We start from the raw sequence: 72,089 nt of genomic DNA on the forward strand, positions 1-72,089 counted from the left end.
CCAGTGATATGTCAGAATCTTTCCTGTGGGCAAGCTGCAGGCAGAAAGGAGAATCACATCATCTGGTGTTGGAAGCAGAAATATGCTACAAGGCTTACTGTGGACAGCGTTCGGGCAGCAGCCTCTAATCTCCTAGGTGTTAAGTTCAGTGATATGTTACAATGCTCCCTGTGTGCAGAGTTCGGGCAGGAGCCCCCAATCTCCTAGGGGTTAAGTTCAGTGATATGTTACAATGCTCCCTGTAGGCAGAGTTCAGGCAGGAGCCCCCAATCTCCTAGGGGTTAAGTTCAGTGATATGTTACAATGCTCCCTGTGGGCAGAGTTCAGGCAGGAGCCCCAAATCTCCTAGGTGTTAAGTTCAGTGATATGTTACAATGCTCCCTGTGGGCAGCACCAAGGCAAGAGAATAGAGTCACATCACCTACGTTCTAGGTCCAATGATATGTCCCAATTTTATCTGTGAGCTGGGCTTAAACAGAAGAGTCTAATCACTCAGGTGCTGGACAAATGTGTATGTTTGTCACAAAGACACCTGCAGGAAGGTCCAGATATGGGATTAATCCTGCACATATTCTGGTTTTAGGCATGCGAGTGAACACGTTCTGTATGTTTGATCTAAGTACACAAGTCACTATCTCAATAATGGGCTAAATTTGTGCATGGCAGCCCCATTTTCTGTTGCAGACTTTGTCTCCTAATTGAAATCACAACTTCCCAGGTGTGCTGACTCATGATCTGAGAGTCATCAACACACCTGTGACTCTCACCTATGAAAGTCAATTTTTCAACTTGTGAAACTGCCTTTGGGTGTGGGATTCAGAGCCTCAAAAGTGAAACATGATCATGTGAAAGAACGACAATCTTTAATGTTGGCTGGGTGTGCATCCCAATGTCATTACATTACTGTGTGCTGAGCCCTATTAGGACTTTCTGTGATGCACCTGAGGGTTTTATATGGTATGCATGACAGTCTCAATTCTTTGAGATTTTCATGCTGGTGTGGACCCATGATCAAACCTGTGGCCTTAAGACTACATATGAGTCAACATCTTTACAATTGGCGGGGTCCAGATAAGAGAATCATCAACTTTCTATGCTCTGGGTTAATAACGAAGTTCCCATTCCAACTCTGGACAGATGATTACATATGAGAGTCGCAATTCCAACTATAAACTGCATTCATGTGTGAAATTCAGGACCTCAGCAGTGGGTTCTGTTTATATGTGAGAGTGAAAATCATAATGGTCAGGAGGGTGCAGGGTGCGCATATGAGAAACAAATTTCACCTGTGTGCTGGGCCCTGTGATGAGACTCTGTACCACCTGAGGGCTTTCTGTAATATGTGAGAGAGTGGACGATCTTAGCGAGGAGACCCAGGGTTTTTTTTCATTTCCCTAAGTGTAGCTAGGAGAAGCAGTGTCTCTCCTATTGGCTGGTTTGACATATGAAAGTCATCATTGCACCTGTGTGTTGTGTTCCAAGATATATGTCACAATTACACCTGCATATAGGAAGAGAGCAGGAGAGTAAAATCAGTTGGTCGCTGGGCCAGGGATATGTCGCTTCCCTGAGAACAGGGACCAGGCAACAGTCACATTACCTAAATGCTCAGGTATGGGTATGTTGCAATCCACTCCTCAAATTAGGACCCAAGCAGCAGAGTCACATCACCTGCGTGCTGGATCTAGTAATATGTCACAATCCTCTCTGTGGGCAGGATGCAGGCAGAAGAGTCACATCTTCTTGGCGATGAATGCAGAAATATGTCACAAGTTTCACTGTGTGTAAGGTAGAGGAATAAACCTTTTATTCCCTAAGTGTTGGGCCCAGTGATATGTCACAATACCCAAAATATGCAAACCCAGGCAAAAGAGAACAGTCACATCACCTCGGTGGTAGGGTCAGTGATATGTCACAATCCCCTCTTTTGGAAGGGCCCAGATAAGAGTAGAGAGTCACATCACCTAGGCAATTAATAGAAAGGTATGTCATAATACCCCTGTTGGCAAGACCTACACATAAGAGTCACATCACCTATGTGTTCAACCCAGATATATGTTACCCTACACAATGTATGCAGGGCCCCGGCAAGAGAAAAGGCCACATCACCTCGGTTTTGGGCCCAGCAATATATCACAATTTCCCCTAAGAGGTGGTAACAGACAAGGAGAGTCACATCACCTAGGTCAGAGGAGCAGAGCTATATGGTAATGCCCTGGGTGTGTGGGCCCAAAAATAGTGGAGAGTTACGTCGCCTGAAGACTATACCCAGCTATAACTCACAATGACCACTGTGGGCAGCACCCAAGCATGAAAAGAGAGTACCATCATGTAGGTCCTGTGTCAGGCTGTATTTCACAATCTCCACTATGGATAGGTTTCAGGGAGAAGAGGAGCATTACATCATCTAGTTGATGAGTCTAGAGATATGTCAAAATGACCCCTCTGGAGAGACCAAGATGCAGAATCACATGATCTGTGCGCTGGGCCGAGCAATAAGTCACTCTCCCTTCTGTAAACATGGCCAAGGCAGAAGACGAGGGTCACATCTTTAAGGTGATGAACGCAGAAATATTTCACAAGGCTCCCTGTAGGCAAGACCCAGGCAAGAGATTCCCTTCCCTTGGTTGCTGAGACCAGGAATATATCATAATGTGGGGCTCAAGCAAAAAACAAAAGAAACATCACCTATTTTCTGGGCTCAGAATTATGTCACACTCTCTACTGTGGGCAAAGGCTTTGTTAAACAAGAAGAGTCTCGTCATACACTTGATGGTCTCAGAGATATGTCCCAATGCCATATGTTACAAATTGCTGTAGGCAGGGTTCAGGCAGGAGACTCACTTTGGTGTTGGGCCCAATAATGTGTCACAGTGCTTTCTGCTTGCAGGGCAAAGTCAACAGAGTAAAGTCATCTAGGAGTTGGACCCAACACTGTATCACAATCTCCTTCCAAACAAAACCTAAAACACAAAAGAAGAGTAACATGAGCTAGGTGCTGGGCACAGTGATATGTCACAATCCCTTCTTTAAGCAGGGACTAGGCAGGAGAAGAAAATCACACGACATGGGTGATGGGCACATAGATATTTCACAATGTCCCCTTAGGCAAAGCTCAGGAAGGAGAGGTAGATCATCTAGGTTTCGGAGGCAACAATATGTCAAAATGGCCATTGTGGACAGGGCACCGGCAGAAGAGTCACATAACCTGGATGTGGGACCCAGCAATACATCACAACACCCCGGTGAGTAGCACTAATGCAGGACAGAAAACTTACATTACCTAAGTGTAAGGCCAAGTGATATGTCCCAATGTCCCCTGTGGGCAACACCAAGGCAGGAGAGAAGAGTCACAACACCTAAATGCTGGCTTCAGCAGAATCCCATCTGTGAGCTGGACACAGGAAACAGAGCTAAAACACTCGAGAGCTGGGCAGAGATGTATGTCACAATCCCCCCTGCAGAAAGCGACAGGGATGAGATGAACAACTCCACCCATGTCCAGATTCCAGGTATGAGAATTTGTATGTTGGGCCTAAGTACACCAGTCCCAATCTCAACAGTGAACTGGATTCATAAATGAGTCTTCTCTGGCTGAGAAGAACTTCTCCCCTTAGGAGAGTTACAGTCTCACAGATGTAATGAATTTTGTTTTGAGAGTCGCCCACCTACCTGTGGACAAGATGCATATATGAGAGTCGATTTTCTCTTTCTTTCTCTCTTTCTTTCTTTTTTCTTTCTTTTTCTTTCTTCTTTCTTTCTCTTTCCTTTCCTTCCTTCTCTTTCTTTCTTTCTTTCTTTCTTTCTTTCTTTCTTTTCTTTCTTTCCCTTTCTTTCTTCTTTCTTTCTCTTTCATTTCCTTTCTTTCTCTTTCTTTCTTTCTTTCTTTCTTCCTTTCTTTCTTTCTTTCTTTCTGTCTTTCTTTCTTTCTTTCTTTCTTCCTTTCATTTCTTTTGGTCCCTTGAGATGGAGTCTCACTCTATCGCCAGGCTGGAGTCCAGTGGGGCGATCTCGGCTCTCGGCAACCTCTGCCTTCTGAGCTCAAGCGACTCTCCTGCCTCAGCTTCCCGAGTAGCTGTGATTACAGGTACATGCCACCACGCTCAGCTAATTTTTGTATTTTTGGTAGAGATGGGGTGGCCAGGCGTAGTGTCCCATGGCTGTAATCCCAGCACTTTGGGGGGTCGAGGTGGGTGGATCACCTGAGGTCAGGAGTTTGAGACCAGCCTAATCAATATGGTGAAACGCCGTCTCCACTAAAAATACAAAAATGAGCTGGGCATGGTGGCATGAGCCTGTAGTCCCTGCTACTCGGGAAGCTGAGACAAGAGAATTGTTTGAACCTGGGAGCAGGAGGTTGCAGTAAGCCTAGATGGTGCCACTGCACTCCAGTCTGGGTGACAGAGGAAGACTCTGTCTCAAAATAATAATAATAATAATCATCATCATCATCATAAATAGTAGAGAGATGCAGTTTCACCATGTTGGCCAGGATCGTCTTGATCTTGTGATCTCGTGATCTGCCCCCCTCGGCCTCCCAAAGTGCTGCGATTACAAGTGTGAGCCACTGCGCCCCGCCATTGCGCTCATTTTTGAGGATGGTAACTTTTATTGTCACCAGAGTGTGCATGAGTGTTAGAATCTCACCTGTTTGCTGGGCCCTGTTAGGACACTATGTACCTCCTTTGGGTCTTGTACTGTATGCTTTAAGCATAATCCACTCTGAGGTCTTCGTGCTGATAGAAACTATGATGATATCTGTGGTCATAAGCCCAGGTATGAGAGTCAACATCTCTCCAGCTGGCTGGATCCAGATAAAAGGATCTTTACTTGGCTGTAAACTGAGTTCAGAAATAAGTCACTATCCCAACTGTGACTGGATGTTCACATATGATAGTTACAATTCCAAATGTGGACTGCATTCAGGTATGAGATTTAGGATCCCCGCAATCACCTCTATTCCTGTGTAAGAATGACAATTCTGATGATTGGTGGGTGTGCACACAGAGAACACAATCTCACCCGTGTTCTGGGCCCTGTGATGACACTGGACCATCTGAATGCTTTACATGATATGCAAGAGTGCTTATTTTCTCTGACCTTCATAGTAAGAGAAGACCCATAATTTTGCAAGTTTTGTTAAGCCTGGCTATGAGAGAAAGTTTCTCTCCTACTGGTTGGTTTAAGGTATGAATGTCATCATCACCCTATGTGCTAGGCCAAAATATATGTGACAACTTCACATTTGGGTAGTCAGCAAGCAGGAGAGTCTCATCACCTGGGTCTGTGTCAGGGATATGTCACAGTCTCCCTTGAGGACAGGGACAAGGTAAGAGAGTCACATCCCTAGGTGTTCTACCAGGGATATATTCTTGCTCCCTCCTGAAAGCATGACACATGCAGCAGAGTCACCTCACCTGGCCTCTGGGCCCAGTGATATGTCACAATTTTCCCTGTGAACTAAGCATAGGCAGGAGGAACACATCACCTCTTTGCTGGGCCCAGAAATATGCTACAATTTTTCTTGTGAGCAGGCCTCAGGCAGAAATGTAGGGGATCACATTTTCTAGGTGATAAATGCAGAGCTATGTCACAAGGCCCCCAGTAGTCAGGGCCTTGGCGGAAGCTTCCTATTTTCTAGGCCATTGGCCCAGTGATACATCACAATAGTTAAATTATGCGGGGCCCAAGGCAAAGAGGAGAGTTGCATCACCTAACTGATGAACAAAAAGACACGTTATAATATCCATGTGGAAATGGCCCATGCAGGTGCGTCACATTACGTAGGCGTTGGACTCAGTAATATGTCACAATACACAATATATGCAGGGCGCAGCCAAGAGGGAAGAGTCAAATCGCTCAGGTGCTGGGCCCGGTGATACATTGTAATCTCTCTTTGGTCAGAGCCCTAGCAGTAGAAGAAACTCACATCACCTCGGTGCTAAGGTCAGCCATATGTCATAATACCCCTGAGAAATGAGCCCAGGCAAACAGTCACTACATATAGGTGAGAGGCCCATAGATATTTTGCAATGTCTCCTGTGGGTAGCGCTCAGTAAAATGACAGTCACATTACCTAGAGTCTGTCCCCAGCGATTTGTAAGAATCCCAGCTGTGAACAGGCAGCAGTCAGGAGAAGGGAGTCCCATCACCTGGGTGACCAGTGCAGAGATATGTCACAATGCCCCCTGTAGGCAAAGCCTAGACAAGAGTTACATCACCTGGGTGTTGGACCCAGCAATGTGTCACAATGGCTCATGTGGGCAAAGCACAGGACAGAGTCACATAACAAAGTGCCAGGACCAGTGAAAGATAAAGATACCCACTATGGGCAGTGCCAAGACAGGAGAATAGAAGCATATTAATTAGCTGCTGGATTCAGGGATAGATCACAATCTCATCTGTGGGCTACACCCAGACAAAAATGTGAAATCACTCAGGTGCTGCCTAGAGGTGTGCGTCAGAATCACACCTGCAAGAAGGTCCATGGATGAGATTAACAATCCCACATAAGTGCTGGTTCTGTGTATGAGAGTGAACGCCTCCTGTATGTTGCGTCTATGTGCATAAGTCACTATCTCAATGGAGGAATGGATTTTTTCCATGACAGCCTTAATCCCTTTTGAAAACTGAGTTATCTTAGTGGAGTCACAACCTCACAAGTGTTTTGGATCTTGGTCAGTGAGTCACAAACCCACTTGTGGACAATATCCACTTATGAGAGCTAATTTTCCAACTTTTGACTCCCTCTGGGTGTGAGTTTCAGAACCTCAATTACGGTCCATGTTCGTGTGGGAGAATGACAATTTTGACTGATGGCTGGGCTCAGGCAGGAGCCTTTCATCCTGCAGGTGTTGAGACAAAGGATATGCCACAACTCCTAAAATATGCTAGGTGCAGGCGAAAGAGGAGACTCATATTAGCTGGTTGCTAGGTCCCGTTATATGTTACCACCTCCCTTTTTGGCAGGCCTAAGGAAAAAGAGGAGAGTCAGAGCTAAAGAAATGTCATAATGTCCCTGTTAGTAGGACCTATGCATGAGAGTTGCATAACCTAGTCATTGAACCCAGCCATATATTATAATACACAATGTATACAAGGCCTAGGAAAGAAAGGAGGGTAATATCACATAGGTACTGGGTCCAGCAATATCTCATAATACCTCCTGATGGGAGGCTCAAGGCAACAGGGTAACATTACCTAAGTAAAGTGCCCAGAGAGATGTTTCAATGCCCCTGGTGGGTAGGATTTTGAAAAAGGAGAAGTTACAGAACCTAGGGGCTAGGCCTAGCTATGTGTCACATTCATCTCCAAGACGGAGCCCAGACATGAGAGAAAAGTCACATGATGTAGGGCATGTAATATGTCACAATCCTTACTGTGAGCAGGCCCTGGGAAGAAATAGAGAGTCACATAGTCTAGATGATGGGACCAGAGGCATTTGACAATGACTCCTGTATGTAGGGACCAGACAGAAGAATCACTTAACCATGTGCTGTGCCCAGTTATAAGTCACTCTTTCTTCTGTGGGCATGACCCAGGCAGGGAGAAGTCACATCATCCCAGTTCTAGACCCAGAGATATGTCACAATGTCTCTTATGGGCTACACTCAGGTAACAGAGGAGAGTCATATGAAATAGGTGATGGACCCAGAGGTATTTCACAATGCCTTCTGTGAACTCGATCCAGGCAGAAGATTCACATCAACATCAACTTGGTGCTAAGCCCAGCAATATGTCACAATCTCTCCTGTGTAAAGGGACCAGGCAGGAGAAGAGAATCACATTACCTGGCTGATGAGCACAGAGATATATCACAATGCCCCTGTAAGTCAGGGCCCAGGCAGGGGAGTTACATCGCCTGAGTAGTGGACCCAGCAATATAACACAGTGTCCCATATGGGCAGTGCACAAGCCAGAGAGTCACATAACCTGGGAGTGAGGCCTAGCTATATATAACCACGCTTCCTGTGGGCAGCGCCAAGGCAGAAGAGGAGACTCACATCACCTGGGTGCAAGGTCTAGCGATATGTCAAAATGCTCACTGTGGGCAGTGCCAAGGAAGGAGAACAGAGTTACATCCTCAATGTGCTGGATCCAGCAATATGTTAATATCCCATCTGTGAGCTGCGTCCATGCGAGACTTTCAAGTCTCTCAGGTGCTAAGCACTGGCAAATTTCACAATGAAAGTTGCAGAATGGTCCAGGAATTAGATTAACAATCCCACAACTGTCTCAGTTGCAGGCATGACATTCAACACCTCCTGTATGTTGGGTCTAAGCCCACGAATAACTATCTCGACACCAGACTGGATTTGTGCATGAGAGCCTCAATTCCTTTGCAGACTGACATGTGTTCCTGTGAGAGGATGACAATAGTTACTGTTGGCTGGGTGTGCATATGAGTGTCACAATCTCACCTGTGTGCTCGGCCCAGTTAGCACACTCTGTGTACTACCCAATGGCCCTATACAGTATGAATGAGAGTTGTAATCAACTTTGAGACCTTCCTAATGGTAGGGACCCATGATCGTACCTATAACATTAAGCTCAGGTATGAGAGTCAACATCATTACAATTAACTATGTCAGGATAGGAGAGTCCTCCCTTGCCTTTGAGCTGAGTTTAGAAATGAGCCACCATTTCAACTTTGGTTGAATGTTTATATATGAACACAGGCCTAGCACCAAGGTGATGCGAGTCTTTGGCCTAGACACTTTAAGCAGGAGGCAATGTGACATATCTCTGGGCCTATCAACTATTTGATGTGACCTTCCTTTTTTACCTGAGCTTTTCCCCATAAAAGAGATGTGACATATGTCTAGACCCAGCACCTGGGTGATGTGAGTCTCCTTTATTGACTTAGCCCTGTGTATTTTGGGTATTCTGACCTACCCCTGGACCTAACATCTAGAAGATAAGAAGATCCAGCATGGGCCCTTCCTAAAGAGTTTCTTGTGACAAATTTCTACATGAATCACCCTGGAGATTTGACTCTTCTCTCCTACCTGAGCTTTGCCTGTAAGAGAGATCGTTAAGTACCTCTGCAGCAAGCACCTAAATGCTATGACTCTTCTTTCTTGCCTGGGTCATGCCCACAGATGAAAGGGTGGCTTATCGCTCTGTCCAGCACACCGGTTATGTGATTATGCTGCCTGATCTTTTCTCACAGGAGCAATTGTGACATATCCCTGGGCCCAGAAACTATTTAATACGACTCTCCTCAATGACCTTAACTTTGTGCATGGGATAAATTGTGATATATCTCTGGATCCAGCACCTAGGTGACTCTCCTTTTCTGCATGGGCTATGCTTACTAGAAGGAGGCTGACTTATTGCTGTGTTGCCAGCTGATGTGATACCTCTGTTCTTGTTTTCTTAGTTTTTAAGAATTTAAACAAGAGACACAAATAAAAAAAGTACAGCAAAATTTATTGGAAAAGAAAATATTTGAAAGTTAAATGCAGAATACAGTACACCCTGAGAGAGATATTCCAGGACGGGCTGCTCTTAAGAGTGAGACAGCGTGGATTGTCACTGGAGAAACCCTCTTATGGGAGTTTTACATTATTAATAAGGAGAAGGGAAGACGAGCTGCTAGAAAACATGTTCTGAGTGGTATTCTCGGTGCACATGCCCAGTAACTGTACATGCTTTTTCATATGTTTCATGTCTCATTAGCATCTTAGATCTCCACCCAGGAATGTATTTCTGTTTGTTTGTTTGTTTGAGACAGAGTCTCGCCGTGTTGCCCAAGCTGGGGTACAATGGTGTGATCTCTGCTCAAAGGAACCTCCACCTCCTGAGTTCAAGCCATACTCGTGCCTTGGCCTCCTGAGTTTCTGGGATTACAGGCATGCACCACCATACCTTGCTAATTTTTGTATTTTTAGTTGAGACAGCGTTTCACTATGTTGGCCAGTCTAGTCTCGAGCTTCTGGTTTCAAGTGATCCATCTTCCTCAGCCTCCCAAAGTACTGAGAGTAGAGGTATGAGACACTGTGCCTGGCTAGGGGGTGTATTTTTTGCCATTAAAATAAGCAAAAGTTGTTTGAGGACAGGTAAAATCAAAATGCCCATGCTCTCTAGAACAGAAAGTCCTTAATGAAGATAGCTTTGCTCGAATAAGCTCAGTTCCAATGTGAATGCTAAGGCTTATTGTGTTGGCTGTACAGTCACCAAGGTTTCTGTATCCCGAGATCATGGTCATTTTCTGGACTATCTATTCTGCCTGAATTTCCCCCTGAGAGATTTTAGGGCAATAATCATATGGACGTTGAGTGGTTAGGCCACTTTTTCTGGAGCTTTTTTCTGCTTAGTGGGTGTTACTTCTGCCTAGCCTGGGCCTTAAAGTTTCTTCCTGTGTGATCTAACCACGTGTAAACCATGTCGTTCATGGAGTCAGTGGGCAAGATGTTGGCAGCGAAAGTTTGAAAGCCATGCAAAACCATCATGCAAACATGGAGCTGCCGCAAGCAAGAGAGTAAGAAATCAGTTAACAGTTTAAACAAAATTGGAAGAAAAGTAGAAGCTAAAAGTATAATAATGACTGGTACTATTAAAGAGAGCAAGGCAGGCAATGGACATTGCTTTCATGTTCCCATGGAAATTCCTAGAGATTCAATTTTATCTGCCTGGGTGATGATATTATTAATATTTTCTTGGACTAAACCAGGCTGATTGATCTCAAAAACAGCATTCTTCTTTTAGATATAAACATGCTCCTCTTTGCCCGGCTGGGAGAAGATCCCAGGCTCTTTGGTTTTGTTGGACTACAGTGGCCATGGAGTCCAGACGTTGTTGAGTCTATTGAGGCCCTCTGCTGCTTGTTGAGGACCCATTGAGGTTTTCTGAGATAGTTTATACTGGATTCTCAAGGCTCCACCTTATGGTGACATTTGTGCTGCAAAAGTATTCTGCATTAAAATGGTGAAAGCAACAAACGTTTTAAGTCTTTTCTGTTTTTTGCCAATACGCAAAAGTTTTGTGCAGCTAAGTTGGCAGCAGTCATTCGGTCCATTTATGGATGGTGAAGTTCAATGGTGGTCAAAGTTAGAGCCTGGAAGCCTTCGGTAAATGCACTGAAGTTGTCTGAGAGCCATCAGAGCTGCTGCTTACATTAGATTAGATGATTTATTGAGAAGAGAACGAGCATTCTGATGGTCCTCTCTCCGTTTCGGACTTTCTGTAAGGGGACTAAATTATCTGGCCCTGCATGGTGTGAAGCTCCACTGTGAGTAACTACAGATGGGCTGGTCTATATTGTACCTGGCAAAGGCCGATAGAGGAGCATAAGGATGAGATGAAACAAGCTTAGATTCTACAGAAGACTCTGATAGTGTGGGGATGCTGGGGAGTCTAAAGGAGGTGTAGGTCTCTGAGGGCCCCTATCTGGAGCTGGTATTGCACTGTTGGGTCTGGGGTCCCTTCCCCTTAAAACAGATGATCTTCTAATTGTTCTGAGGGGCTTTGTGGCTTACTAGGCTTTAGCCCACAGGTGCGGCATAGAGCTGGGTTTTGTTGTCAGGCCAGAAAGGCTTGAACATAGGATACTTCAGATCATTTTCCCTGATTTCCACAGAAAAGATCTGGCTGTAGGGGGGTGTTAAAGTTCACAGTCTCATTCTCCAGCCATGTTTTGTGAGCTAATCTGTATGCAGGCTAAATAGTGTTACAAAAGAAGATAATTTTTTTTTTTTTGCTTCATCTAGCCAAAAGCTGTTTCAATTTTTAGATATACATCCCAGGTGTGTTTCAATGTCAGTGGAGGAAGTGATTCCCACGGTGCCGAGAGAATCCTGCAACGACAGAACATGTACTAAAGTCCAGGGGGGGACGGGCATCACCATGGGCCAAGTGGAACCACCAAGGTGTCCAGTGCATCCCCTCAAAACCCCATTAAATGAAGGTCTAGGAGGTCATAGGCATTTGCTATACACCTTCTTATCTCTCACCAGCGCTGGACATCTCCAGCCCTGCCGAGATGACCCCCACTGCTGGCTGGGGGGCAGATGTCTGGCTGACAAGCCTTTCCCTAATTCACTGGTTTGCCATTTATGATGCCCAATTATAACACCTGCAATGTTCAGATTCAAACCCTATGACTGGGCATCTACATGACTGTGCATCTTTTGTTCAGCAAAGAAAGCCCGTTGAAGAACAATTTCAAGGAGCTAGGAAATGCATAAAGCCTGAAGGGACAGGGTTTCCCCAGAACTTTAGGGAAACAGCGCTGGAACAACCAGCGATAGTTAACCAGGCAGTCTGGAAGTGCCATAGTATTCACTGCAAGTAAAGGGAAAGTGAAATTAATGAAGCAGACAAACATGTCTCCGGGCCATGACACCAGAAATATTGATGGTTGATGTAATACCTTGGTTCTTATTTTCTTAGTTTAAAAGAATTTAAACAAGAAAAACGCAGCAAAAGAAGTACAACATAGAGTAATTTATTGCACACACAAAAAAGAAAAGAATACTTTGAAAATTAAGTGCAGAATAGATGGTACATTCTGAGAAAGAGATTCCAGGGCAGCCTGCTCATAAGAGCGAGAGAGCATTAATTGTTACTGGAGAAACCCTCCTTCTGGGAGTTTTACATGATTATTCATAAGAAGGTGGAAAGAAGTGTTATAGTAGGCATGTTTTGAGTGGTCTTCTGGGTGCATATGTGCAGTAGCTGTACATATTTGTGCATACATTTCATGTCTCATTAGCATCTTAAGTCTCCACCCAGGAACGTGTTTTTATTATTAAAATGAGCAAAAGTTCAGTTTGAGGATAGATAAAATAAAAATGCACATGCTCTCTAGAAGTAAAAGTCCCTACTGAAGATAGCGGGTTTCAAACGACTCCAAGTGCTCCACATATTAAATGTCTCTCCAACAATGCTGGAACTCTATCTGTTCCTGGCGGATCAGGTCCCATTTTTGTTTCTGAGACACTGGCAAGTCAGGCGTGACTTCAGATGAGACCGATGATTTCATGTGTAAAATGCCTAAATAGTCAGCAGCTTCAGGTTGCATTTTGGAGCTTGTCCACTTAAATGGGTTGATGAAAATGGCTCACAATACTCACGCCTCGGAAATGGGGTTTTCTCCTTTGCTCTTAGCAGATTTTGTGGCACCCAATAATTAACCTTCCTGATGCCTCGACTTTCACACTCGTGAAAAAGGCGCCGTTGAGAGTGACATTTCCAGGAAGCCACAGACCTTGTCACCCCTGCAGAGTTCTGAAGCTGTCCATAAGCAGGCCACGTGGAATATTTCTCTCAAAAGCTGTTGAGCATGAGCTCTGGCTAGAGAAAAAAGAGAGCTGCGGCACAATGGACAGTGTCTCAGACATCAGGACAGTTTCCAAAGAAGTTTAGGAAAGAAGGCAGCGCCCTGGGCTGCAGAAGGCGCAATGCTCTGGAAAGAACCCTGGGTACAGCTGAAAGAGGAACCTGAGAAGTATAGGGCCAGTTGGTTGAGGACAACCCTCCCGATTTGGGCAAAGGTAAGGTGCCTACGTAGGGTAATACCCTCCGCAATGCTCAGCCCAGACCTGTCCTCCAGGTCCACCTCTGTACTCATTCTCCTTGGCAAAGAGTCGGCATAGAATAAGAACTCAGCAGTGCTTTGGACACTGGGAAGTCCACACAGCTCTGCTCCTCCCTCCAGGCCTATGCACCCTAGTTCCTGGTACATGCTAGGATTATAGTTCTGAAGCCTACCGACAAACTGGCTGAGAGCCGTTAACAGACTACAGCTCCCAGCATATTAGGTGGGGCGTGACTTCTTCCAGGACTGTGCCTCGCCCCGGAGACTGGTGCATGCTGGGATTGTAGTCCTGTAGCCCTTTGGCCAAATGGCTGGGAGTGTTTATGACAATATATCTCCCAGCAAGCCTAGGGAGAAGCACACAGCCTCGCCTCTTTCTCCACTGACGGGCCGTGTCCCTGACCCCAGTGCATACTGGGATGGTAGTCCTGCAGCCCTGTGACGAAAGTTCTGGGAGTCTTTATGAAACTACATCTCCCAGCAAGCAGAAGGAGGCGTCCACAGCCTAGCCTTTTCCTCCAGTAATGCGCACTGTCCCTGAGCCGGTTGCATCCTGGGATTGTAGTCCTGCAGCTCCGTGATGAAAGTTCTGGAAGTGTTGATGAGACTGCATCTCCCACCAAGCCCAGCGAGACACGCACAACCCTGCCTCTTCCTCCAGTGATGAGCACTTTCCCTGAGCCCGGTCCATGCTAGGATTGTAGCGCTGCAGCCCTGCGACCAAAGGGCTGGGAGTGTTTATGAGACTGCATCTCCCAGCAAGAACACCGAGGCATGCAGAGCCTCGCCCCTTCCTCCACTGATTAGCGCATTCTCCCTGAGCCTGATGCATGATGGGATTGTAGTGCTGCAGCCCAGTGACCAAAGGGCTGGGAATGTTTATGAGAATACATCTCCCAAAAAGCATAGCGAGAACAGCACAGGTTCACCTCTCCCTACAGTGACGCGCGCTGTCCCTGAGCAGGGTGCGTGCTGGGATTGTAGTCCTGAAGCCCTGTGACCAAAGGGCTGGAAGGAATAATGAGAAACATCTCCCAGAAAGCCCAGCAAGGCGCTCACACCCCTTTCTCTTCCTCCAGTGAGGCGGAGTGCCCGGCGCCCCGTGCATGCTGAAATTGTAGTCCTACAGCGATGTGATGAAAGGGCTGGGAGTGTTTATGGGACTACCTCTCCCAGCAAGCCCAGCGAGGCGCGCACAGATCTGCCTCTTCCTCCAGTGACTAGTGCGCTCTTCCTGAGCCAGAGGTATGCTGAAATTGTAGTGCTGCAGCCCTGTGACTAAAGGACTGGGGTGGTTATGAGACTGCATCTCCCAGCAAGCCCAGCGAGGCACGCACAGCTCCACGTCTTCCAACAGTGACACACACTGTCCTTGAACACGCTGCATGCTGGGATTGTAGTCCTGCAGCCCTGTGACAAAAGGTATGACAGTCTTATAAAACAACATCTCCCAGCAAACGCAGTGAGGCGCGCACAAACTTCTCGTTTTCCAGTGATGCGGGCTGTCCGTGAGCCAGTGCATGCTGGGATTGTAGTCTTATAGCACCGTAACCAAAGGGCAGGGAGAGGTCATGAGACTCTATCTCCCAGGAAGCCCAGCAAGGCGCACACTGCCCTGCCTCTTTCTCCTTAGACTAGTGCACTGTCACTGAGTTGGGTGCATGCTAGGATTGTAGTCCTGCAGCCCTATGATCAAATGGATGGGAGTGTTTATGAGAATACGTCTCCCAGTATGCCCAGGAGGTGCACACAGCCCTGCCTTTTCCTGCAGTGACTAGCGCACTGTCCCTGAGCTGAGTGCATGTTGGGATTGCAGTCCTGGATCTCTGTGACCAAAGGGCTGGGAGCGTTAATGAGACTACATATCCCAAAAAAGTACAGCGAGAAGCGCAAAGCCCTCCCTCTTCCTCCAGTGACATGCGCTGTCCCTGAGCCCAGTGCATGCTGGGGCTGGAAGTGTAGTCCTTCAGCCCTGTGATGAAAGGGCTGGGAGGGTTTATGAGAATACAACTCCCAGCAAGCCCGGCGAGTAGCACACAACCCCGCCTCTTCCTCCAGTGACGCACAAATTCCCTGAGCCCGATGCTGGCTGGAATTGTAGTCTTCTGCCTCTTCCTCCACTGACAGGCACGGTCTCTTAGCCAGGTGCATGCTGGGACTGGAGTCCTGCAGTCCTGTGACCAAAGGGTTGGGCATGTATATGAGAATACATATCCACCAAGCCCAGCGAGGCGTGCGTAATCCCGCCTCATCCTCCAGTTAAGCGCACTATCCTTGATCTTGGTGCATACTGGGATTGTAGTGCGGCTGCCCTGTAATGAGAAGTCTGGGTGTCTTTTTCCAATTTATCACCCTATCATAGTTCACAGTACACTTTTTTAAACATTTTATTTCTTCGAATTAGTACTAATGTCCCACTTTCATTTCTTATTTTAGTATGTAAATATGCTGTTAATTTTTTTGCGTGTGTAGCTGAAAGTTTACCAATTGTTAATTTTTTGAAGAACTGAGAATGAAATTTTGGTTTTTTGGAATTCTGTTGTTTGTATAACCTGTATTGCATTTATCTCTGCTAAAATCTTCAATATTTTCTTCTTTCTCTTTGCTTTGCATCTAATTTGGTCTTATTTGTCTAATTTACTAGGTGATAAAGTGATTATTCATTTGAAATCTTTGTTCTTTTTAAATGTATTTTAGCTGCAAACTTTTCATCTTAGCACTGTTTTTGCTGTTTCCCATAACTTTTGATGTTTTGTTTACTTTTTTCTTCCTCTGTAAGTATGTTCCTACTTCCTCTGTGATTTCTTCCTTTACTTATTGGTTGTTTAAGGTTATGTTGTTTATACAATTTTGTAAACTTTCTAGCGTTTCTTCTGTTATGGATTTAATTTGAGATCTACTATACAGCCCATCCTGGAGAATTCCCCATGTGCATTTGAGAAGAGTGTGTACTCTCTTTTGTTGGATGGAGTATAATGTATATATCTGTTAGATCAAATTGGTTCATTGAGTTAGTCAAGTCCTCTATTTCCTAATTTATCATCTATCTCATTTTTCTATTCATTACTCAGAGTGGAGTATTAAATCTTCAACTATTATTTTAGAACTGCCTATTTGTCCCTTTAATTGTGTCAGCTTATGCTTTCTATATCTAAATGTTTTATTATTAGGTGTGGGTTTAAACTATTTCTATCCTCCTGCCAAATGGACATTCTATGACTATATGATGTCTTATTGTCTCTTGTAACTTTTTAAGTCTATTTTGTCTGCTATTAATATAGTCATCCGTAGTCTCTTTCATACTATTGGTATAAAATAATTATTTTCTTCCTTTCTTTATAACCCTCAATTCCTGTGGAAAGCTAACAGCTGCATTACTTAATTTAAAAAGCAGAGAAATCTTAAATCAATAGCTTAATGTTTGTAAAAGCATTTAAATGGAAATGAACTACACAGTCCACCAGGAACAAAGGATATGAGTTGGGTTTGAGAATAATCATGCCAAAAAGCTCTAGGAGGAAAAGCTGCTGGGAATTAGGACGGTGTTAATGGTCTTCGGGATCAAGAAGGAAATGGGGAAATGGGGATGCTCAGGGTCAGGAACATGCTTAGGAAAAGACCCAGAAAACCCTAAGCTCTCACCTCTGTATTTTAAAGTCTGCACAATTAGAAAGTAGAGGGGCAAGGAGAGTTGTAACTTTATGCTGATTGGTAAAGCCATCTCCAACACACATACATAGACCCCAGATGAAAAAATCAGGTATTTATTTTTAGTGAGGGTTAAAAAAATCTGGAGTCTTACTATCCAATTAAGGTTTAGTGAAAATATTCAGGGAGATTTGCGTTGATCAATTCATCCTGAGGTCAAGAAAATCTTGATTTTGACATTTGGAGCCTCCAGTAAAGGACTAGCCTCCACCTAGATGTGTTCTTTGGGGTTTTGGACTCAGTGACACACTACCGGTTACACTGATTTGAAAGTCAGCTAAGAGCTTGCTGCAGAACTCCTGCCAAACTCAGTTTCACCCATAGAGGGCTAGAGCATCCCCAGCTGGTAGAAATTTTGTGCCTCCTTCAATCCTCTGAAGCAAAGCTGCTGTTTCTGTGGGGCCCCCAATTTACTGAGAATTTCCTATATGACTGGTCCTGATTCATAGATGAGTCAGGGAAGGTGAAACCTCATGATGTTCACTGGGCTGCTGTGGCTGTTTAACCTGTGCTGGCCATACAGAACCTGAAATGAGTGGTTGCTCCTCTTAAAGGTCAGAACTCAGGCTTTGGAGTAATTGCACATATTATATCTGTTTGGTTGTCTACAATGGAAACTGTAGACTGTCTGAATGTCTTCTGGGCTGCAAACCGGAAACAATCTCAGATGCTGATCTAACTGGGTCACTCATCTAGAAGTCCATGGTAAGTGTTTGTTTTCTAAAGAGTGACCACAATCAAGCTGCAGATTGAGCCTAAATCTGTGTCTAACGCAGAGTCTAATACTGCAAGCCAGACTTGGGGTTGCTGGTGAAAGTTGACCTGTTTGTCTCATGGTTGAACAATTCCTAGACCATGCCTAACAGAATAACCAGAAGTGGACTTTTGGCCCACATCTTGAGATATCAGTCACCAATGTTGACATCTTCAGCATAATAGTCATCTGACTCCAGCCATACCATGTGTCCCTTGAAGCTAATCTGTGCCATCATTTAGGCTTTTGAGACCAATTGAGCTCTGACTTCGTGGCATTTTTCACCACATGTACTAAAACAAGCCAATTCTATGAAGTTCCCTCCTTTTCCACACATGTTGGTTAGATAATTTGTTGATTAGGTATGGTTTATTATCTCTTCCTGATTGCCTCCAAGATAAGGATGAAATGGTTGGGGGATCTAGGAATCTATTTCACAAACTTGGAATTTCATGCTAATAATTCCTGGGTGAAATGTCTTTCTTTCCCATAACTGCAATTCTAGGCCAGCCTGGCTTGTGTACCCTCTGAGTTGCATCCCAGCCTAGTAGCAGTTATGGGACTCCAACTTAGTTCTGGTTAAGTTTTATGTAAATATTCTTGTCTCTATTTTACCTGGCTCTACTAGATAAAATGTCTAGAAAAAAGTAGAGGGCGACTAGAATAAAGGTGAGATTATAGGTACCGGAATGAGACACACTGATTCTGTGGAGGTAGAGGGAGAAAAACAACCTGGAACCTGGGGAATGAACAACTCAGACCTCGGAAGCTATGGGAAATGGTGGGATATTAACAAATTTTTTTCTTTCTGAATAACCCCTGGTACAGCCCACAAAAGAGTCTGGAAATACTATTGGTTAGATCAGACGGTAAGGCAGAGGCTGTGGATTCAGCTCCTTTTGGTCCCCACATTACCCTTAAGAATCCTTTGAGACTATTCTATCTCTCTGTGATGTAGGCATGGAACTCTAGTGGGCAGTGGGCACTCTTGGTGCCAATGGTTCAACGCCACAGTTTTTCAGATGATGGACAACCATTGCTTTTTCCTGAAGAGACTTAGTACCCTGTGGCTGAGCCTAAGCGGGACGCTAGACAGCATTGATTGCATTTTCTTCTTCCTCTATGAACTGGGATTTCTCCTTCTGTTTTTCTACCACCTAGAGATGAATCTGCATTTGTCAATATTTAGGTAAATCAGAGACATAAATCAGGTAAGGAACAATGGACACAGCTTCTTCCATAGCTGGACTCTTGCCTATTTCCCTTCGCACTTTATGAGATCAATTATATTGGCACAGGGAGATACACTTAGATAGTTCTCTCAGGAGCAATTAGAGAAGGATACTTCTAGAGAAGCTGGTAGGACAGGGCAGGAGGGCCAATGAGGATCAAAGCTTCTGTACAAATTTTTGAGCCTAGTTGTGTGTGGCCAACGAATCCAGGAAAGATCCCAGATCCCTGGAAGTGATTGTTAAGAGAGGATCCATTAGATTAGAACGCTAGGGTGGGTGTTCATCCGTCACCTTCTGAGTCGGATTTTCAGGGTTAAGACTGTGGTAGGGCTGCAGAGAAATGCTTGCCTGGGAAAGCCTCTGATCAAGTGCAACATAGGTGGCTCCGGCACAGGGAGAAGTCCTCTATTTGAGGAACATTATACTTGTGTGGATGTGTCTGTGCTTTTCCTCAGCAGAACCCCACTGACTGAATGATTGTTTGAGAATTACGAGTAAAGAGCCCTATATTACTTCGATTTTAGTAAATATTGGAACAGAAACAAACATTTTTATCTACTTTCAAATTGAATAACAGCATGAGCAACATCCAGGGAAATGTCACAGGAGGAAACTCCGGGGCCTTGCTCATCCCCGGAAAACTTGAACATCGTGATGCAACCTATAGGGTTAACCTTATCAACACTTAGTTTTTTGCCAAATAGATTTATCTTTATAAAAAAATATTTTCATTGGACCTTTATTTTGATATATGCCATGAAGAATAAATCATTTATTTCCTTTGTGATAAGAACATCACATTTTTACACCTCATGTATAAATGATGCCATCCCCCATGTATTTTTTATTGCTATGGCCTGAATGTTTATGTCCCCTTCCAAATTCATATGTGGATAATTTTAGGCATGAGGCCTTTGCGGAAGTGGTGAAGCCAAGAGTTCTTCATCTTCATGAATGGAATCAGTGCTCTTTCAAAGGAGGTTGAAGGGAATGCCGTTGTCCCGTGTGCAAGATGGTACCATCTATGGGGAACAAGGCTCTCACCATATACTAAATTTGCTGCTGCCTTGATCTTGCACTTTCCAGCCTCTATAACTGGGAAAAATACATTTATGTTGTTTATCCTGTATCCTGTCTAAGGTATTTTGTTATAGCAGCCAGGATGCACTGTGATACTTTCTTAGGCACTTTGGTCTATTTCTGAATTTTTAGTTTCAGTGACCTATGAGTTTTTTAATCAATCAAGGTTTTTCACACTGCTTGCCAGTCTTGTTTTTTTTTTTTTTAGAGTTTTCTTGTTTATTCTTATTTGTGTTTTTATCTATATAATATTTTATAGTAATGTGTACTTGCAATATTTAATGTTATAAATATAGGAAAAAAATTGAATTTATAAATAACTTTAAGGACAATTGATGTTGATAATATTGAGTTTTTCTGCCTAAGAATATGATACAAACTGTCTATTTGCTTATGTCTACATTCACATATTTCATAAACTTTCTATGTTTTTTCTCATATTCTGTACATATTTTTGTAATATTTATTCCTAGTTTATTTTATTCTGCTAAAAAGTAATTTGAGACACAATGAAATTGTAAAGTGTTTATTTGAGTAAGAGCAATTGAAAAATTATAAAATATCAGACAGAAAGATATTCAGTGATTCATTGACAGTGTAAGAAGCAAGTATATATTGGAAAAATGTAGAAACAAAGAAATCATTTGATTGGTGGTAGCACAACTTTTTTTATTGTTTTTTGTTTGTCTGTTTACCTTGTTGAACAGTTTCTATTTATATAAGGTCGTTGGCTGCACCGGATTGGTTGACCTTCATTTCTGTTTTTTGAATAGGCAGCTACAAGAAATAATTTAAGTTTTGCTTATATTTGCAAATCAAGCAAGGTTGAGATCACTTATGAGACCTAACTAATTTTGTCTGCTCAGAGATTATTGAGACATGATCTCCATTTTAATTTTCTTTAACAAATTTCTCGTACTTTTACTTTCTATTCAAACTGTAACTTATAAATTATTATTGTTGTACATATGTAGGCCCATGTTGTGTATGCTTTGAAGACCTGTCCTCCTTTCAAACTCATTTGAATTATGTTATTATAAAATTTGCCCCGTTTATTGGAATTATAAACTGCAATCCCCCAACTACAAGAGGTATGAGCTCTGAGGAGATAAGAATAAAGATGAATCAGAAGTGAAAACAGTTCTCCAACCCGCACATGCAGTAAAAAACAAATTTCAGATGGATAAAATGAGTAATTATCTAAAATTTAAAATATCCTGTAAACATTAATGTTTATCTCATTACTATGTAATATGGAAATTACAAGACAAAAAAATCCAAAGACTTATTGTTTAAATATAAATGAAGCTTTTTATATGATGAAACAGTCCATAATTTAAATGTAAATAGCCAATAGGAAATATATGAAATAAAATAAAATTATATGTAAAAGTGACAATGCCTATATTAGATTTAATACTATCTTACAATAAAATAAGTTGAAACCTACAAAATGGAAGAAAGTTTAAAATTAGGGAGATATTATCAGCCAGGTGAAGAGTAAATACATATGTCAGTAAGCATTTAATGTATTTTGTCTTAGATTTTATATGAAATAATAAAAAGTAAGCAAACCAATAGCAAGGTAATTTCACCCTGATTGATTCAAAATGAAAAAATATTAATAATTCTCCATTAGAAGTTGGATTTATGGATTGGCCTCATGCTGCATTCAAGGCACTTTGGCCAGGACCCAACACTCATTGCCAAGAGTCAGCAGGCTAGAAGTTTGCTTTTAAGATGTTTCCCGGCCTGCGACCAAGACACTTTGTCCTTACTACTTCTTCAACTCTGACATAGGTTTTGCTGATATAAATGCAAACCCAGCTCTATACCTACCAAGCATCTACGTGGCTAGAGCTGCAAATGGAGCATTTAGGCACTAGGCAAGAGGTCTTCCCAGGTTTCCAAACAGACTTTCTAGAATTTCCGAAAAATACTGACATTGTCTTTTTCAGACCCCATCTCCAAAAGAGAATCAGAGAGGCGGTCTGGAAGCCATTTAGAATCTCCAGCCCCCAACCTAGTAGCAATGGACTTGGATACAAAGAGGCAACCTTCTGACCTCAAAGACACCTGCCCAGATTCTGGGCATTGAATTCTTGCCTCCCTAAGAAAGATCTCATCTGAGTCACATCAAAGCCCACACTCTTCTTCAACGTTCACCTTCCAGACACGTTCCAAAACAGCGCCTCAGAATTGTCTTGAGATGAAACAAAAGGTGATGAAGCTCCAGGTTTGGAATACCTGCCTCATTCCTCACTCCTGAAAAGTCTACACCTGCTGGTTAGAACTCTCACACCTTAGGAGCCCGGCCTCTCAGAGTGCATCCCCTAACAGGACCTCCTGGCCTTTTCCTCCTTGGAGGAGAGTGCCCAAGAATACAGAATACATGGCCTCCACTCTCACATGACTTGATTGACTGATGAACTGATGTCTGAGGAGGAAAAATATGTAGGGAACAGCCTGGGTCTTGTGAATCCCTGTTCCCCAGCTATGATGTCTGTGCAAATGGAGGGAGAATCCCCACGTATTACTGGGTGGTAGACAGACACTGCCTAATAAAATTAAGTAAATGTAAGGTGACTTGAAGTGGAACTTATCATATGTCATATAAAAATTTTAGTTGGTGAACTTTAAAAACAGTCACAATTTGTAAGGGCATTCAAATATAATTTTAATAGGAAGCTATGAAAATTATCTGCACTTGGTATGTAAATGATTGAGTTAGGGGTAACTATCTGAAGGTATTGAGGTTGATGATATCTGCTACTTAATTTCATAAGACATTTACTTGCAAATGGTTGTCATTTTTGCTCTCACTATATGAAAATTTTTTCTTGCAAAGAGCATTTCTATGAAAGAAAAACTAGAAATTTTGCCAATTTTGGTTATTAAAATGATAAAACTGGTTTGTTATTCTTAACCAAATGTTCTTACAGATAGCACATACTACCCATGGTTTGATTGTTTTTTGTGTTTTTTTTTCACCTTAGGTCAATTGCCTTTCATTTTATTCATCAAACTGTATTTACTGTAGACAGACATTGCAGTGGTCATGTGCGCCCTATGGATTTGTACTTTGTTAGAAATATGAATTCTCAGGCCGAGTATATCGGCTCATGCCTGTAATCCCAGCACTTTGGGAAGCCGAAGGGGGTGGATCACCTGAGGTGAGGAGTTCAAGCCTAGCCTGGCCAACATGGTGAAACCCCATCTCTCTACTATTTACAGTTCACATTGTGCCTTGCAATGAATATATATTTTATCCAAAAAGCCTAAAAAATAATGAAATTGGAGTGGGAATGGCTGGAAGTATAGGTGAAACAAAAATGACACATGACTAGTAGCTGTTAAAGCTTGGTGACTGGTCTGTTATACTTTTTTTGTATTGCGTATACATTTTTAATGATGTGTAATAAAACACTTGTACAAAATGACAAGTTTATCTGCACTTAGCTCTTAAGATCTTGGTTACCTTTGGAAAGGAGAAAGTGTCAAGGGCATGAACAAATCTGATTCTTAGATACACAAGTGTATTTATTTTGTAATAATTCATCAAGCATTCCATAAATGTTTTGTTCCTATATTGCTGTATGCATGTTATACACCAATAAAAATTTAAATAGTACATATTTTCATAACAATCCTAAATTAATATTTTAGAATAATAGTAATGTTTTGTTTTGTTTTAAAGTGGGGCATGTTCACTCAGGACATCATCAAGTGTATATTAATGTTCCAAGTTATTTATTTATGTTTTAAATTTTGGATGAGTCCCTTAGGTCTTTTAATTTTCACCTCAATACAGTAAGTAGCATGGTTTTAATTTTTTGGAATGCAGCTTTGTTTTCAGAAAGGTTCTCCCCGAAGAATGATGCTCACCCAGGCCAGGGTACACAGCACAGTGACCCGTGCACAGGTTGCACTGAATACACAGGGCACTGGGTGAATCAGGAACAGGACGAGAAGCAAGCCTGGGTCTGCAAAATATACATTGTAGGAAAAGCAAGTAAAATTGGAAGGTCACAATTCAGCAGCAAACGTTTTTACATTCATTTGAGAAATCAATTCTAACAAAAGCTGCTGGTTAAAGCCACGATTTTGTGGCTTGCCTACATATTGTAATCACCTGCACAGCTTTAAACCGTATTTTTTTCAGACCCAACTCCAAGGATTCTGATTTAATTGATCGGTTACAACTTCGATTTTAGGGATTTTGAAAGTTTTCCTCCCCGCAGGTGATTCTTTTGTGGCAGGAGTAAGAAGCGCTGGATAGGGGTGAGGGATGCTTTAGCTGTGAGAGATATCCATGTACACTTCAGGATTTGCCCCATCGCATATCTGGAGTTCGGGGTCTTAGAAAACATTCTTGCCCTGTTAAAAATTAAAGGATGGCTTCAATATATAGTTAGCTGTTTGGCTACATTGCCGTAAAAGAAAATGCCTTTCCAGAGATCAGTTTTTTGAGACATGGTTTTGCTCTGTCAGCCAGGCTGGAGTGCAGTGGTGTGATCACGGCTCATTTCAGCCTTGACCTCCCAGGCTCAAGTGATCCTCCCCCTCCAGCTTTCTGAGTAGCTGGGTGTGAAGGCATGCACCACCAGGCCTGGCTAATTTTTCAATTTTTTTTTTTTTTTTGTAGAGATGGCTTTCTCTATGCTGCCTGGGCTGGTCTCAACCCCCTGGCCTCAAGTGATCCTCCTACATCAGTCTCCCTAACAGTTTGACCTACAGGCACAGGCAAGCATGCCGCTGTATTTACTAAAATGTAGCTACTAGAATATTTAAAATTCACATGTCCCTCACATATTATTTCTTAGAGAATTGCCTCCTATTTGAAATCTTAGGCTGCCTGCTCTAAAGCCTGGATGTGCCAGGAAAGTAAAAAAATTGAAATTTTAAAATAATTGTCATTATATTTCTTCCACATATGAATAACACATATATATTATTCATAAATAAAAATAATCTTACTCACCAATGTAAATGCAACTATTTTACAGGCAGGGCTAGTGTCCAGTGCATGGTGGAAGCCCTGCCCTAAAAGGATCCAGGAAAAACCTATAATTCTTGCTTTATTCAACCCAGTGTCAAATCACATATGTCACCCATGGCCTAAGGGGGTGGGGTGGGGAATTGAACTATATCCGATCATTGGTGCTGGAGTGGAAAGTATCTAATCAGGTGCACAGCTAGAGAAGAATGGGCAGCTTTTTGGATCTAGGGAGGCCTTGGCCTGTCTCTCCACTCAGAGCTCAGGACACTAGAGCCACCTCATCATAATCGCCTTTTTTTAGTTGTTTTAACACTCCAAAAGAGAACTAGTCTTCTCATGCATTTTCCAAAAGTGTGGCAAGTAGATCCTCAAATCTACCACTCTGTTGCCCCAGCCTACCTCTGGCTTGCAGTCAGATTTTAAATTTCCAGTTCTTTCCTGACACTTACCAACACTAACTAACATTGTGTAACTCACAACATTATCAACTCTTCTTTATAGTACATTTTAGACACACTATTTTAAATCTTCATTTTTTCAAAAAGCAGTCTTAAAAAATATTTTTCATTTGTAAATATTTTACAGGAGATGAAAGCAGATAACAATCCCCTGACACTTCACAGTAAAAAAAAAAAAAAAAAAAAAGAAAACATTTGTGCCCCTGTCTTTAATATTCCCTTGACACAGACACCCCATCAGAATGTCTTTGGGTTGAGGTTTCATTTTGGAAACTTCACAGGGCAATACATCCTCAGCTATCTTGTGTTATTTTCTTGGTTTTGAGTTTTGAAACTGTTTGAGGATTCCCCAAGATGCCAACAGTGGCCATGACTCTTGAGGTGTCTAGTAAATAGCATCCCTTGTGTCATCTCCTCTCAGGGAACAGCCCAAGGTATGGGAATGCAGCCTCTCTGTGGAGTGGTTGGATGCACTGTACCTGGAAGGAATCTCCAGGTATACCCTTGCGCTAAAAGCAAACCCCTTAGGACATTAAGATTTTCTTATCACAACGCTTAGTGTCCATTCCTTAGAGACACATTGCAGTCCAGGCAACTGGATGCTGATACTGAGGAAAAAATATTCTTAGATTGGTGAAGGGAGAGAAAGTATTTCAAAAGACAAAGAAACCCAACCCAGTGAGGCAGTGCAAAAACCCGCAAAGTAAAATGCACCTCACAGACACAGTGGAGCACAGCATAGCGGCTCCTGGTAGGACGCTCATGACCCACATCACTGAACCAGATGGGAGCAGGGAAAATATCCCAAGTCATAGAATGGCTTGACTTGACCCTTGGGTCACATATGTCTTTGTTTCAGTTGGCATTGACACCTTCTAATTTTGTCACTTTGAAAATATTATTGTATTTATTTTAACTTCATTTTTTCATTAACTGTAAATTATGTTTGATCAGTAGAGCTTCAAATGTATGAAAACATTTATAAACACAATTAAGTTGGTGAATTTTGAATACAATTAAGTAGTAACATATTTCATTTGTTAAAAATTGTTAACTTACCAATTTCTTCAGCAGAATGAGTGTAGTACCTTTCCCAAGTCTGTTTTTTATTTGTTTGAGAGGTGATTTGAAGCAGAATCTCACAACTTTCTCTTGGAAATACTACCAGGTGTAAAGACAGGAATAGTTTCTCTTCCACTACAGTGGTAGGAAATGAATACATATCCACAAGCAAGTGAGGTAGATTAATTGTCAAATTACATAAATTTATCACATCAGTTATTCTTTTTTTCAAAACAGAGAACTTGTGAAAGTGAATATCTCTGTTCAATATGCCGCCAGCTGGGTGTCTGAGGGTAATGCTAAGATTTAGGAGCTGAGACTTGTACCTACTGGAAGTGTTCACATATGATTAATTCTTTACTAAATGACTTGTTATGAACATAATTATATTACATATTTATTTTCTGAAAGGGATAGATACTTTGGCTTTTCTTGATGAGTTATAAGATGTAAGCCCCTTATAATGTTTTTATTTTATTTTATTTTTTAGATGTAGTTTCACTCTTCTTGCCCAGGCTGGAGTGCAATGGCACGAACTCGGCTTACTGCAACCTCCACTTCCCGGGTTCAAGCGATTCTCCTGCCTCAGCCTCCCGAGTAGATGGCATTACAGGCGTACACCACCACACCCGGCTAATTTTGTATTTTTAGTAGAGGCGGGGTTTCTTCATGTTGTTCAGGCTGGTCTCAAACTCCTGACCTCATGTCATCTGCCCGCCTCGGCCTCCCAAAATGCAGGGATTACAGGCATGAGTCACCATGCCCGGCCATAATTTCCTCTCTTTTATACCTTAGATTTGAATTATTTTTGCTGGATTCTTCAAACATGAAGAATTTTTTAAATTGAAAACTAACTGAATGACTCTAACTGGTAAGTAGAGGTCTTAGACCATTGACTAAAAGCTAAAGCCCACCTTGATCCTGCAAAAGGGGACCACTGAAGGCCCAGTTGATTATTCCTGGGTGTCTGCCCTGCAGGTGTCCAAGCCTGCTCACACCAACCATGGAAGGAGCCTTTGTCACTGCCAGAAGATATAGAGCCTTGGTAAGCTGGAAGTTCACAGGCAGATCCAGTTGAGGTTGAGATAGAAGAAATGTTGGGAGATTCTTTCTAGAATGGAATTGTTATTGTCCTGAGACTGTTTCTAGACTTGGTCTAAGAAGTACCTAAGAAGTATGGCAACAAAGAAAAAGTGCAAATGAGTAGAACTTTGAGGATATCAAAGGTTAGGTGGAAAAGGGCTTTATTTCATAGGGAGGAGAAAACAAGTTTACAAAGAAGGTAGGAAGGGAAGCACAGGATGGAGGGTAGCAAAATCGGATCCCAGATAAGGTAATGTTTCATCTTGAAGTCAGCCTGTTCTTAGGCAGGGGTATGTATAAATAAGGGTTGTAGGTTTGCTGAGGCTGTGGGTGAGTCAAAGTTCACAGGGTGGTTGGAAGAAGAGAAACAAGCAAAATTTTTGTAACGAGTACTTTGTTTTGACCACTGAAGACTAAATTACTGAACGGTTGTTCATTTTTAAAAATAGGAATTTGCAATCTGTGTCCATATTTGTGATAGGTTAAAAAAAAACAGAGGAGAGCATCCTAAAAGTCATAATGGGAAGCACGTTTCTCTTCACTCAGCTGTTCTTTGAGAATACAAAGAATGGGGGAATTTCTTTAAATATACCTATTTCCAGGATTACCTTCACCCACAACTGTTCCTTGCCCTAGACATCTCTTCCACTTGTCTGTTTCTGAGTTATATTTTTATAATAAAGTGGTAAATATAATTAGAGTTTTTTGTTAATTTTTTTTTAGTAATTCTGTCAAATTATTTAACTTGAAAAGGGGTTTATGGGAGTCTCAGATTTATAGAAGGTAGCTCAGCAGTATAGGTGGGCTTCTGGGACATGTGACTGTCCTCTGCAGTGAGAGCGGTGATGTGAGACTGAACCCTGAATTTGTGGGGTCTGTGCAAGCTCTAAGTTGTGTCAGAATTAAATTTTGGGGCAACAAATGGGTGTTGGAGAATCAGTGGGTTTTCAGGGAACTTTACACATTGAGGATCAAAAGCATTGTACAAAGAGAGACAATGTGGGGGCCTCTGCTGGAGAGAGACTCCAGGTGTCTCAGGGAAGGTAGGCTCTGCTCTGCACACAGCCTGCTACCCCATGCACTGCCCTGTGGTTCCAGGCATCCTCCCAGGGTGAGAAGGACCAAGGACTCTGAGGGAAAAAGTTCTGAGAACAGATGACCTCTGCCCTCCTGCCAACCTGAGGCCACCACACGTTTTTCACCCACTGAACATACGCACTGAATGTTGATGTGGTCAAGCCCCTCCCAGGACAGGACTTCGGCATCAAGATTGTTGCCACGCTACCTTTCCTCATAGACTTTCCCACCAAAAACCCACACACGTGCCTACAAGACCCCTGGCATATGCTCTATCTCAGACACCGTATCTGCAGGGGCAACCTGGTTTTTTCACCATCCCAGGTTTCTGTGCCACCTGATCATAATCTTATCTTCGTGTATGGACATAGAAATAAGTCAGAACAAAGTTTCACCTAGGTCAGTATCTGTAGCATGAACCAGTCCTTCCATCAACCCTGAACTGTCTCCCAATTGTGGTTTCTTAATAGCAACTTACCCTCTTTTACCTTTTAGTTCACCTCAAACCCTTTTTTTAAGTGCACACAGTGTGCCCAAGGTCACCCCTCAGTTGCCTGAATCCAGCACCTACTAAAATCCAGATGCCCAGTAGTTCAAGACCATGGGCCTAGACCAAGTTTTTGCAGAAGGAAATACAAGTTAGAAATGAGAGGCTCTATTCTCCCATTTGAAAATAAAAAAAAATATATTTTTCTTTTCCCTTTTCTTAAACAATGTAATTTAGAAAACTTTTATTATTAATTTTTTGAGATAGAATCTTACTCTTTTACTTAGTCTGAAGTGCAATGGCATAATCATAGCTTACTATAACCTTAACCTCTTGGGTTTGAGCAGTCCTCCTGCCTCCACCTCTCAATTACCTAGGACTATAGGCATGCACCACCATGCCGGGCTAACTTTATTTATTTATTTATTTATTTTTTTTCAAGACAGTGTCTTGCTCTGTGGGCCAGGCTAGAGTGTAGTGGCATGATCTTAACTCAATGCAGCCTCCGCCTCCCAGTTTCAAGCAATTCTCCTGCCTCAACCTTTTGAGTAGCTGGGATTACAGGCCCACACCAACATGCCTGGTTTATTTTTTATTGTTATTATTTTTAGGAGAGAAAGGGTTTCGCCATTTTGGCCAGGCTGGTCTCTAGGCCCTGACCTCATTATCCACCTGCCTCCGACTCCCAAAGTGCTGGGATTACACACGTGAGCCAACATGCCCAGCGATATTTATTTTAGTTTATTTTTTTATGGTGACAGAATTTCACCATGTTGCCTGTACTGGACTCAAACATTTGGCTTCAAGAGATCTTCCTGCCTTGGCCTCCACAAATGTTGGGATTACAGGCATGAACCACCTTGCCTGGCCTGGAAAACTTTTATATGTACCTTTTTTTCTCTGCTTCTTTGAAATATAAGCAAATCATTTTAACAGCTAAATAAGCCTTTTGCCATTCTTCGTGACAAAAAATTGTCTTTATCTAAGACCTGGAAACTATTGCTTTGTTTTTTAATTAGGCAAAGATTTATCTATTTTTTATTTTCAGTCTTTTGAAGTAGGCACAGCTCAGTACATGTTTTTAATCCCAGTGCTTTGGGAGGCTGAGATGAGGGAATTGCTTGGGCCCAGGAGTTTGAGACCAGCCTGGGCAGCATAATGAGATTCCTTCTTTATAAATAATTAAAATAAACTAGCAGGCCATGGTGGCACAGGAGGCTGAGGTGAGAGAATCATTCGAGCCTAAGAGTTTGAGGCTGCAATGAGCCATGATCCCACCACTCTACCACTGTACTCCAGCTTGGGTGACAGAGGGAAACCCTGTCTCTAAATAAAGAAGTAAATAACAAAATGTGTTTTTCCATACATAAAAATAAGTAAATAAGCAGATAAATAAAATAGACATGGATTTGCTTAGAATAAAGCTAATTAGAAGACAACAGAAAAGTGGGCACCAAAGATGGGCTTCACCCTAGCAAATGATTCCAGCCTATTAGGACACTCACAGAATATTCCCTGCAGCATGACTGACATGACAGTAGAATGTCATCATGTCAGGCTGTACCAGCGTCAGAAGACTAAACACTGTGGGGAAGAACCTCCCTTATGGAATAGTATCAAAAGGTGAGAGCCGAGCTCCTGCCCTGATGGGCTACAGAGATGAGTTCTTCAGATAACACATTGCAGAAACATGCATAGAGTGGTTTAAACTTTTTTGTGTGTAACACTTTCTCCATTTTCCTGCGAAATCCTCGCTAGTAATTATGTTAGCTTTTAAGTTTTGAGGGTCTGGTAGGACTGAAGCTGCATGCTGCAAGAAATACCTGGGGCAGGAAACTAATACAAACTGCAGCCACAGACGTAAATACTCATGGCCTAAAGTAACGTGAAAACAATACAAAAGTCTTTACTGTTATTTGCACAAGTGTGTGAAGAGACTTTCCACATAACCAACTTGCCACTGAGACTAATGAAGGCCCGATTCCACTGGAACAAGACTATGAGTTACTCATGGGAAGGCTGTAGAACAAAGCCCAGAGAGTTTTCATATTTGAGCCCGGGTCCTGGATCTGTCCCGCTCTTCTTGGTTTCTCTCTGTAGAGACCCCTATGTGGCTGTTCTCAGCACAGCCCGGTGCTGGCTGAGGTTGCTGGTTTAGTGCATCTGCTCTGTTTCCAAAAAGAGGGAGGAGCTGGCCACATCAATCCGCTCCTCATCAATCTGAATGCAGCTTGTAAAAAGTGTCTAGAAACCACGCAAAGAAAAGTCAGTGGTCTTCCTTGTTTTCACTGTATGTGACACCTCCATTAGAAATTCTGCTTTTCTCTGCACTCCAGACTGGGTGACAGAGCGAGACTTCACGAAAAAAAAAAAGAAAGAGAGAGAGAGAAGGAAAGATAGAAAGAGAAAGGAAGAAAGAAAGAAAGAAAGAAAAGAAAAGGAGAAGAAAGGAGAAAAGAAAAGAAAAATTCTGCTCTTCATATTAGGCACATAAGGAGAATCTGTATAAATCTCCATCAATGAAGGAAGGCAGAGGACAAGTTAAAGTCTTGGAATTCACATCTGAGTACACAGACTCTTTCTCCAACTCTCTTCTTTTTATTCTGCCAGCTATGGCCTGAGTATGAACATGACAGATACACAAGAGTTCCAACATCTGACAATCTACTTCAGTCCAAGAAGAGTGCCCACTCTCTTGTTACCCCTACAACTCATGGTACTAAGAAGTGGTGTGGGACTGCCCAGATGAGTTGACAAGAGAGGCCTTGCGTGGAGGGACCTGTCCTGGCCTGCCCTGTGTTATTTGTAGGTGCACCCAGACAATAGCCCGGGGCATCAGGGATGAGGACTGAGTTGACATCTGGGTTATCAGATAAGACTTTTACATTGAGTCTTTGTAAGGCAGAAACTCAGAAATTTCAGGACACAATGAAAGAATATCTCAATCTCTTGAGCATCTCTCACAAACAGAGATGGATACAGAGCTGTCTCAAGAATGTGGATTCCTGGTTTCTTAACTGCTGTTGGGTTCTGTCACTAATAAAGTGTGTTAAACTCTTCAAGGTTCCATCTACTGGGCCCCTGGTTTCTGTAAGACCTACCCAAAGGCCCCACTATGGTACTGATTGCTCAGTCTCCTCTTCCATGTCAACTCTTTATTTGTACACAATTATGCAAACACAACGTCCTCTTAATTCCCTGGAAAGAAATAAATGCAGCCTGGGTTCCAGGATAGAAGAGACAGCTGGAACATTACCTTGTTTTTCTTACCATCTCTGGGACCCAATAAAAGTCACTGTGTATTCGAGGCTTCCCCAGCCTCCTAGCATGCACAGTGGGGATGATGCTATCATCTACTTCCTAGGGAATGGATTAGGTGTATATAAGATAAGACATAAAAATAATGATGTGGTGTCACCTGTAGATGATGCACACACTTAGAGATGGAAGCATTAGGAGAATAGGTGGGAGGTAACACGGGCCACAACTCAAACAGGACTGGGATCTGGCAGGGTGATCTTGGGAATGTCACTTCTCCACTGGGCCTCACTTTCATTCTGCTCCAGTACGAAGTTGAAATTAAATGTAGATATTGTCCTCTGGCATTCATATAGTTTAGCTGTGTGTCTCCACCCAAACCTCATTGTGTATTATAACCCCCAGGTGTTAAGGGAGAAACCTGAGGGGAGATGATTGGATTATGGGGACGGATTTTCCTCATGCTGTTCTTGTGATAGTGAGTGAGTTCTCACGAGATCCAGTGGTTTCACAAGCATCTGGTATATCCCCTGCTCTCAGTCACTTCACTTGTCAGCCACTGTAATTAGAAGGTTTCTGAGGTGCCCCCCCAATTATGTGGAACTGTGAGTCAATTAAACTTCTTTTCTTTATAAGTTACCCAGTCTCGGGTACTTCATCATAACAGTATGAGAATGGACTAATACAGGAATTCAACTTTACAGTGCTTTCTCTTTATATTTAGAATCATATCCATGTGCCTTATCACGCCTATGACAGGGGAAGTCTTCACAAAGTGTCCCAGAACTAGGTGGTTAGTGACTCAGTTTTCTATTGAATAAAATGGCCTACTGCCTGATGCCAGTAGTATGGCCCTTCGGTTTTGAGGAAAATATCATCTTGCAGGTTGGCCAACAAGGAGATAGGAGTCCAGCTCAAATTTGTTTTGTGATACTGGCTTTAAGTCAGTGATTAGAAAAGGCCTAAGAAGTGGGTTCTGTAGGGGATTGCTGGAAGGAAAGCAGGAATATGGAAAGTCATGAAACATACACAGTCATCTCTTCTTGCTTCCTCACAGGTCACATGCAAATTCAGGGAGAGTTAGTATGAAACACACAAAGGAAATTTGGGCTCTAACATCTGCAAACTGATTCTTCATGGACTTCAGTTGGCCATATTGGTTAGAACAATTTCAGCCAATGTTTAAAAATCTCATAAGCAGATGCAATTTTAGTGTTTCAACAAGCCGTTTCCTATTTTCATTCTGAAGATCTGTTTTTTAAGTCATTTTTTTTAACAGTGTAGGGGTTACAAATTCAGCTTCTGTCCAATGAAATACAGAAAAGGATTTCAATTTTGTATTACCTCAGGCTGCTATGCCAAAGAACAATAGATAGGCAGCTTATAGACAACAGGACTTAATTTCTCATACTTCCAGAGGTTCAAATTTGAGATCAGGGTGACAGCAGGGTTGAGCTCTGGTGATGACTCGCTAATGAATGTCAGACTGCACACTTCAGGTTTTATCCTCATTTTGTAGAAGGAGGGTGAGAGCCCTCTGCAGTTTCTTGTATAAAGCCAGTGATCTCTATATGAGGGTCCCACCCTCAGGGGTTAATTGCATCCTACCTCCTTATAGTATTACACCGGGGGTTACAATTTTAACACAAATATAGAAGAAAATTTATTGTAATTCTCAAGTTTTTTTTTCTGTCTTTGTTTTTGTTTGTTTGTTTTTGTTTTTGTTTTTGTTTTTGAGACACAGTTTCACTCTTGTATCCCAGGCTGGAGTGCAGTGGTGCGATCTCGGCTTATTGGAACCTTCGCCTCTCAGGTTCAAGTGATTCTCCTGCCTCAGTCTCCCAAGTAGCTGGGATTACAGGCATGTGCCACCACACCTGGCTCATTTTGTATTTTTAGAAGAGACGGTGGTTTCACCATGATGTCCAGGCTGGTTTCAAACACCTGACCTCAGGCGATCCACCAGTCTCAGCATCCCAAAGTGCTGGGATTACAGGTGTGAGCCACGGCACCCTGTCAAGATTTTTTTAAATCTCTCATTTTTCTACTACTGGGTTTTTCCTGTTTGCGCCCTCGATCTTTCTCTCTGTCTCTTTTTGTGTAAACCTTTTTGTCTAATTCTTTCTCTCTATTGTATTCCTCAAACACAGAAAGCAAGCTCCAATGTTATGAGATGCTCCATGCAGAGACCCACATAGCAAAGACCTTAGGGGGTGCTCAGACCAGTAGAGAGAAGGAACATCAGGCTCTCTGTCCACACTAAACCCTGCCAATTTTCACACGAGTCAGCTTAAAGGCTCATACTTTCCCAGTCCAGCTTCAGTTAAGACCACAGCCCCAGTCTCCTAAAAGACCTGAAGGCAGAGGTAGCCAGCTGAACTGTGTCCAGATTCTGGTCCACACAAATTATGAGATATTTTATGTCGTTGGAAAGTCCTGAGTTTTAAGGCAATGTTGTCAGAAAGGAGTAGATATCTAGCCTCATCTCCCAGGTCCTAGGATTCTCCATCCCTCTGCTTATATCTTCCTCAGGGTGTCTGCAGCCAAACTAGTTCCTTTGTAACCTCTGTCAAACTCACACCTATGAGTCTCTTCACTAAGGGTGGCTTCTCCCTGACACATGCTTGTGCAGATGCCTTCCTGTTGTCATCCTCATCATGGATTAAAAGTCACCCCAGTGAGGCCTGAGGTCCTCCCATGGAATAATTTTCCAGCTTTTCTTCCCAACAATCTACTTTATATTATAGTCCTTGCTCTTTTCTTTCACATATACTTGCTTTAGTATTTTTGTCCAGCTGTCCTCAGACGGTTTGGTCCTGGGTTGGGGGGTGCAGGCATGATGTAATAATTTTCTGTACCACATGTTGGACCCACCAGGTTAGCTGGCAAAGGGTGAGCGCAAGAGAAAACAGACTGGCTGTGGTTATATGGGGGATCTCTAATATCCCTTCATCCTTTCACCGCATGATAATTTGGAGGTCACTCATAACAACATGAGGTGTGTGACTCTTACTTGTTCCAGCTGCTCCAGTAAAGCTCAGTGGGCACCAGAAACAGCAGGCTGTAACCACCTCCAGGCCATCACTAATACTACAGCCCCATGCAGGAGCACTACGGAACAAATCAGGTACCTTGATTTTTGTGTCCTCAAGACACTGGTTCTTCAAGGTCCTAGGGGATAAAGTAGCAAGATCTGAAGGTCCCAAGTATAATGAGTGACCTAGGAATCCCGTTTTGCCCTCTCTTTGCCTCCACCTTTTCGGTTGTGCTATTTACTCATGAAGTATCCTCCACTTATCCAGTGAAATCATTTCCTACCACTTTCAAATGAGGACCTTAAGAACCCAACAGTAGCTGGGATTTTCGTGGACTTCAGCCTCGGAGTCCAATGCTCTGGCACATTTAACTCTGTCTCATCTTCATCTACACAAGAAGCCTCTCAAGTAGCCATGCGTCCCTCTGATTTGAAGGACCTGCAGAGAGTGGATGCATTTTTGCAGTCTCAGAGCAAGAATGCAGGCAGGCAGACACTTAAGAGTAGGTGAAATCATCGAGGTCACCCACTTCAGGCACTCCTTTTTATGAGGAAGAAAACAGGCTTTCCTGTAGGCATAGTCTACATTAAGCTGAGGTGGAGCATAGCTCATTTTACTTCCAGGTGCCCTCAGAGCTGGATGCAGAACCCCAGTCTTGTCATCTTGAAACTAACATGGAGAGGTCCCCAAGTGAAAAGAACTCTGGATCTGCTCATTTTCTGTGCCCTTGAATGTGTAGCTACAGACTCTAATTTGCAAAACAAACCTGATAGGTAGGACGGAGCCAAGGCCTAGGAAGCTGGAGCCCTCCCTAATGCTCTGGAGCCTGCCTACCTCCCGAGATCTGGACCAGTCCCTGCCTCTTTTGGGACATCAATTTCCCAATTGTAATGAGAAATTAAATGTAAAACTGCATAAGCATATGCTCTGTGAGAATTTGGTGCCAGAGTCCTCAATACTGGATGATTATTGGGATGGGGTGGGTTTGGGCCCCATGGGTTCTCAGGCCTCCTGTCATACCCAGGGTTGTAGATGTAGAGCTCTGGACAGCCAGGTCTTCTTTCCTGAGCCAGCTGATTACAATACAATTGACCAAGGGCTCTCATCTTAAATATGGTTTCACAGGATAACCCACATTCAGCCACCACCTGCTCTGTGCTTCCTATATTTTGGGGAGCTGATGAAAACCCCAGAATATTGAGGGAGCCCAAGAAACTAGACTTGTGGGCCTGGAGAAAAGAAAAAAAACACTTTTCTATTTCTCCCAAACTGTAGAATCTCTTGTGAAATATTTAACTTTGATTATGTCAGAGCTTGATAATATGTTCATGTGTTAACAGATGCTTAAATTTATTTTTTCTGTGACGTGTGGGATAAGGTCTTTGCCATGTTTTAAATGAACTTCTAAAAGCTCTCTTCAGAGTGGAGACGTGAGCATCTTTGTGATATAAACTGCACAAATATGTTGCCAGTTTTATCTTTCTGTTTTTGTTAAAATGTTTTGTTTTATTCTAGTTTGGATGTCTTTTCGGGTTTTGTTTTGTGGCTATTTATTACTACAATGTAACTTCTCCTCTATTTGAATGACAGGTTTGTACATTCTCAATAAAATATTTTGGTAAAATCTTTGTAAATACTGTGTAGTCAATTTTACATTACATAAACATAAAACAGTCAAGACTATCATGATGAAAAAGAAAGACTGAGTTCTTAAAAAGTAAAATACGAAACAGCTAAAGTAGAGTGTAAAGGGAAACTTATAGCACTAAATGCCCACAAGAGAAAGCAGAAAAGGTCTAAAATAGACACCGTAACATCACAATTAAAAATACTAGGGAAACAAGAGCAAACAAATTCAAAAGATAGCAGAAGACAAGATTTAAGATCAGAGTAGAACTGAAGGAGATAGAGACACAAAATCCCGTCAAAAAATCAATGAATCCAGGAGCTGGTTTTTTGAAAAGATCAAGAAAATAAGTAAACTTCTAGCCAGACTAATAAGGAAGAAGAGAAGAATCAAATACATGCTAAAAGAAATGATAAAGGGGATATAACTATTGATCCCACAGAAATAAAAAGTATCATTAAAGAATATTATAAATACCTCTTTGCAAATTAACTAGAAAATCTAGATGAAACGGATAAATTCCTGGACACGTATACCCTCTCAAGTCCAAACCAGTAAGATGTCGAATCCCTCAATAGGCCAATAACAAGTTCTAAATTTGAGACAGTAATTACAAGCCTACCGACTAAAAGAAGTCCAGGACCAGACGGATTCATGTCCGAATTCCACCAAAGGTACAATGAGGAGCTGGTACCATTCCTTCTGAAACTATTTCAAACAATAGAAAAAGGGGTACTCCTCCTTAACTCATTTTACGCGGCCAGCATCATCCTGAAACCAAAACCTGGCAAAGGCACAACAAAAAAAGAAAATTTCAGGCCCGTATCCCTGATGAACATCGACGCGAAAATCCTCAATAAAATACTGGCAAACCGAATCCAGCAGCACAACAAAAAGCTTATCCACCACGATCTAGTCAGCTTAATCCCTGGGATGCAAAGCTGATTCAACATATGCAAATCAATAAATGTAATCCATTACATAAACAGAACAAATGACAAAAACCACATGATTATCGCAACAGATGCAAAAAAGACCTTTAATAAAATTCCACACCTCTTCATGGTAAAAACTCTCAATGAATTATGTATTGATGGAACCTATCTCAACATCATGAGAGTTAATCATGACAAATGCAGAGGCAATATCATACTGAATGGGCAAAAACTGGAAGCATTCCCTTTGAAAACCTGCAAAAGAAAAGAACACCATCTCTCCCCACTCCTATTCAATATTGAATTGAAAATTCTGGCAATCAGCCAAAGAAAGAAAGAAAGAAAGCGTATTAAAATAGGAAGTCAAATTGTCTCTGTTTGCAGATGACATGATTGTATATCTAGAAAACCCCCTCATCTCAGCCCAAAATCCCCTTAAACTCATAAGCAACTTCAGCAAAGTCTCAGGATACAAAATCAATGTTCAAAAATCACAAGCATTTCTATACGCAATAATAGGCAAACAGAGAGCCAAATCATGTGTGAACTCTCATTCACAATTGCTACAAAGGGAATAAAATACCTAGGAATCCAACTTAAAAGGGATGTAATGGACCTCTTCAAGGAGAACTACACACCACTGCTGAAGGAAATGAAAGAGGACACAAACAAACGGAAAACAATCCGTGCTCATGGATAGGAAGAATCAATATTGTGAAAATTGCCATATTGCCAAAGAAATTTATAAATGCAGTGCTATCCCCATCAAGCTCCCGTTGACATTCTTTACAGAATTAGAAAAAAAAAACTACTTTAAATTTCATATGGAATCAAAAAAGATCCTGCATAGACAAGACAATCCTAAGCAAAAAGAACAAAGGTGGAGGCATCACGCTAGCTGACTTCAGACTATACTAAAAGGCCACAGTAACCAGGACAGGATGGTAGTAGTAAGAAAACACAGGATCTTACTCTATCTCCTGGGACAGAGTGCAGTGGTGAAATCACAGCTCACTTTAACCTCAAATTTCTGAAGTCAAGCAGTCATGCCATCTATGTATCCTGAGTAAATATGACCACAGTTGTGCACACTACCACTCCTGTACAGTTTCTTTAAAAAAAATTTGTACAAACGGAATGTTGCTATATTGCTTCGGGTGGTCTCAAACTCGTGGTCTCAGGCAATCCTACTGCCTCAGTCTGAATGTGCTGGCATGAGCCACCATACCTGGAATTTTTTCTCTTTTAAGAAAAAACGACTTTAAATAATTAATAGGAAAATAAAACAAAGAAAGGTATTGCATAACGATAAAGGGTTCAATTCAACAAGAAGTCTTATCTATCCTAAATGTAGATGCACCCAACTTTGGGGAACATAGAGTTATACAACAAGTACTGCTAGACCTACAATAAGACTCAAGTAGACACACAATAATAGTAGGGGAATGCAACTCCCCACTAAGTGTTTGGCAGATCATCTAGGCAGAAACTTAACGAAGAAATTCTGGAGTTTGATTTGACATTTGATCAATTCAAACTAGTAGACATTTATAGTATATGCCACACATCATCTATGGAAAGTAAATTCTTCTCATCTGCTCACAGAATATACACTAGGATTGACCACTTCCCAGCCATAAAGCAATTATCCATGCATTTTTTAAAAATTAAAATTATGCCAACCATACTGTCAGACTGTCAGACCACAATGGAGCAAAGATAAAAATCAATACCAATAAAATCTCACAAAATTACAGAATGATATTGAAATTAGACAACTTGCTCCTGAATGAATTTTTGGTAAACAACAAAATTAAGGCAGAAAATTTAAAAAACTTTGAAATAGATGAAGAGACACAATATAACAAAATGTCTGGGATGTAGGAAAAGCACTGTTAAGAGGAAAGTTGGGAGTGCTAAATACCTACATCAAGAAGTTAGAAAGATCTCAAACTAACAATTTAAAATCACACTTAGAGAAACTAGAAAAATAAAAACAAACTAACCCCAAAGCTAGCAGAATGGGAAAAATATTCACAAATTATGAACCTGACAAAATCTAATACTCAGAACCTATAAGAAACTTAAAGAATTCACAAGCAAAAAATTACCCCATAAAAAAGTGGGCAATAACAGACACTGTTCAAAAGAATACATACAAGTGGCCAAATAACATGAAAAATGCTCATCATCACTAACCATCAAGGAAATGTAAATAAAAACCACAATAAGACACCATCGTACACCAGTTAGAATGGCTTTTGTTAAATCGTAAAATGATAATACATGTTGAAGAGGTTTTAGAGGGGAAAAAATCACTTATACACTGTTTATAGGAATACAAATTTGTTCAGCCACAGTGGAGAGCAGCTTGGAGCCTTTCCAAATAACTGAGAGTTAAACTATGATTCAACCCAGCAATTTCACCGCTGGGTATATACCCAGAAGAGAATAAATTATTCTACCAAAATAGCACATGCACTTGTTGGTTCATTACTACACTATTTATAAGAGGAAAGACATGAATCACCTTAGGTGTCTAATAATGGTAATTTCTTTTTTTTCTGAGATGAAATCTCACTCTGTTGCCCAGGCTGGAGTGCAGTGGCATGATCACAGCTCACTACAACCTCCGCCTCCCAGGTTCAAGCAATTCTCCTGCCTCAGCCACCCGAGTAGCTGGGACTATAGGCCCGTGCCACCACGCCCGGCTAACTTTTATATTTTCAGTAGAGACGGGGTTTCATTATGTTGTCCAGGATGGTCTCGATCTCCTGACCTCATGATCCACCCACATCAGCCTCCCAAAGTTCTGGGATTACAGGCGTCAGCCACCGTGTCCACCCTATTAATGGTAAATTGAATATAAAAAGTGTCACATGTACACCAATACTACTTAGCAAAAACCAAAACGAAACAAAACAAAACAAAACTTGTCCTTTGCAGCAACGTTAATACAACTAAAGGCCATTATACACAGCAAATTAATGCAGAAATGGAAAATGAAAATACTGCATGTTCTCACTTATAAATGGAAATTAACACCGGCTACAAATGGACATAAAAACAAAAATAATAGACAACCCTTAGAGGGTGGAGAGAGGGAGGGACCAAGAACTGAAAAACTGTCTACTTAGTACTATGCTTACTGCCTGGGTGATGGAATTCCTCACATTTCAAACCTCAGCATTATAAAAAATACCCATGTTAAAAACCTGTGTAGGTACCTCCTAAATCTAAAATAAATTTGAAATTCTAAAAAGAGGTCTTACTCTCTCACCCAGACAGGAATACAACACCATGATTATAGCTCAATGCAGTCTCATATTCCTGGTGAACTCAAGCAATAGTCTTACATCACCCTCAACTTCCTGAGACTACAGGAACATTCCGCCATGCATGGCTAATCTGTAGAAATATTTTTTACATACAGCTTGTCACAATATTGCCCAAGGTGGTCTCAAACTCCTGGCCTTAAGTAATTGATATTGTTTGGCTCTGTGTCCCCGACCGAATCTCACCTTGAATTGGAATAATCCCCACTTCTCCTGGAAAGGACCCAGTAGGAGATAATTGAATCATGGAGGTAGGATTTTCCCGTGTTGTTCTCATGATAGCAAATAAGTCTCATGTGATTTGATGGCTTTATAAGTGGAGGTTCCCCTGAACAAAGTCTCTTGCTTGCTTCAATAATGGTGAGACCTCCCTAATCATGTGAAACTGTGAGACCGTTAAAACGTTTTTCATGATAAATTACCTAGTCTTGTTTTTGTCCTTATTAGCAGTATAAGAATGGTTTAATACAGTAGTCCTCTTGCCTTAGCTTTCAAAGTAGCTGGAATTACATGCACATGTCACTGTGCCTGGCTAAAACACCTAGCTTAAAGATGCTCAGTCAGCTAAAGAAGAACATAGAAAACTAAACAGAAAAAGAAAACAATGCATGAAGATAATGAGATTATCAACGAAGTGATTAAAGGTACAAAATCGAAACATAAAGTGTGGAGCTGAAAAGTAAAATACCTGAATTTAGAGATTCACTAGAAGGTCCAGCAACAGGTTTGATCTAGCAGGAAAAAATCCAGCAAGCTTGATAAGAAGTCATTTGAAATTATAGGCTGTGGAGGCTAAAAATAATTTTAAAAATTAAGAGAGCCTAAGGGACTTATGGGATACCATTAAAATGGCCAATATACTTATAATGGGAATTCTAAAATAAAAAGAGAGAAAAGAGAGCAGCAAAGTTATTTCAATAAACAAACAGTGGCTGAGAACTCTCAAAATTTGAGGGAGAAAATGACCTAAAATTTAATGAAACTTTACCAATTCTAACTATATTCTTTGTTATTATAATGAAGATGCACAGAATATTTTACTTCTGCTATATATTTGACATAACAAGGCTTAAAAGTGACTGTAATCTGTGCCAATTGATTTATAATACAAAATGATATAATTTGTGACATCAAGAAAACACTTAGGGAGCCATAAAGAGGCAGGCTTTTATAGGCAATAGTAGTTATTCTTGGTAATATCTATAGTAACAACAAAGAAAATACCTATAGCACTTAGGATTTTGAGACTAGTCTGGGCAACATGGCAAAACCCTGTCTCTGTGAAAAATAACAAAAATTTGTCAGGAGTAGTGGTGCGCATCTGCAATGTTATTGAATTTGTTTAGTAGTTCTAATAGTTTTTGGTGTAGTGTTTAGAGTTTTTCACATATAAGATTAGTTTGTCCACAATCAGAGTCCATTTGACTTCGTCCTTTCCAATTAGTATGAGTTTTAGTTCTTCCTCTTGCCTAACGTCCTTGCCTAGGACTTCCCGTACTATGTTGAATAAGAGGGCTGAAAGTGGGGGTGATTTGTGTTGTTCCAGATCTCAGAGAGAAAGCTTTCAGCTTTTCCTTATTCAGTATAATGTTAGCATTGCTTTGTCATAAATGGCCTTTATTGTGTTGAGGCACATAACTTCTATTCCTAATTTGTTAAGAGGTTTCATCATTATGAATATGGAATTTCATCCAACGCTTCTTCTGCATAGGCAAAAGGAACAAAAATTAAAATACTTAATGTGATGTTCAATACAGGGTGTCAAATTGATTGGAGGATGGAAAGCATTGATCCTGGGTGTGCCTGTGAGGGTGTTGAAAAACGTGATTAACATTTGAGTCAGTGGGCTGGGAAAGGGAGACCCACTTTTAATTGGGTGAGCACCATCCAATGAGCTGCCAGTGAATATAAAGCAGGCAGAAAAATGTAAAAAGGAGAGACTGGCCTTGGTTCCCAGCATACATCTTTCTCCTGTGCTGGACGCTTCCAGCCCTCAAACACCAGACTCCAAGTTCTTCAGCTTTGGGACGTGGACTGCCTCTCCTCGCTCCTCAAACTTGCACACAACCTATTGTGGGATCTTTTGATCTCTCCAGGGAAGCCCGACTAATACACCTGGAAACAAACTTAACTAAAAAGGTAAAGGATCTCTACTCTGTGAACAACAAAACATGGATAAAAAATATAAAATACTAATGAATACATGAAAAAATCCTGTGTTTATACACTGGAATAATACTGTTAATATAGCTACCCAAAGTGATCTACAGACATAACGTGATTTTTATCAAAATATCAATGACAGTTTTTCACAGAAATAGAAAAAATATTTTAAATTTGTGTGGATCCACAAAAAACTCTGAATAGACAAACAACTTTGAGCAAAATAAGCCAAGCTAAAGGCATCACTTTATCAAACTTCAAAACTTCCTATAAAGCTACAGTAACCAAAACAGCACTGTACTGGCATAAAAACAAACAAATAGACTAATGTGCCCAATAAGCCCAGATGTTAATTTATGCACCTAAAGCCAACTGATTGTCAATAAAATTGCCAAGCCCACACTTTAGGGAAAAGCTAATCTCTTCAATAAATGGTGCAGGGCCATTTAAATATTTATATTCAGAAAAATTCTACTAGACCATTGGGCCTTGCCATATATGAAAATCAACTCAAAATAAAGACTTAAATGTAATGCCATAAATTATGAAACTATTAGAGAAAAACATAAAAAAACTTTATAACATTGGACTGGGAAAGGATTATTAAAATAAGATGTCAAAACCTACGCAACAAAATCAAAAATAAGCAAACAACATTATGTCAAACTAAAATGCTTTTTCATATTAAAAAGACAACTAAAAGATTGAAGAGACAGCTTAGGCAATGAAAGAAAACGTTTTTAGGCTATACATATGACAAAAGGCTAATATTCAGAATATATAAGAAACTTTAAAATCTCAAAATAAATACACTTATAATCTAATTTTAAAAAATGCAAAAGATCTTAACAGACGTTTGTCAAAAAGAGATACAAAAATGGCTAACTGGAACATAAAAAGATGTTCTACATTACTAATCAGCAAAGAAATGCAAATCCAAACCACAATGAGGTACCACCTCACTCCCATTAAAATGGCTATAATAAAAATAAATAAATAAATAAAAAGTACTAATGAGGATATAAAAACTAGTGAATGTATACATTGTTGGTGGAATTGTAAATTAGTATGGCCATTATAGAAAATAATATGGAGGTTTCAGAAAGAAATTGAAAATAAATCTATTATATGATCCAGCAATTTTACTTTTGGCTGTATATCCAAAAGAAAGGATATCACTGTGTCAAAAAGATATTTTCATTCTCATGTTAATTACAGAACTATTTATAATAGCTTATATATGGAATCAATTCAAATGTACAGCAACAGATACATAGATAAGGAAAATGTAATTTATATACACAGTGAAATCCTATTCAGCCATAAGAAAGGATAAAATTCTGTCAGTTAAGAGAGCATGGATGAACCTTGAACATACCACGTTAAGTAAAATAAGGCACATAGAGAAACACAAGTACTTTATGATCTTATTATCTCACTCATTTGTGTAACCTGAAAAAAAGGGATGATATAAGCAAATAGTACAACGCGGGTTACCAGAGACTGAAATAGGAGGACGGGAAAAGGCTGCTTAGTGTTACAATTAGACAGGAGAAAGAAGTTTTTGTTTTTTATTACACGGTAGAATAATAATAATTAATGAAAAGGTATCGCATATTACAAAATACCTAAAAGAGACCACTTGTGGTGGCACATTCCTGCAATCCATACATTTTGGGAGACTGAGGTGGGAGAATCACTTGAAGACAGAAGTTCAAGATGAGCCTGGACAACATAGTGTGACCCTGTCTCTGTGAAAAATTAAAACATTATCCAGGCATGGTGGCAGGTTCCTGTAGTCCCAGCTAATTGGGAAGCTGAGGTTAGAAGATTGTTTGAGGTTACTTGAGCTAGGATTGCACCACTGCACTCCAGTCTGGGTGTTAGAGCAAGATCCTGTCCCTAAAAAAAGTTAATACATAAAGATAAAATAAAATAGCTAGAGAAGAAGCTTTTGAATGTTCTCACCACAAAAACAACACATGCATGAGGCAATAAATATACTAAGTACTCTGATTTTTATTGCTATACAACATACATACATAATTGTTTCCCCAAAATATGTACAATTAAATGTGTCAATTTTAAAAAATGAAGACTATAATGTAAAACCTATAGCTCTAAAATTCCTAGCACAATACAGAAGGGTGAAGCTTCATGACAATTGGTCTTGGCAATAATTTGGGGGATGTAACATCAACGGATCAGACAACAAAAGCAAGGGAATACACATAGTACTAAATCAGTGTGAGAAAAATATCCCAAACAGGCAAAGCAGAACATGGAATAGATATATGCACAATTATGTACATTGTAGTATTACTCACAAACATACTACCTGGAAGCAAATGTACCTTTAAGGATGAGTAGATTCAACAAACAGGGCAGGTATATTCACTGGGATAGCATTCAGCCTTAAAAATAAGGAAATCTTGAAAAGTACTACAATAAGGACAAATCTTGAAAACATTCGGTAAAGTAAAACAAGACAGTCAAAAAGGAAAACCGTATAATTACACTTACATAAAATATTTAGTCAGTCAAACTCATAGAAACCAAGTGTTGTAGTCTCAGCAGTGCACTAAGATGTAACAGTATCTCGTAGTCTGAGATCACACCCAGAGTTCTTTTTTCTACCTCTAAGGAGATTAAGGAGCCTGAACACAAAGGTGAGGTTGGAGTGAAAGTTTGATAAGCAAGAAAAAAAAGCTCTTTGCCAGCAGAGATAGGTGTCTGAACGGGGTGCCCTCTATGAGGCTGGGGTCCAGGGTTTTTATGGACTGGGAAGGGAAGGGAAGGGAATGTGCATAGTTCACAGGCCGTCTTGAAAAACGTGTGGCTTAGCTTGACCCATGACTTTGGCCCGGTACCAATCAGGAGCTGAAGGGATGATTCATAGATGCTACTTAGCTTGGCCCAGGACTTATCAGAAGATAAGGTGAAATCTTGGCCAAGCAGCTTGGCCAGGGAGCAATTACGGGCTGAAGTAATTATTCATAGAGATCAGACTTACAGTTCAAATAAAGGAGAGTATCGACCGGAATGCACCAGAGCCCACTGTGCTTATGCCCACAAAAGGAGAAGAAACTTTTTCCTGGGAGTCCACTGACTGTACAAAGGGCAAAGGCGTTTCTTTTTTTCTTTCTCTGTTCTTTCTTTCTTTCATTTTTTTTTTTTTGAGATGTACTTTCTTCTATTTATTTATTTATTTACTTATTTATTTTGAGATGTAGTTTTGCTCTTGTTGCCCAGGCTGGTGTGCAATGGTGCGATCTCGGCTCCCAGCAACCTCTGCCACCTGGGTTCAAGCGATTCTCCTGCCTTAGCCTCCCAAGTAGCTAGGATTAGAGGCATGCGACAGCATGCCCGGGTAATTTTGTATTCTTAGTAGAGACGGAGTTTCTCCATGTTGGTCATGCTGGTCTCGAACTCCCGACCTCAGGTGATCCGCCCTCCTCTGCCTCCCAAATTGCTGAGAGTACAGGCATGAGCCACCGTGCCTGGACAAACAACGGCATTTCTATTCCAGTTCGGTCTTGTTCCCTTAACTAAGTGGGCTGGAGGTTTGTACAAGTTTCTATCCAAATGGGCCGGAGGTTTTTCTATCTGTGCAGCCGTGGGCAGGTCTCCAAGCACAACACCAAGTGCTAGTTCCCTTGTTGGTGTCTGCAGCTTGATTTTTTCCAGGATTCATTTTATATTATGCAGGGATGAGACACTGACCCAAGGTCCAGGGACTTTCCAGGGACCCTTCTGTTGCTACCTACCTAAAGCAAGCTAACTAACTTCTTTCACAAGTAATGAGTATTCACTTTTACTTTTGTAAGACAAAAATTATCTAAAACCTATTGCAAAACAATAGAACTATTCTTACGACTTCTAAACCATATACTTAAAATGTTAGAAATGACAATGGCATGTTTTTAACGACAATTAGAAACTTAAGACTACCTAAAAGGCACAGTTACAAAATCTTCAAACATCCCCTTCAAATAATAAAGGGTTCTCCTCACATAATTGTTTAGATTTAACTATAAGTTGATTGTGAATTTACGATTATTTCCCTGACTACTCACCAAGATGGAATAAAATAATCACTAGAAACCAAGAAAAAAGGGAAATTTATAGCACTAATGTCCACATCAAAAAGCTAGAAAGGGTTGGGCATAGTACCTCATGCCTGTAATTCCAGCACTTTGGGAGGCTGGGGCAGACAGATCACTGGAGGCCAGTTGTTCAAGACCTGCCTGGCCAACATAGCAAAACCCCATCTCTACAAAAAAATACAAAAATTAACTGAGTGTGGTGATGCACATCTGTAATCCCAGCTACTCAGGAGGCTGAGACAGCAGAAATGACTTAAAACTGAAAAGCGGAGGTTGCAGTGAGCCGAGATCATGCCACTGTACTCCAGCCTGGGCAACAGAGTGAGACTCTCCCACAAGAAAAAAAAAAAAAAAAATTCCTAGACAGATCTAAAGTTAACAGACTAACATCTTGATTAAAAGAACAAGGAAACCAAGTGAAAAAGAACCTGAAAGCTAGCAGAAAACAAGAAATAACCAAGATCAGAATAGAGCTGAAGGACATAGAGACACTGAAAACTCTTCCAAAAAAAAAAAAAAAAACTCAACCAATCCAGGAGCTGTTTTATGTAAAAAATTAATAAACTAGATGGAACACTAGCTAGACAAATAAATAAGAAAAGAAAGAAGAACCAAACACAGTGAGAAATAATAAGGGAGACATCATCCCTGATCCCATGGAAATAAGAACAAACATCAGAGAACACTATAAACACCTCTATGCACATAAACCAGAAAATCTAGAAGAAATGGACAATTTATTGCAAAAAAAAAACCCTTCACAAGACTGAAACCTGAATAGATCAATAATGTGTTCTGAAATTGAGGCAGTAAAAACTAGCCTACCAAGCAAGCTGAATTTGACCAGAAGTACAAGGGGAGAGGGTACATTTTCTCCTAAAACTACCCAAAAAAAATTGAAAACAAAGATGTTCTTTCTAACTCATTCTACCAGGCCAGCATCATCCTGATACCAAAACCTAATATAGATACAAAAACAACAACAACAAAACATCATGCTAACGTCTTTGATGAACACCGTGCAAAAATTCTCAATAAAATACTGGCAAACCAAATCCAGCAGCACATTAAAAAGTGCATCCACCACAACGGAATTGGCTTGGTCCCCAGGATGCAAGGTTGGTTCAACATATGCAAATCAATAAATGTGACTCGTCACATGAAGAGAAGTAAATACAAAAACCACATGATTATCTCAATAGATGCAGAAAAAGTATGCAATAAAATTCAACATTCCTTCACATTTAAAATTCTCAATAAACTAGGAACTGAGGAAACATACCTCAAAATAATAAGCGCCATATACAACAAACCCACAGACAATATCATACTGAATGTGCAAAAGCTGGAAACACTCCCCCTGAAAACTGGCACAAGAAAATTATGTCTTCTCTCACCACTCCTATTCGACACAGTATCAGAAACCTTGGCCAGGAAAATCAGGACAGAGGAAGAAATAAAGAGTATTCTAATAGAAAGAGAGGAAGTCAAATTATCTTTGTTTGTAGATGACCTGATCCTATATCTAGAAAGCCTTATCTTCTTAGCCCCAAAGCTTCTTAAGGTGATAAGCAACAGTAGCAAAATCTCAGGGTATAAAATCAATGTGCAAAAGTAGCTAGCATTCCCGTACACAAACAACAGGCAAGCAGGGAGACAAATAATGAATGAACTTTCATTCACATTTGCTACAAAGAGAAAAAAAATACCTAGGAATACAGCTAAGAAGAAAAGTGAAGGACCTCTTCAAGGAGAACTACAAACAACTGCTTACAGAAATCAGAGTGGACACAAAACAAAAGTAGAAACATTTCATGCTCATGGAGAGGAAGAATCAGTATCATGAATATGAGCATATTGCCCTAAGTAATTTATAGATTCAATGCTATTCCCATTGAACTACTGACATTCTTCAGAGAATTAGAAAAAAAAAAAACTTTAAAAATTCATATGGAACAAAAAAAGAGCCCAAATAGCCAAGCCAACCTTAAGAAAAAAAAAAAAAAAAAGCTGAAAGCGTCACTGCCTAACTTCAAACTATACTGGTACAGTAATCAAAGCAGCATGGTACTGGTATAGAAACAGAAACATAGACAAATGAAACAAAATAGGGAGCCTAGAAATACAGCCAAAAACCTACAACAACATGATCTTTGACAAAGTCAACAAAAACAAGGAATTAGGGAAAGATCTCCCTATTCAATAAATTGTGCAAGGAGAACTGACTAGTCATATGCAGAAAATTAAAACTGGAACCCTTCCTAACACCATAGACAAAAATTAACTCAATATGGATTAAAGACTTAAATGTACAACCTAAAACTATAAAAACCTTAGAAGAAAAAATATAGATAATAGCATTCAAGATATAGGCAGGAGGAAAGATTTGATGACAAAAAGGCAAAAAGCAATAGCAACAAAAACAAAAATTGACTAATGGGGTCTAATTAAATTAACAGCTTCTGCAGACCCAAAGAAACTATCATTAGAGCAGAGAACCTAGAGAATGGGAGAAAAATTTTGCAACCTATCCATCTGACAAACGTCCAATACCCAGAATCTACGAGGGACTTGAAATTTACAAGAGAAAAACAAACAACCCCATTAAAAAGTGGTCAAAGGACATGAACAGACATATCTCAAAAGAAGACATACATGTGCCCAACAAACATGAAAAGCTCAACGTCACAGATAACTGGATAAATACACATCAAAACAACAATGAGATACCATATCACACCAATTATAATGGCTATTAATAAAAAGTAAAAAAAAAATAAAAACAGATGCTGGTGAGGTGGTGGAGAAAAGGGAACACTTTTACACTGTTGGTGAGAGTGTAAATTATTTCAAGCATTGTGGAAGAGAGTGTGGAGACTCCTCAAAGACCTAGAAGCAGAAATACCGTTTGACCCGGCAATACTATTACTGGGTATACACCCAAAGGAATAGAAATCTATTTTAAATATACATGCATGCATATGTTCATTGCAGCACTATTTACAATAGCAACGTCATGTAATCAATCTACATGCCCATCAATGATAGACTGGATAAAGAAAATGTGGTACACCTACACCATGGAACACTATAAAGCCATAAAATGTAATGAGATCATGTCCCTTGCAGGGACATGGTTGGAGTGTGAAGCCATTAAACCCAGCAAACTAATGCAGGAACTGAAAACCAAACACCACCTATTATTATTCTAACTTATTAGCGGAAGCAGATCAATTAGAACACATGGACACACTAGGAAGAACAACACGCACTGGACACCTGTTTCATGGCATGAGGGAGGGGAAGGAGAGCATCAGGAAGAATAGCTGCGGATGCTGGCCTTAGTACCTGGGTGATGAGATGATCTGTGCAGTAAAGCACAATGGCATACGTTTATATATGTAACAGACCTGCATATCCTGCACATGGACCCCTAAACTTAAAATAAAAGTTGAAAAAAAGTTTATAACATATGGACCCGTGAACTTAAAATAAAAGTTGAAAAAAAAATGCATATCTGGTGGATTCTCTATGTTAGAAACAAACTGAGGATCCTGAAGCTCCCGCTGGGAGAATAAGGGCTGGGGGCATCCTGGGGAGCCGCTGCCAAGGCTGTCCGCCGTCCCTACAGGCCGCCTCCCTTCCCGGCCAGTGATGGAAAGGAGAGGGGGAATGTGAACAGCTGTGGAACTCAGACTCTCGGGAACTGAATCAGGCCCCAGCCCATGCCCCCCATCCCAGTCCAGCCAGCGTGCCAGCCAGGTTTCCCCCACAGCCTGCCCAGCCCTCAGGATTGTTAGATGGAACAAGGCTCCATCATCACCCAGGCATGGAGGGAAGACGCCCTGGTCCTTACCAAGCAAGTCCTGGTTTCCAAAGTGCTCTCCGAAGAGGTCTCATGTTTGTCACACCTTAGAAGGCCCCTTTCTGCTCTTCTTGCACCCAGCATGTTGGCCAGTCACGTTCCCCTGCTAAGCTCTTCACACATAATTAGGAAGTCAACACCATTGCTAAGTCGGATGAGCTCCAGAGTCTCCATTATCAGTTTTATCAGATCCCAGGAACCTGCCTGCTCCCAGAGGTGACAGAGAAAAATCAAGGAAGGATCTGTGTGAGCACTGACCTGGATGAAACCCTTGTTCATAGCTCCTTGAAGGCATTCAGCAATGCTGACTGCCTAATGCCTGTAGAGATTGAGGGGATCAGACACCAGATCCATTTGCTCATGAGGCCTTATATGGATAAGATCCTGAGATGACAGGAGCAACTTCTTAAATGTGTTTTTTTCATTGCTGTCTTCATTCCAGCCTGAACAAGTATGCAGATCCTGTTGAGAGGTGACATTGTGCTGGCAGTCCTCACAGCCCTCACTCGCTCTCGGGGCCTCCTCTGCCAGGGCTCCCACTTTGGCGGCACTTGAGGAGCCCTTCAGCACGCCGCTGCAGTGTGGGAACCCCTTTCTGGGCTGGCCAAGGCCAGAGCTGGTTCCCTCAGCTTGCGAGGAGTTGTAGACGGAGAGGTGCGGGCGGGAACTGGAGCTGCGCACCGTGCTTGCGGGCCAGCGCGAGTTCCGGGTGGGCGTGGGCTCGTTGGACCCCGCGCTCGGTGTGGCCGGCCTGCCCCACCGGCCCTGGGCAGTGAGGGGCTTAGAACCTGGGCCAGCAGTTGGTGTACTCAATTTCTCACTGGGCCTTAGTTGCCTTCCCACGGGGCAGGGCTCTGGACCTGCAGCCTGCCATGCCTGAACCTCCCCCACTCCATCGGCTCCTGTGTGACCGGAGACTCCACAACGAGCACCACCACTTCCTCCACGGCACCCAATCCCATCAACCACCCAAGGGCTGAGGAGTGCGAGCGCACGGCGCAGGACTGGCAGACAGCTCCACCTGCAGATCCGGTGCAGGATCCACTGGGTGAAGCCAGCTAGGCTCCTGAGTCTGGTGGGGATGTGGAGAACCTTTATGTCTAGCTAAGGGATTGTAAATACAGCAATCAGCACTGAGTATCTAGCTCAGGGTTTGTAAATGCACCAATTGACACTCTGTATCTAGGTATTCTGGTGGGGACAAGGAGAACCTTTGTTTCTAGCTCAGGGATTGTAAACGCACCAATCAGAGCCCTGCCAAAACAGACCACTTGGCTCTACCAATCAGCAGGATGTGGGTGGGGCCAGATAAGTGAAAAAAAGCAGGCTGCCCGAGCCAGCAGTGGCAACCCACTCGGGTCCCCTTCCACACTATGGAAGCTTTGTTCTTTTGCTCTTTGCAATAAATCTTGCTGCTGCTCATTCTTTGGGTCCACAATGCCTTTATGAGCTGTAACACTCACCGTGAAGGTCTGCGACTTCACTCCTGAAGCCAGCGAGACCACAAACCAACTGGGAGGAAAGAACAACTCCAGACGTGCCGCCTTAAGGGCTGTAACACTCACCACGAACATCTGCAACTTCATTCCTGAGCCAGCAAGACCACGAACCCATCAGAAGGAAGAAACTTTGAACACATCCGAATGTCAGAAGGAACAAACTCCGAACATGCCGCCTTTAAGAACTGTAACACTCACCATGAGGGTCTGCAGCTTCATTCTTGAAGTCAGTGAGAATAAGAAACTACCAGTTCCGAACACACTGTGATGGGTGTGCTGGACCAGTGTGGGGTGTTCTGGGGTGGCCTAGCCCATGAGTCATGTTTGTTCCACCAGGGCTGCTATGTCAAGGACCTCAGCCATCTGGGGACGGACCTGAGGAAAACTGTCATCCTGGACAACTCGCCTGCTTCTTACATCTTCCACACAGAGAATTCAGTGCCTGTGCAGGCCTGGTTTGATAACATTCCAGACAGCAGCTGCTGCACCTGATATCAATCTTTGAGGAGACGACTGGAGCAGATGGTGTCTACACTAGCCTTGGGCAGCAGTGGGCCCTTAGCCTTCCCTGCTTCCCAGCAATGGCCATCACAGTAGGGGATTTTCCCACACTGTGCCTTTATGATCAGCCTGAAAGAGTGAAGGCTGGAACACCTACCCACATGGGCCTGGAAAGAGTAAGAAATGATTGAAAAGAGCTTTAGCACAGCTTAGATGCCCAGTGGGTGAATGCCAGACCAAGGATACCCAGAGCTACCTGCCATCAAGTTGTTGGGTTCCCGAGATGTAGGTGTGAGAGAAAGAAAGAGAGCATGTATGTTTTGCCATGAACTGTGGCCCTAATATATAGTGTTTCAGTGGGGGAGAAGCTGAAGGATGAATACTTCCCAAGTTAGCTTGTCTCCTCTCCTGTCACCCTATGAGCCCCTGAGCTCCATAGGGATGAAGACTCTTGAAGGCTCCATTGCAAACCTGGTGTTTCCTCAGTGCAGCAAGGCCTATGCCAAGGAGAAAGGAAAGGTATGCCTTTGGGTGTTCCAGACACACATCTTTCTGAAATATTTCTCCAGCCAGTTGTTGCAGACAAAAGACTACATTTCTGGGTAGATGGGGACTTATGTCCAGACCAGTACCGAAGCCATCAGGTCTTGTGGCCCAAAGGCTGTGCTTACTTAAGTCCAGCCAAGTGCCTGGGATGGATCATTTCTGCATCTCCCCAAGACTCACCACTTAGCCATAGCCTCAAACCTGTGGGGAAGGAAGTTATCTCCCCACCCTGCAAGAGGACAAATAACTGATTTCTGCTCTTTTTACTCTGTTTTAAAATTCTCTTTTAAAAAAAAAGCCTATCTGAAACTAAAAAACAAACAAACAAACAAACAAAAAAGATGTCAGACTTACATAGGTGAAAACCTCACAGATATATCTATAACCAACAAACACAGCTAATTCACACATATATTAAACATCACATTGAGATAAAGTGTATCGAGCTAAAAATTATCATTCAACTCATGATATCAAGCTTTAAAAGCAAAAATACAATTAACTGATCTGAGAAAACATACCCAAGAAAAGAAACGCAATAACACGCAATTGAAAATAAGAAGAGAGATTTTAATGCATAAAATCCTGAAAAAAACATGGATTTACAATGAAAAATAACTTTTTTTTTTTTTGAGACAGAGTCTTGCTCTGTCGCCCAGGCTGGAGTGCAGTGGCGTGATCTCGGCTCTGCCCACTGGATTCATGCCATTCTCCTGCCTCAGCATCCCGAGTAGCTGGGAATACAGGCGCCCGCCACTGTGCCCAGCTAATTTTTTGTATATTTAGTAGAGACGGGGTTTCACCATATTAGTCAGGACGGTCTTGATTTCCTGACCCCGTGATCCACCCACCTCGGCCTCCGAAAGTGCTGGGAATACAGGCATGAGTGACCACACCCGGCCAAAAAATTACCCTTTAGATATCTACATCATTCAACTGCATGCACTCATGAAAAGCAGACATTCTAAGTCATTGGAAATTAATAAATTGCAGTAAAATTATACAGAAAATACATTACAATCATTAATAACAGGCTCTAATTAGAAGAATTTAATTAATAATCATTAAAAAGATAGGAGAATTTAATTATGTCCTCAATATGTTTCTGCTCTTCTTACCACAAAATATAATAAAACTCTATGACTATAATATAGTTTTCAGGAGCTAAAAAAGCCTTATGTTTCGAAATAAAAGAACAACAAAAATTTTGCAAAATACGCTGAGCATTACTGAAGTATAAAGTAAATATCTGGAATTAAAAATACCATCATTTAGATACAGACTAAAAAAAGAATATAAATGTTAATGATTCCTTTCTGCCTGCAGTAAGCTTGAAATTACACACAAAAATTTTAATAAATATGTTTCACCTACAAGAAATTTTATTAATAGCTTACATAATGTGTAAATTTCAGCAATTTATTTTAGAATTTTTGAATCTAAAAATCACCAGCTTTACATTCATTTCAGAAAGTGAAATATAAACGAGAGTAACATAAGCAAGATGACAGAATGGGTGGTTCTGCATGCACATCCCTCACAACATAATGCAGCTGCCACAGCAAACATAAGTGCATTCATGTAAGCCTTGGAATCCAGTTCAGAGTTTGTGACACCCAGCTGGAGGCAAAGACCAAGGAAGACATCTTCAGAGGGTAAGCACTTGACCAAGTGGCAAGCTTGCCAATCATGGTCCCGGCTTCAAAACAGAATACTGCCACATCTTACTGTAGACTTGCCTATAACTCATTTGACTTTGGTCCTGCCACTGCAACTATCTGTCAAAAACACAAGAGAATTCATACTCACCTGAGACAGGTGACAGGCCTGCAGAACTTGGTTCTCTCTATAGTCCCTGAATCAGGCAAAACCCACTTTCTTTACTTCTCCAGCCATGGTCTAGAAGAAATCTTCACATTGATAAGATGAAATGCTAACTACCAATATGAAAAATACTAAAGTATAAATGTCACTAAAAATGCTAAATACATACCAAAATTCAGAATACTCTAAACTGTTATCATCTTAAACCAGACTATTAAAATACAAGATGTTTTATATAAGTCTCATGATAACCACTAGGAAAAAAATTGTAACAGAAAGAGAGAAAGTAATTAAAGCATATACAAACAACAAAAATTACACATTGGATATGGTGGCTTCTGCTTATAATTCCAACACTTTGGGAGGCCAAGGTGGAAGAATCATAAGCTCCTTGGGTGTTGTGGTGTGTGTCTGTAGTCCAAGCTACTTGGGTGGCTAAGTTGGGAGGATTGCTTGATCCCAGGAGGTTGAGGCTACAGTGAGCTGTGATATGCAACTGCACTTCAGTCTGAGCAAGAAAGTATAACTTTGTCTCAACAAAAATTAACAATACCACAGGAAAGACAGAACCAGAAAAAAAAGAAGCAAATTCAAAATGGACAGAAAACTACAAATTTACAATGGTAACTGCTTACCAATCACTACCTTACAAATAAGAAGATTAAATTATCTACTAAACAGATACTGCTGTAGACTGAATGTCATCTCCAAAATTTAGGATAAAATTTAATAGCCAATGTGTTAGAATTAAGAGGTGGAACCTTTAAAAATTAATTAAGCTATAAGAACTCTGCCCTCATGAATGGACTAATGTTGTTATTATGGGAATGGGTTAATTATAACAAGAATGGATCTGTTATGCATTTTAAAAAAAGCTCTCTCTCCCTCACATCTTTGGCCAAGTTATTATCCAGCAACTAGACCTTCAACAAATACCAGTATCATGTTGTTTTGCCTTCCCAGCCTCCAGAATTATGAGTCAAACAAAATTCCATTCTTTATTACCAGTCTGTGATATTCTGTTATAGCAGCCAAAAGACACTAAAGCAGACAGAGTAGATAAATGAATCTTTTAAACCTGGTAATATGGTGCTTACAGGAGACTCAATTATGAATTAAGAGCATAGGCTAAAAGTGAAAGGATAGAAAATGATATTCCATGCAAATAATAATCAAAGGAATGCAATGGTAGTTATGCTTAAATTAGACAAAATAGACTTTCTAGCAATGTCTCTCACAAGCATGAAATGAGTTTACCATACTGTAATAATAGACGTTAATTTGTCAAGAGAATATAGCTATATATATTTATGTGCCCAAAAGGGAGGCTTCTAAATATAAAAAGCAAATATTGCCAGAACTGTAGGGAGAAGTAGAAAGAAATCCAATAACAGAAAACTTTAATTAAATGTATAGTAAAGGACAAATAGTTAATAGCATTGTAAATTGGCAAGGGAAAGCTGGTCTCATGTGTTGCATTTGAGAATGCAGCAAAGAAAATGGGACCTTAGAATTTTACTGCAAGTCTGAGTTAGGCTGAAAAACAGGTTGGTCGATTAGAGGTTCTATTTGCCATACATTAAAAAAACAGGAGAAAACCAGTCCTCTTCTGGAGTGTTCAAATAATTAAAGAGCAGAAAACTAGACTAAAGTGGCTCTAGTGCCCTGTGTTCATAGGTTAAAAAAAAAAAATCTAAAACCTAACTCAAATACATTTCCTATAAACCATTATCTTAGCCTGAAACAAAATGCGGGTTTAACCAATGACAAACATGCAATTAACCTCTGAATATGTAACTAGGAAATTTCCATCTGGATAGTTCAAATAAGGCGATTACATAACTGGAAACAATTTATGAATTTGGGTTGCTTTCTCATGCATCTTATAAAAGCCTTTCCTTTATGCCCCTCGGTTGGACCACAAATCATGGCTGGGTGCTTTCCATTTCACCAGTCACTGTTTGTTCAGATAAACTGGTTAACGTTTTAACATAGACTCCCGTTAATTTTTAACAAGAGAGACTGTGGACGCCACGGGCCGCAGCTCCTCCCACGCAAACACCCAGTCTCGGTTTTTCCCTGATGACCCACCTGGCATCCCTGAACAATCTGGGAAATACTCATGGCTGTGGGCGCAGAGCAGGGCGCTGCCCAGGGACAGGACCGGATGGGCCGGGCCGGACGTGGGGGTCCTCGCTGCTGGCCCAGCGGCCATCTTGCGGCCACAGGGGATTGAGGGCCAACGTGCGGGAGACTCGGAGCTAACCGTGGGGAGGCCGGTCCTGCCGGTTTCACAGCCTGCTCTCCCCTCTCGGGACGCCGAACCCCGCATACTCACCATTTCCCAGCTTCCAGGATGTCCTGGCACCTTAACTATGCGCCCCCAAGGACCTACAGGTCGCAGGGCAACAGGGGCTGTGAGAGAGTAGCCCGGGGCTCCCAAGGTGGAGGAGACGAAAGAGGAGACGGATCCCAAGCTCCTGTGCCAGCGCCAGCGAGAGACAAAGACCCCGCCAAACGCCGGAAGCCACGCCCTCCTTTCCTCTCCTCTCCCACTGCGCGCCTGATTGGGCGGTTCCCACATCAGTGTCACTGATTGGATAAAACTCCAGGACTCACCCACCCCCGCCTGACTCCTGCCCCTACCTCAACTCCCCCTCAGCGTTAGTGCATTTTTGTTAGTTTGTTTTACTTTAAGTTCTGGAATACATGTGCAGAACGTGCAGGTTTGTTACATGGTTTTATGTGTGCCATGGTGGTTTGCTGCATCTATCAACCTGCCATCTAGGTTTTAAGCCCCACATGCATTAGGGATTTGTCCTAATTTTCTCCCTCCCCTTGAGCTCAATCCCCTAACAGGCCCCAGTGTGTGATGTTTCGTTCCCGGTGTCCATGTGTTCTCATTGTTCAACTCCCACATATGAGTGAGAACATATGGTGTTTGGTTTCCTGTTCCCGTGTTAGTTTGCTGAAGATAATGGTTTCTAGCGTCATTCACGTCCCTGCAAAGGACATGAACTCATTCTTTTTATGGCGGAATATTATTTCATGGTGTATATGTCCCACATTTTCTTTTTTCCAGTCTATCAATGATGGGCATTAGGGTTGGCTCCAAGTCTTTGCTATTGTAAACAGTGCTGCAATAGACATATGAGTGCATGTGTCTTTATGCTACAATGATTTATATTCCTTTGGGTATATACCCAGTAATGAGATTGCTGGATCAAATGGTATTTCTGGTTCTAGATCCTTGAGAAATCACCACACTGTCTTCCATAATGGTTGAACTAATTTACACTCCCTCCTGTAGTGTAAAAGCGTTTCTATTTCTCCACTGCCTCATCAGCATCTGTTGTTTCCTGACTTTGTAATAACTTCCATTCCAAATGGTGTGAGATGGTATCCCATTGTGGTTTTGATTTGCATTTCTGTAATCATCAGTGATGATGAGCTTTTTTCTTTTTTCTTTTTGTGTGCTTGTGGACCACATAAATGTCTTCTTCTTCTTCCTCTTCTTCTTCTTCCTCTTCTTCTTCTTTTCTTTTTATTTATTTTATTTATTATTTTTGTTTCTAAGATGGAATCTTGCTCTGTTACCCAGGCTGGAGTGCAGTGGCAGGATCTCAACTCACTTCAACATCTGCCACCCAGGTTCAAGTGATTCTCCTTACTTAGCCTCCCAAGAAGCTGGGATTACAGGCCACCTGCCAATACACCCTGCTAATTTTTTGTGTTTTTAGTAGAGAAGCGGTTTCACCATGTTGCCCAGGCTGGTCTTGAATACCTGACCTCATGATCCACCTGTCTCCACGGCTAAAAGTGCTGGGATTACAGGCTTGATCAACCACGCCCAGCCAAATGTCTTCTTTTGAGAAAAGTCTGTTCATATTCTTTGCTCACTTTTTGATGGTATTTGTGTGTGTGTGAATTTGTTTAAGTTGCTTGTAGATTCTGCATATTAGACCTCTGACAGATGGTTAGACTGCAAAAATTTTCTCTCATTCTATAGGTTGCCTGGTCACTCTGATGATAGCTTCTTTTGCTGTGCAGAAGCTCGTTAGTTTAATTATATCTCATTTGTCAATTCTACCTTTTGTTGTGACTGCTTTTGGTATTTTATTCATGAAGTCTTTGCTCATGCCTATGTCTTGAATGGTATTGCCTAGGTTTTCTTCTAGGGTTTTTATGGTTTGGTGTTCTACATTTAAGACTTTAATCCATCTTGAGGTAATGATTGTATAAGGTGTAAGGAAGGAGTCCAGTTTCTGTTTTCTGAATGTGGCTAGCTGGTTCTTTCAGCACAATTTGTTAAGAAGGAAATCTTTCCCCATTGCTTGTTTTTGTCAGGTTTGTCAGAGATCAGATGGCTGTAGATGTGCGATGTTATTTCTGAGATCTCTGTTCTGTTCCATTGGTCTATATATCTGTTTTGGTATCAGTACTGTGCTGTTTTGGTTACTGTAGACTTGTAGTATAGTTTGAAGTCTGGTAGCAGGATGCCTCAAGCCTTGTTGTTCTTGCTTAGGATTGTTTTGGGTTGACAGGCAAACAGGCTCATATAGTTGGGGTCACATGCCCAGAGTATCAGCTAATTAAGACGTGAGCTGAGAATTGAAATGCACATGCTCCTTCCCTTACCTGGGTCTGTTGTATAATGCATCTTAGCAGGTATTTAAGGGTAGGAATTAGAACATTTGGACTTCTTTTTAACAACTTTTTAACCTGCATTTTGATAATGCAGGAAAGACCTTCATCCCATCCCTGAGCCCCTCTCTCAGAATGCTGCACCCCACTGCTGACCACATTGTGGGGTGGCCATTAGGAATCAGGTGGGGAGCAGGGGCCGGGAATAAATAATCATGAAGTATATTGCTCAAATTTGCCCATCTTAGAAAGTCTCCTCAACAATTCTGTGTGAAGTGATTATTCCAGGGCAATTGTGCCCTGATGCACTGCATCTCAGTCTGACTTGTCTTTTTGAAAATCACTGGATTACTCTCATGAACGGGGATATTTCTCTTTCTATTTGAAAATGGCCAACTGTCCTCTGCAGGTGTCCTGATTTGCTAGTTTAGACCCTGAAGGTAGCGGTGAGAAAATATTTGGACCACATCAGAATACCTATTCTCAGCTGCAGGATATATTGAAATTTCTTAATAATATCTAACAATTTTCTCAATAACCATTATATTTAACATTGATAGCTTGGAGGGCGGGGAAGGACACAGATGACACAATCTTGAAAGTTTAATTTGTTTATAAGGGTTTTTTTTGTTCTTGTTTAGTTTTGCTTAGTTTTTGGATACAAGGTCTTGCTCTGGTGCCCAGACTGGAGGGCAGTGGCATAATCATAGGTCATAATTTGGTTGTAACGGTTCTTTAAAACATATTTTTGCTGAGAGTGGTAGCTCCCACCTGGAATCTAAACAGTTTGGGTGGCCAAGGTGGTATAATCTCCTGATCCCAGGAGTTGAAGACGAGTCTGGGCAACATAAGTAGGCTCAGTCTCTAGAAAAAAATTTAAAAATTGTCTGGGTGTAGCTTTGCATGCCAGTAGTCCCAGCTACTTGAGAGGCTACGGTGAAAGCATCACTGGAGCCTAAGAGTTTGAGGCTGCTATGACCCATGATTCAGCCACTGCACTGAAAGAGTGAGACACGTGTGTGCGTGTGTGTGCGGATGTGTGTGTATACAAAATTTGTATGTGAAAAAAATTCAAGCACGTGAGAAAAGTGAAAGCCCATGTTGGGAGATGTGCAGAAATGTGAGTATGTCTCCAACAACTCAGTGAGACTTGGTTTTCCATCTTGAAAAATTGCCCATCCACACTGAAACCACAGCCTAACAAATGCCCGTTCTCACACTACACCTGCTGGGATACCAGTATGTAGCCTTTTGAAAGAAATAAAATCTTTCACCTAAGAGAAGGACAAGAGAAAAGGAGGGTTTCACATCTTAAGCCTTCATTTTCTTTATGAATCAACAGCCACTTGTCATTTGAGTTGTCCAAAGGCGAGTGACAGCACTAATACACTTAATGAATCAATCAGGAAAAATGGGCCTCTCAGATGAGGAGGAGGCATAATGGTGACAATACCCAATCCATTCTCTGGTTTGCATGGTGCTCGCATCTCAAGAAGTGGTGTTAACCATGTGAACCATGTTCACTGGACAAGGCCAGAGGAAAGATTACTCAGCACAACACAACTATGAGGCTGCAAATCAAACTGGTAGTGGGAGCATGCATGAGGCTTCAGTGGCCGACACTGGTGGCTACCCTTGCATGTCACTTAAAACTTAGAGGTGAAGGACCATTTTTTTCCCATTTGGCTCAGAGAAACTAATAAACATTAAAATTGAGATTTGTTTTTCTTTTCAAGATTTCTAAGACATAGAGGACTCTCTAACACTCCAAAAGACATTCAGCTATTCATGCAGCTGAGGACCTGCCTGCTCGGTAGAGGGATGGCAAAGCAGCAGCCACTAGCTTTAGTAACTTTAAGCTCCTCCTCTCATAGGGAGAGGCCACCCCCACACACACAACCCCCCTAACTTCATAGGCTCTGGCTGTCAAGTGCACCTTGGGGATTGTCTTCCTCCCAACTCACTATCTCTCCAAGACAGTCCAGCTCAATCTAACAGCTACTCTAGGATGGCGAGTTGTACACTCTCTTCCATTCTCCCAGCACAGTGTGACTTCTGGAGAGTGCTCCCCCATCTTCTTACCTCAACTGATGTGAAAAGAGCCGGTTCCCGGGCAGTTAGATGTTCAGTGACATAAGAGTACCAGCATGCACAAGGCCTGGCCCCACAGCGTGGCACCTCTCCCCTACCAGGCCTTCACGCCGGCCTTTTCTCTTCTTTCACCAATGTCAGGTGATGGTCACCTGTGCCACACTCTCATGAGCTTGGTAAGTAGCAGGGGTGTAAACCCCAACAGATTTCCTGTGACTCTACCTTCTTACCTCCCACTCAAGTGACATTATAAGCATAATTTTACACTTGATCTAATTTATGCATAACTTTTTTATAACATTCCTGACAACAGCCTTCACAACCAAATGAGTCTGGGTTACAGAACACACGGGTGAGGCTGGGGTAGCAGGTTTCACTTACTTTATTCCAATGTGAAATGAAGATTGATGATTTAAAACCAAAACAAAGTTGTTTATCAGCTGTGGGGTTGCTACACTTGCTAGCTCATGCTCACTTCCTTTGAAACAAGTTATCTGCACAGACCATATTCGTAAGTAGCTCTTCGCAAAACCCCAGACAGAAGTCCCAGTCAGACACAGCTCCCTCAGGCTCACAGGGCGGCAACCTCCTCCTCCATGTTGGGCTCTGACAGCAGGCAAGGGAAGGAGAACAGGCAGCAGGGGGCAAGAAAGGTCCGGGACTGTAGGGATCCCCAAATGCCCCAGAGCTATTCTTTGTAGAAGGGCGCACTCACATCTCACTCTTTCAGTGCAGTGGCTGAATCATGGGTCACTGCAGCCTCAAACTCTTAGGCTCCAGTGATGCTTTCCCCTCAGCCTCTGAAGTAGCTGTGCGGCAAAAAGCTTCCTATTTTTTGACTTGAAACCTGGACTTTAAGCCAGGTTGGGTCTGGGAATAGTGGCAGCAAAAGCAGCAGCCAAATATACACACTCTAGATGTCTACACTCATGGACACACGCATATTCCACACTTGCTGGAGCACGAGAGGCCTGAGAGGCACCTGTTTGCCAGCTGCTAACTGATGTCCACACACCCCATTCACGTGTCTTCATTTAGGTCTCTGCATCGTATATTCTCTCAGTCAGTGCAAACACATCTTCTGGGGGGCATCATTAATTGCAGCACCAGCCCCACTTGTTCGGGAGGGAGCCAGGAGAAATCTGGTCAGCTCCTAATCTCCCAGGACATAGGTGATGTCCCCTTTTCAGGACTTACATCCAGCAGCGCCATCTCGGGATGGGTTTTTCAAACACAAGCAGCATGAGGTAGCAAGCATGTTGTGACAGGCTCAGGGCCATGGGCAGCCGGCTGCTGGAGAAGCAGGACAGGGCAGGCACATCTGCGGGTGGCACCATGACAAGCCAAGGCAGCCACAGCCTCTACCCCCAACAGCCCCAGCCCAGATGGCATTCAAATCTTCCCGGATAGTATTTGGGTACCCAATGCCCATCAGTCGCGGGCTCATTAGCACGGCCTTGTTGGTTACTCAGGGACAAAGGAGAGGGGGTGAGGGATGTAGATCCAGGGTGGGCGCCGCCTCACGGCCAGAGTCCACCTGACTGCAGGCCAGCAAGCAAGCCCAAGCAGCTCAGCTCTAGTCATCTCTGGTGGCACTTTCTATGTATACTTTACACAAAGGTAGAAAAAGAGGTCAACATTCGCTGTTGTGACATGAAAGTCTACGCTCCATTAAGACCTTAAAATGCTATTGTCTTAAGCCCTCTTTAATAAAATTTATACAAATAAACACACACAAGCTGAAACTACTATAAATGAAGTATTAGGATTTTTTAAACCCATAAACAGACACGAAAACAGTCACTGTTTGATTGCAGAGAAAGTGAGATTCTAAAGCAGCTGACCACAAAACAGCCCCGCCATATCCCAGGCAGGCCAGGCAGTCTCAACACTACGATGCCACGTGATGGTCACAGAGGACGACAGCTCCCATAAGTATTCTAAGGCACTGTGTTAGCTTCTCACTCACAGTCTCAGAATACCCTGTGAGGGGAGGCCCCACCTGAATAGAGCACAGGAGTTTCCTGAGTTCTTCCCAGAAAATGGTCATCAAAGTGTGGAGCAGAGGAAGCCCAGACAGAACAAGTGAGTCCCTAGGGTATCCTTAACCTCCCTCAGCTCCTACACATGGGTCCCTCAGGGAAAGTGAGCAGCCTCCTAACTCCCTTGATAGGGTCCCAGTCCTGCAGGTCTGGACTCTCTCATTTTATGCTACCATAGGGGGTGACAATGCAAACACAGGCACCCTTATTTGCCATCCCTCAATGCCAGGCCAGGCCCAGAGCCCTTTGCTGACACAGACCAGGGGATGCTCAAGGCCCACCTCCACACAGTCACCTGTAGTGTACTGAGATGAACAAGGGGGTGCAAGTAGACACAAATCCCCATGGGCATGGCCTCAGACACGTTCCACTGGCTCAGGGCCTCACTGATGAGCTCACAGCCCTCCTTCAGGAATCCTGCAGATCACACCCTCAAGGAGCAGTGCTCAGATGAGCAGGTAGGCCCCACATCCTCCACCCCATGATGCTCTGTTCCACTTTGCAGGCTTCTGCATTGGCCAGTCCCCACTGCTTTCTGGTGAGATGTCCGAGTTGAAGTGAATGTTGAAGGCCACATAGCTGATGGAGCTCACTGCCTTGCCCATGTTGTACATCACCTCCTGGCTCCAAGGGTCAGCTGTGGAGACACAGCTTGATGGGAGGTAGCCCCACTCCACCATCAGTGGTGCTGTGTTGCCCTGATCTGCACCTTCCAGGTCCTTGCTGAGATGTCTGCATGTTTCTCTAAGGGACTGGGTCACGAGGCACCCCTGGCAAGGACCAGCTGGCAGAACAGACTGGACACTCTCCCTCAGCCTCCCCAGCAGCCCCGCCTGTGCTGTCATCTGTGCTGATGATCTCCGTGGTAAGATTATGGGAAATTTTTTAAAGCATCGTTTCCCCGTTCACTTCCCTATCTTAATAACAGCACTGATAACTTTTAAGCCCTAACAAGCTGAAACTGCAAAACACATGATCTTCTGACTTAGAAGGGCCATGTTAGGGCAGGGTGTGCCCTGTTAAGAGCCCCATGGTTGTTAGTGGAAGCGGGGAGCTGGATGGGCCTGGCCCCACAGCCTAGTGAAAAGTAGGACCCTCTCCTTCCAGAACATGAAAGTCTCAGAGGTTGGAAAAAGGTGCTTGGGTGGCTTGCCAAGAAGCAGAAGGCTAGAAGGCCTGGAAGGAATCCCAACAGCCTTCAAGGTGCCTGAGAGGGCTGGGCTCATTCCAGCTTTCTCTGCTTTCATCCTGTTAGCAAGAAAACCTGCTCACAGATGGCAGGCGGGCCTGAGGCTGCCAGTCCCGCATCAGGGGCTATAGGCAAATTTCATGTGTCTCTTTCTTGGAGCAGCTGCTCAGGTGGGTTCTTGCAAAGCAGTTCCCTTATTATCCACAGGTCCTTGTTCCAGCCTCATGTCTGCAGAGGGACTAGGGAGGGAGACAAGGGCTCAGCCTGGGCCCCAAAACCTGCTCTGAGATATCTGTTTTGTTACTTCCTCACAGATAGCCTCAAACTTCCAAATGAACAGACCCAGCATGGAGCTTCCAGGAGAGTGCACAGAATTCTGTCTAGTACCCAGATGGAAGGGGTTCCCAGTGACGGCAGGGCCAGGCTGCATGCACCTCTCCAGGAATGTTCCCCCCATGGTCCAACTTCAAGGTGTACATCCTCTGTGTGCATGCAGTCCATGGCAGGCTCTGCCTGGGGAACCGTCCAGCTGCACACCTGCAATGTGTTGATGACCCTCTTGAATGGGTGGTTGTGGGCCCCATGACAGGCAGCAGAGAGGGAGATGCTCAGCCCACCAAGCCCAGAGTCCTACCACAGGCTTCTGTGAAGCCTCCACCTGCTCTAGGTTCTTGCCCTGAGAGGCTGCCCTGAAGTCAAACAGAAGCAGGTGGGCCTCTCTTCCACGGCTGTTCTCTCCCCCACTGGCAGCTCCCTATAGGGGGACTCAGATGGTGGCGACAGGTTCCTCAGGCAGAAGGACTGGGGTTTAGGCTGACCGATTCATTCCATACCCCCACGTGACATGACAGAAGGCAGGGGATATGGGACAAAGGCATTGCCTTTTCTTCTGGCATGAGGAATGGCTTAGGAATCAGGGTCTGGTGGGGCTGGAGTTGAGCGATAGGCTGTGGGCCACAAGGAGTGCTCGAACACTAAGTGTCCTGGTTATCTGTCCACAGACCCAGAACAAGTGGCATCCCAGGAGCCTGGGAGGGGCTGGCAGAGACTTACTGTTCCCAGCAAAAGCCCCATGTGGATGCAGTAATGCTGCCTGCTGGTCCTTGGCTGTAATTACAAACAGGTACGTGAGGTCCCCTTGCACCCTGCAGCTCTCAGAGAGTTTGTTCCAGCTGCTCATGGTAGGCACTTTTAGTCACTAAACGTGCTTCAAAAATGGTCAACCTTGATTAAGCCAGGCGTCTTGCTGTGAGACTCTCCACCCAACTGAGGACCCTCTTCCGTGTTCCCCCTGGCAGTTTCACCTTCTAGTTCTGGTTCTGGAGACACGATGGCCCCTCTTGGACTCCCGGGAGAATGTGATCAGGTGACACATAGTCGACAGGGCCCATTTCCAAGCCATTCTTCCATTTCCCACCGTTTGAGGGGCCGAGGCTGGTGATCAGCACAGGGCCACCCAGGGCCAGCTGTCTGCAGCTAAATGTCATGCTGATCTGGATGTCTCAGGGCCACAACCCTCCAGGTGAGATGGCCTGGTCCTCAGCACCTGGCCTCCATGCTCCTTTTTCCTCTGTTCAATCCTGGCCCCAATGCCTCCTGCAACTCTCAGGTCACCATTGGCCAAGATGCTCAGGAAGAGCAAGCAGCTGCAGTCAACCCTGCTGAAGGTGGCATATGGGTCCAGGCTCTTGAGCTCATCTTGGACATGGCACATGTAGATGCAGGCTTTGAGCAGTGTGTGTAGCTGTTTCTGGAAGGAGGGGAAAAGGATTTTTCAGGGTCCTATGCCTTAGAACGACCCATCTAGCAAAGAAAGTAGTTTGCAAGGTGCTTTCATGTGTGATTTTAATTTTCAGCTTTGGGCTTTCATTTTCAAATTCCACAATAAAACATAAGGTAGGGTTCTGATTTCAACACACACACACATTCTCTCTCTCTCCCTGTCTCTTAGAATCTTCCAGTGCATTCACACTGAAAGCCAAAGTCCTCCCAGGATCTTGTGAGAACCTAAATGATCTGAATAGTTTGTCATTGCTTTTGGGGATCTGGGAAAATCTCTGCACATTTATGGAGACCGCTGTTAGGTCATTTTTAATAAATCTGTTGGGTTTCAATTCAGAAGTGTGTGACGGGAGTTGTGGAGGAATTGGCATTTGGTTTAGAAATTCCAGGAACACCAGAGACAGATTATATTTGTTTTCTGCTTCATAATATCGAGTCTTATGAAGGCTAAAACCTAATTCTACAAAAAAATTAAACTGAAAATCTTTATAGACAAAAATTATCTTATTAAATAGGAAAATCTAATTATTTTATTTTAAAATTTTCTTTTTCTTATAGGACCTAACCATAGAAATTTAAACTCTGTATGCCAACAGCCTCTACTGTAGGATGGCTTATTGTAAGTACTCATTTTACAGATTTCTTACAAAAACTTTTTCCTTAAGGGAAAGTAGAATATTGTTCGACATATATTGAATTCCCAATTATTACCTTATTTCTCACTTATTATTTTATGATTCTGTCTTCTTTAATATGAAGATTACTATGACTGTGTTTTCCCTTTCTGAATTATCATGCATCACATTTGTCTGTAATTTCAGTTTCAGAAGTTCTAAAATAGCATGCTCAAATGAATATATTAGGTATAAATTATATAATTAATAATTTATTAAAATATTTGGCTTGTATGTTTAACAGACTCTAGGCACAATGTTACTATTAGCATTTTCTTCCAGTTTTCCCAACTTTTATTTGACTAATAGTACAATTTATTTCCAATTTTTATTTTACATATCGATGTTTTATATTGTATTTACAATATTTATATTGTTGCCATATATAAAAATGTAAGACTTTTCTAATAAAGGCTAGATTACAGCTTTACCGTTTTGTGTAAGGAAAGCAGCAATGCATCAAGTAGCATAATATAAAACTTTCTCTAGTATTAACTAAAGGCTTAATCCTTAAAACTTTCTAAACACAGCTCTTTGTAATAATTATAATGTGTTTTCTCTGAATTGTTGTTGCCCTAACTGTATACAAATAATTCAAAATTTATACTTTTCATGGATTCGCAGGAAGAGTTGAAAATTGTAGTTACGTAGGATTCTTTTTCAGTTGGACACTGTGTTCATTCAGGATTTTATGGATTAAAGTTTTCCTTAATTATGTTTTATAATTTTATGTTTCTGTATTTTTTAGAGTAGGCTGTCTCACATCAGTTAATTGTGTTTTTAGTTTCTACCTGTTTATTATGATTTTGAATTACATTATTCAAATAAGAATTCTGGGGGTTAATATTTCTTTTAACGTTGTTTTGCAATTTTACATTTCTGTGTTTCATGTTTTAGGGTAGGGCACATTACATCAGTTTATTGTTTTTAGTTTTAATTTATACAATGTAATTTTGTATGACAATATTCAACTCTGTACACCTTAAGACAGTGTGGGGCAAAAGTCAAATATGAACCATCCCTATGTCTTTTGTTAATATAATGATTTAAGTGTTTGTTTGCTTGTATAAATATTGCACCTATTTTGTTTATGACTGGTATATTTTCTTCTTATTTGATGGCCAAGAATTGATTCTAAGTGAGTAATCGTGGAAATTGTCTTAATTTCAACAACTACTGTTTATATTATCTTAGTGTGAAAGAAAGATTTATGCGATTTGAAGATAATTTTTCAAAAACTTTGTAACCCTGTCTCTTCGGGTGTCTCTTTTTTTTTTCTTTTTTTGAGAGACTCTCACCCTGTCGCCAAAGTGCAGCGGCAAAATCTTGGATCACTGCAACTTCTGCCTCCCAGGTTAAAGCAATTCTGTTGCTGCTGCCTCTTGAGTAGCTGGCATTAAAGGTGTGCACCACTACGCCTGGCTAATTTTTGTATTTTTCATAGAGCTGGGGTTTCACCATGTTGGCCAGGCTGGTCTTGAACTCATGGCCTCAAGTAATCTGTATGCCTCAGCCTCCCAGAGTGCTGGGATTACAGGCATGAGCCATCACTCTTGGCCCTTGGGTGTCATTTTTAATTTTGATTGTGGAAAAAATACATAACATAAAATTTAGAATCTTTAACATTTTATCTTATCCAGTTCAGTCATGTTAAGTGTATTTACTTTGTTACGCAACATATTTGTAAAACTTTTTTCTTTTGCAAAACTGAAACTCAGTACACATGAAATGACAGCTACTCATTTTCCTTAGAACCTGGCTCCCGATAAAAATCGTTCTATTTTCTGTTTCTAATTTTCAATACTTTAGATATTACATATAAGTAGAATCATAGAGCATCTGTTTTATTGTGACTAATTTTACATAGCATCATGTTCTCAAGATTTCTCTTCATTGTGGATGGTACAAGATTTTCTGCCTTTAAAAGCTGAGTAATAGTCCATTACTTTTATATTACAAATTGTATTTATTTATTTATTCTATCAGGAAAGTTTGTGTTGCTTTCACTTATTGGCCTCTGTGAATAATGCTGCAATGAGTATGGGTGTGCAAATAACTATTTGCTCATATGTGCGAGGTTTACATCTGTGCTATCTTCTGTTTTATTGGAAAAAGTGTCCGTCTTTATGCCAGAAACAAACTGTTTTCATTACTGTTGCTTTGTAATGTGCTTTGAAATCAAAAAAGGTGAGGTCACTAACATTGTTGTTTTTTTTAAACATTTTTGGGCTTTTTATGTTTGCTTGAGATTCCATATAATTTGTTGGTTCCTTTTTCTATTTCTAAAAACAAAATTGTTAATTTAAAAGGGATTGCATTGAATCTGTAACTCGCTTTAGCCATCATGAGCACTCTTCATAATATTAAGTCTTACAACCCTTAAACATGAGCATGCTCAAAAGTGAGCTAATTTCCACATATATGTTGCTGTTTTTGTTTTCTTCTGTTATTGATTTATAATTTTATTCCATTTTGATCAGAAATAATAGTCACTGAAAGGCTAAACCACTCTGGGAAGTGACCTCCATTACAGAACACTACAAAGACATGTGAGGGAACCGCTTCAGCCCTGATGGGCTACAGGGATGAGTTCTCTGGGATGACACATTGCAGACAAATGCAGGGAACAATATAATCCCCTTTCCATGTTAGCTCTTCCCTATTTTTGTAGAGTATTAGTGATAGTGGTGGCTTTTAAGTCTTGGAGAAGGTCTGGCAGTACCATGAAGTTGCCTGCTACAGATGACACCGGGATGAATAATTAAAACTATACAAACTGTAGTAACATGAATAAATACAGCCTAGTGTAAAGTAAAATCAACACAAAGGCCTCCTCTGCTATTTCTACAAGAATGTAGAAAGGGACTCTATTCTTAACCCAGTTGCCATTGGGACTAGTTAAGGCTAGATTTTGGGGTGGAGATCTCTGGGTCACTCATGGAAACCCCCTACAAGAGAGCCCAGAGAAATTCCATATTTGGGTCTGGATCCTGGGCCCATCCTGGTTTTGTCAGGCCCCTCTCTGTAGAGACCCCCATGTGCCTGCTCTCACCGTAACTCACTGTATGCCATGCTTGGGGGTGTGGTTGAACCTGCCAGTTGTCCAAGGTTTTCGGGGAGTTGAACCCATCAAATATCTGCTTACTGATTTTAATGCAGCTCTACAAAGTGTGTTCCCGGCAGCAAAGCCGGAAAAAAAAAAGAAAAAAGAAAAAAAAAAGAATTTAATTGTCTGCTTTGTTTTTACCACCAGGTGACATCTCCATTAGAAATTCTGTTTCCTAGATCAGGAACATAGGCGTGATCGCATAGACCCTTAGCCAATGAGGAAACCAGATGACAGCTTAAGGCCTTGGGATTCACATCTGAGTAGACACAATTGGTCCGCAACACTCAACTTTTTATTCCAACAGCCATGACTTGGGTATGAACATTACAGAACCAGCAGGGGTCCAATGCCTTACAACCTGCCCCTGTGAGGAAGAGCCCCTCC

At 41.9% G+C, this 72,089-nt stretch overlaps 2 long non-coding RNA genes across 2 annotated transcripts; one reads left to right on the plus strand and one right to left on the minus strand.

The window, feature by feature from the left end:
- The first annotated feature begins 14,570 nt into the window (after nt 1-14,570).
- Nucleotides 14,571-23,947, plus strand: LOC129053395 (uncharacterized). The gene is made up of 2 exons (XR_008518275.2): nt 14,571-14,962; nt 22,273-23,947. It is a non-coding gene; the product is annotated as an uncharacterized LOC129053395 (long non-coding RNA).
- LOC134760941 (uncharacterized) lies at nt 23,834-39,004 on the minus strand. Its single transcript, XR_010139073.1, has 3 exons — nt 27,748-39,004; nt 26,831-26,968; nt 23,834-24,691 (listed from the first exon to the last, which is right to left on the minus strand). It is a non-coding gene; the product is annotated as an uncharacterized LOC134760941 (long non-coding RNA).
- Between the last annotated feature and the right edge of the window lie 33,085 nt (nt 39,005-72,089).

This window comes from Pongo abelii, chromosome Y (genome assembly GCF_028885655.2).
Source record: "Pongo abelii isolate AG06213 chromosome Y, NHGRI_mPonAbe1-v2.0_pri, whole genome shotgun sequence".
NCBI lineage: Eukaryota > Metazoa > Chordata > Mammalia > Primates > Hominidae > Pongo > Pongo abelii.